The following is a 72,089-nucleotide window of genomic DNA, read 5'->3' on the forward strand; positions in this document are numbered from 1 at the left end:
GGAGTTCCACACGCTGTTCTCAGTAAATTAAGGTGGTAATAGATGCGTACAACATCAGGAAGATTGAGCACATTGCCAAGGACAAAGCCATCGTACAAGCCATGTAAGATTCTGGCTTGGACAAACCAAGAAGGTAAAATCCCCAAGCTAGCTGTGGGCTTATACTATGCAGTGTTAAGAAAAAAACAAGCACAAAAGGGATAAACCCTACTTGAGATTTATGTTTTGAATGTTAATGGATAATGGAAAGAAATAAAAACACCTCTTGGATTTTTATTTTATTTGGTTGCTCTCTCACCTTTATAACGACCTTCAAAATGCAGAGAACAAAATATTACTAAGAAATAATCAATAATTTATTCCAGCAATGCCTGCTAAAACCATTAGGTTGCGGGATGTTGGGGAACAGGATATTTGCAAAGTGTTAAGTGCCCTCCACAGATTACTTACATAACCTTTACATTGGAGACACAGGCAGAGCTCACACTTTAACAAAAGGGCCAGTCTTCGCATTCTGGGACATCCTGATACTACATACCTAGTTTTACGCTTCAATATACGCCAAAAATGCCTAATCTAAATATGAAGAAGGTTTTAGAGATAATTTCCAGTTAACAGAAAATGTTAGAGTTAGAAGACCCAATTGTAGAGTTTAGGATATTTTACAAAAAAATAAAATAAAATAAAATAAAATAACCCGATATCCCTCAAAATCAATGTTATAAAGGAATTTAAAGGTGGGGGGTAAATGATCTCGACCAAAAGAAATAAAAATAAAATACACACACTTGATTGGACACGGGTTCAATTTTGACCATGACAAGGAACAAGAAAAAGAAAAGGAAACTACACCCAAAGTTAGCAGAAGGAAGGAAATAATAAAGATTAGAGCAGAAATAAATAAATAAAATAGAGACTAGAAAACAATAGAAAAATCAATGAACCTAAAAGGGGCTGAAGGATGGAGGGTGTGTGGAGATGCTGGCCAAAGAGTACAAAGTTCCTATTATGTGGGATGGAAAAGTTCTGGAAACATTTTAAATTTTCTGAGAGAGTAGATCTTAAGTGTTGTTAGGACAAAAAAAAAAAAAAAGGTAATTATGTGAAATGATGTAGATGTGAATTAGCTTCATCATGGTAACCATTTCACAATTTAGATATCAAAAAATCACATTGTACATGTTAAATACACAGTTTTTAATTTGTCAATTTCATTTCAAAAAAGCTGTAAAAGAGGTTAGGAAAAAAGTAACTGAAATCTAAAACAGGTTAAGATGATACTATTCAATTTAGATGCTATAAATTATCAAGTCTTCTCATTCAAATGAATTAGACCCTAAAACGTTCAAGGAACAACTAGTGTTCTTTGTGTAATCAAGGAAAATGGCAAGGAAAAATAAAATATATAGTTTCAATTAGCCAAAAGTGAAGGGTGAAGTAGAAGTTCATGTCTGCAAATTAAGCATCAGGAAGCTTGACACTCATCTTGGTCACTTCACAAAACCAGTGGTAAAGGGCAAAATACAAGTACTCTAAAAAGGAAATCATGATTATCAGGACTTAAGGTTTCACTACACAGAGAGGGGTCAAATCAATCATTTCTGATTTAGCAGATTAAAAGACTTGATCAAATGATCAAGGGGGTTTTGTAGACATACTATATCTGGATTTAAGCAAGACAGTTTGTAAATTTATCACTTTGAAAAATTTTTAATTCGTTTAATGTTAACATTCAGCAATCCAACAGAAGAGGAGAAGCCAGCAAAGGAATCTAAGGAGTACTGCATGAACTAAAAGAAAAACTGAAGAAAATGGTGCCATGGGATCCCAAAGAAGAGAAGGATTTCAAGCAGGAAAGAGAGAACAGTTGTGCCAAATGCTTCTCAGAAGGCTGGCAAGATGAAAAGCAAGTTAAATCTACTTTAAGACTGTAGTCACTGGTGACTTTAATACAAACCATTTCACCAAGTGGTAAGGACAACTGGCCAAGGGAGTTGAGTCAAAGTGGTTCTAAAAAGAAAGATGGAAAAGTAGAGACAACAAACATAAATAACCCTTTCAAAGCATTTACCTAAAAACACAAAGAGTTGGAGAAGGATTTTTGGAGGGGTACTGGTTTTTTTTGCAAGACTCACCTTGAAGAATGTTTGAATGTTAACAGAAATTATTGTGAGAGACAGTGAAATCAATGCTGTAACTTAAAAAGGGAATGAATTTAGCAGCAGCTTCCATATATACCAAGAGGAATGCAGATCATGAATGGAGCGGTCAATATAAGTATCAAATGTATGAGAAAGAAAGCAGCGTATGAGGGAAGAGATACATGTATGTTGGTGGATTTGGTAATTTATTTTTTAGATAACCTTGAAGTTAGGTCATTAGTTTAAAATTTGGAAAGAGGCAGATGTAACTGAATATAAACGGAAAGAGCTGTGAAACAACCATCTGAAAGGATGAGCGAAAGGTAAATTTTAAAAATCTCAAAAACACCAAAAGTGGGGTTTGGAGCCAAGACATGTTGTAAACAGTGGAAAGACTATCTAAAATATGGCCAACTTCTCATCAGAAGCAATGGTGGACAGAGGACAGTGGTACAACATCACTACCATGTTGAAAACTCAAAACCACCAGCCCCAAAGTCTGGATCAAGCAATAATACCCTCAAATCCAGGGTGAAAAATAAAGCATTTAGAGATAAGCAAAAGTTGAGCACATTTGTTACCAGCCAAACTACACTACAAAATACACTAAAAGTTGTTTTTCAGGCAGAGGGAAGCTGGTACCGAAAGGAAGACTGGAACTAGATGCTGGAGAAAGGAATGAAACCCACAAGAAATGGTAAATCAGTAAGTAAATATCAACTTTTTCCCTTCTCAATCTCTCTAAAAGACAAGTCTGTTTACAACACAAGGCAGCATCTGGAGGGCAAGAAGACAGAGGACGATAAAGATTGATGACATTAACTTCAAAGAATCCTTACTATGAAAGAGGAAGGGCAAAGATAACCAGGGATCGGCAAGAGGGTGAAAGAAAAGTAGCTCCCTCTATTCGTTTTTCCAACAGAAAGCTTTTATTCGTAGGGGCTGTCACTTTCACAATTATTATGAAAACATTACTGTATCATGAAGCACCAAGCAAACATAATAGAATCCCCAATTTAGAACTGTTACAGATTACTCACCATACACAGTTCAATAAAACTAGGAACCTATGTAATATTTAAATAACAGACTCCAACTAAAGATTTTTAAATGATACAGGATCAGGAAAAACGGACATGAAAATAAAACACTTTTAAATTAAATATTACATAGCATACTATGGAAATTTTTTCTTCCTCAGATTCGGAAAGAATTCCTCTTAAATACCAGCCATAGAGCCATTTTGAGGGCCTTTTCCCCCTAAGTTTTCCAATTTCTTTCATAGCTGTTTATCATTTGACTCACATTTTTTGTCTTGGTTCAATGTTTATAATTTATATTTTTGCTCTAAAATTATCTGTTGAATCCAGATTCTCATGTGTATTATATCCAACTTTATGTCACCTTATTTTAAAATTTGTTAGTTCATTTATTTTTGTTCTTTTTAATTTACTATTGAAAACACTTAAGCTGATGTATTTATTTCTTAACAGGCCTATGATAATAATTCATCCATTTTCCTATATAATACTGAAATCTCTATCTACTGCAAAGATGGATTGATAGGAGGTTGGGAAACAACAACAACAAAAAAAAGGTTTTTAGGAGTTATTTCTTTAAGTTACACTATGGTCTCCTTTACCCCCAATTCACTTGAATGAAAGATCTACTTGGTCAAAAATATAATCTCATTTACAGCTATACTGCCAGTAGGAGTCTGATAAATATTTGTTGGTAAGTGAATGAAACAGTAGAAGAATACGATAAGATGTATTCGTGGAGGTACCAAAACAAATGAGAACCTTGAACTGATTCTTGAAAAAATTCACCATCTGTTTGGTGGGAGAGGAAATGAATGGGAAAGGGCAAAGAAGTAAAGAGAGCAATATTCCAGGGCAGAGGAAATCAGAAGGTCCAAAGGGAAGAGACAGCTCGGTGCTCTCCCCTGCAGGTACACGTGCACAGCTGATGTGCAGATGGGAAGACAGAGCTCATGGAAGACGAGTCTTCACCAACAGGCAAGTCCTCATCCTGAGGGGCATTTAGGACACTAATGATTTTGGGTTTTAGGCAATAAGCAATAAAAATCTAATAAAGGGTTCAAAGGAGCTGTGCGGCATGAGATTCATCCCAATATACGCTCTCCCAGAGGTGTAGTATCCGTGGTGACACAAAGCTCAGACTCTGAAGTGAAACCAACCTATGTGCCAATTCCAGCCCTCGCAACTTATCCTGAGTAAGTCACTTAACTTACAGTAACTAGATTCCTCATCTAAATAATGTGGATAACAACTCTTGAGACGAACAGTGAATTCAAAGAGCTTAGCACAACGCCAGGCATATATACACTATATGTTTACAGTTTTTATTGGTATGAGATCTCATGTCAACAAAAGCTAAAGTGCACTGGGTTTGTCCAGCAAGATTTCCCCCACCTGAATTTATTCGCAGGTTGATTCTATACACAGACCCTTCCCAATGGTGACAATTGTCCTTCCTCCTTCAGTTCATGTCTCAACTCTTCTTTTTCTCTTACTCCTGGGTCTTGAGCCACTCCCCAAACAAGGTTAAGAACTATGCTCTCATCAAAAGCCAATTCAGTTCCTCCTTGAACCCCCTCTACCTGACCCACCTCTACCTTTTAGCCATTTCCACTCTGTTTTCCTTCACTCTGTTATACTGACCACAAAGGAAAATCCTTTCATTCTTAAGTTTTTGTTTACTGAAGGACAAACCTTTCTCCAGCTCGTTTTTGGGAAACTTCACTTTCCCCTGTAGACTCTCCTTTTGTTTTCAAACTCTCTCAGAAGTCGCAAATTTCCCCACATCCTCCAAAGCCTCAGCACTTTTCCTTATACTGTCTGCCATTTTCAGACTCTTGTTTCAGCACGTTGAATCAATAATCCTCCTTTGGAGCGACAGTAGGTTTCTTGGGGGCTAGGACTCCTGGTTTATGGTCTTCCCTTCCTAGGATCCCTCTTGGTGATTTCTGCACCTGTGGGAATGAATCACGCAAACCCTGGTGTGGTACTTCCCAGACATCTTCTATATCAGTTCTCATCACATCCGTGGCCCTCACACATCACGTGGTAAGCCAGGGTCGTCCTTGTCAGAACCTCCACCTACAATGGCATATTCTGGTATTACACCCTGTAAGAATAATCCCAGACGCTAATTCCTGCTCCCACTAAATCTACTCTTTAAAAATTTTTTTAATGCTTATTTATTATTGAGAGATGGAGAGACACAGAGCGTGAGCAGGGGAGGGATAAGAGAGAGGGGGAGACACAGAATCCGAAGCGGGCTCCAGGCTCTAAGCTGTCAGCACAGAGCCCAACCCGGGGCTGGAACTCTCAAACCCTGAGATCATGACCTGAGCCACAATCGGTTGCTTAACCAACTGAGCCACCCAGGCGGCCCAGCACTAAATCTACTCTATAAAAATTTTTTTAATGTTTATTTATTTTTGAGAGATGGAGAGACACAGAGCGTGAGCAGGGGAGGGATAAGAGAGAGGAGGAGACACAGAATCCGAAGCAGGCTCCAGGCTCTAAGCTGTCAGCACAGAGCCCAACCCGGAGCTTGAACTCTCAAACCCTGAGATCATGACCTGAGCCACAATCGGTTGCTTAACCAACTGAGCCACCCAGGCGGCCCAGCACTAAATTTACTCTTGGGCTTCCACTCTTGGATGCTTTCCTATCCTCTCAAGAGCTCAATCTCTAGTCTTCCTTCTTTCTTTAGCCTGGAAACCACAGCCCATTATTGCAAATCTACACACAAATAACTTGTGAATGAGCCATCATCTTTCGACCTGACCAAATCACCACTTCATATTATTCATCTGAATGAAATATCTTCCTTCTTCATTTGGCAAGCACCACCTTGAGTTGGTTACAACTCAAGAAAAGTATGATTTGAGTGTAAGTATAGGATTTTTAAAGTTTAGTTCTAACTAAATTTTGACAAGGATGTATAAGATGTCAGGAGAAAAGGTTAAAGTAAATTGTGTGTTGCCTTTTTACTTGTCTTTCTATTCAACTTTTTTGAGAACTTTTTAGGGGCAATGTAGTATATTTGACTATAAATATAGACTGGCATTCTCCATTCTTTCACTGAAGAGTTGATCAGAAAAATCAGAGAACTAAAAATCAGAGGGATTTTTAAGGAATGATAAGAAATTTAACCCCACGGTTGGGTAAATTAATCCGGAATATTAAATAAAACAACTCCAGGGGCACCTGGGTGGCTCAGGCGGTTAAGTGTCTGACTTCAGCTCAGATCATGATCTCACCATCCGTGAGTTTGAGCCCCACATCGGGCTCTGTGCTGACGGCTCAGAGCCCGGAGCCTGATTCAGATTCTGTCTCCCTCTCTCTCTGACCCTCACACTCTCACACTGTCTCTGTCTCTCTCTCTCTCTCTCAAAAATAAAATAAAAACATTTAAAATTTTTTTTCTAAATAAAAAATAAAAATAAAACAACTCTAAGTGAATTCCATCTTAAACCAAAGTGTTAGCTTTTATCAGTGTTTACCGAATATGTCCTTAGGTGAAACAGAACAATTAAATCTTAATCTTGGCATATTTGTAGAGTATATCTTATATTATTCATATAAATTTATGGCATCATATTTGAGGAGGGGAGGACAGTGGGTACCCATCACACTAGATATTAAAATAAAGGACTGCATTTATTTGGGGGTACTGTAAATCAGATCAGTCACACAGAGTATTAGGTCACATGAGCAAACCTAATTTAAAGATTACAGAAAACTAGTAAGGCTCTTTTTGGTAGATGCACAAAAACGCTGAAACAAATTCTGCTAAAAGGATTTGATAAATTAATTAAAGCCGATTTGAGGATTACAAAATTGCAAGGCCGCTGAATTTCACAAAGACCTTAAAACAAAATATAATCTAACCTTTAAAGCCTTAGCAATAACAGTTTTCAGCATGGTTTTGATTAAACTATCCCTTTCCCTTCTTCCATTAAATAATCAAAATTAAGAAGTGACTCACTATAAGTCATGCAATGCCTTTTACGGATGCTTAATGTAATCAGCACTTGATCTTTGGATTTTACATAACGTTACCACATCCAGAGGTGACGATACAGCTAGCTTAATTTGGCTCCGTGGAAATAACACAGAATTAGGTCTCTAGTCGTGACTACTCAATTTGCCTTCAGAAGGGCACGTAGGCAACAGAGGGGATACAGGAGATGAGCATCTTTCATGGTGACCAAGTGGACATCAGCCATGTTAACTGACCTCTCTGTGTCTCCATTTCTTCACATCTAAAACTGTTTCCAGATGACAAATTGTTTTGTGGATATAATGAGCTAATATGTTATAAAGATCCTACTGGCATATAGAAAGTGCTCTATAAAGGTTAGCTGAAAGAAATGACCTTGGCACAAGGAAAACTACATCAGGTCACAAACCTGAGATTTTAACCTCATTGTTAGGCACAATTGCTCTGCAGTAAAACAGCTGTATGCTCACACTGATTTTGTCATTTACAGGCTGGGTGACCTTGAACATGACATCTAATCCTTCTGGGCCTCCTTTTTCTCGTGGAACTTGGAACATAACAAATTCTTGATCCATAATAGTAACAGTAGTAATAACAGCATTAACCCAAAGTCTCAGAAAGAAGCCATCAACATGACCAACTGCATTTAATTTATCAGCCACTGGAAATTTCTAAGCTTTAAAGACGTTAAGTCTGCCTTGGGTTCTAATTAAGTCCCATACCCATAAGACTTAGTCAACTGTCTGAAAACAAGACCCTGCAAAAGTGGTCTTGCTGAAAGAGTAAGAGAATATGATTACTAAGGGGAATATTAAGAAGTTATCTCGAGGCATGTGGGTGACTCAGTCAGTGACTGAGTCAGGTCGGACTTCGGCTCAGGTCACGATCTCACTGCTCGTGGGTTCGAGCCCTACATCGGGCTCTATGCTGACAGCTCAGAGACTGAAGTCGGCTTCGGATTCTGTGTCTCCCTCTCTCTCTGCCCCTCCCCCATCTGTGCTTATTCTCTCTCTCGCTCTCTCTCTCAAAAATAAATAAATATTAAAAATTAAAAAAAAAAAAAGTTATCTCATATAACGACCAGATCGGGGATATAGCTAGAGCACTGACAGGAAGAAAGACACAAGTCTGTCTAGCGGAAAGAAAACTGTACAGCACAGTTGTTAGGATGGTCGCAATAGGGCTTCCGTTGTCTCCGCTCTGAACGTGAAGTACAAAGATATGCTACCACTGTTTCTTCACACTACAGTAATCAGTCAATGAAATCAATTCTGCCAAAGAATATGACCGTCATAAGGAAGTTCAATCCAAGTTTTTAACAGGGCAAGTCAGCCAGAATTGCTCAAACAATGTTTCCACTCCCCTACTGCTGTAGTCACACGTGTAAATGCATAGTGTACGTGCATATTGGGGCTACTAACTTTAATGTTTAAAGCACATAACTTTGGACTTACACTTTTTAAGTTTATTTATTTATTTCTGAGAGACAGAGGGAGAGAGAGAGAGTTGGAGGGAGCAGAGAGAGAGAGAGAAAGAATCCCCAAGCAGGCACACCGTCAACGTGGAGCCCGATGCAAAGCTCAAACCCACAAACCGTGAGATCATGACCCGAGCTGAAGGCAAGAGCCGGCCACTTAACTGACTGAGCCACCCACGTGCCCCAATCTGGACTTTCAATTAGATGCATTTCAGTGAGAAATCCAACATGTAGAAATTTTTTAAAAATCATTCTTCGATATACCAAGATTTCTGTACTACAGTATTCTAAAAATGAAAACACGGACTTTAAAAATAGTAGCACTCTGCTTAGTCTGCCAAAATGTTCATGTTGCGATACATACCCTTAGGGAAACAGCTGGAACAGCCTTACGCCATTACACTAATCCACTGAATCCACTCATAATTGTTAAATAAACAACTTAGCTTTACATTAGATATGGGAGATGGGGCAAGTAATAGATACTTTGAAAGACACGGAAATTATTTTTCAGGATTATTACAACAAGAAAGGGTCTGAGCTAAAGAGAAAATACAGTACGCAGGACCCATCTGAATTATAAAAATTGTGTAATTACGTGAAATGGCTATTTAACTTACAGCGTTTTATATTCATATCCCTTTTCCCCTCCATGATACTTAGCACACTAACTGGTGTTTACGGTACCCCTCAGAAATATTTGAGGAGGATGTGATATCAAGAAGTGCATTCTTGTGTCCTTAGACCAAGTCCCATAGAAGAATTATATGGAATTTATTTTAATGTATTTCAATACAGAAAAAGATAACAATCCAAACAGTCATAAACATGGAAGTTCATCCTCAGGATACCACCTGAATTTGGAGGCTTCAATAAAAGAAGCCATGCATGGAGAAGGTCATCCCCAGGCAGCGAAAACGTGGCACACGTTGTTTACAGCCACTGGACCAGTGGAGATCCAGCCTCCATATTGGCTGAAAATCACTTTGTTTTCCTGCTAGTGGAAGCTCGGCTTCCAGACAGAAGCCACTACTTTCAACTCATGTATTACAATCGACTAAGTATAGTCAATAACAAGAATTCTAATATGGCATACTGAGCTCTTACTATGCATCAGGAAATGCACTTTTCCTTAGAAGGAAGACCAAGGTCATGATTTAAAAGCAGAGGCAACAGAGTTAAACCACGCGGGTGGCCAGCCTGGCTCCATCATTTACTAGCTGTGCGACCTCTCCGTGCTTCGGTTTCTTCCTCTGTACAACGCACCTAATCACAGTACCTACCTCGTAATTCTGTTGTGATGCAGTGCTTAGTTACGTAGGAAGCTGAATGCATAGTAAGGACCATCTGCAGAGCCTGGAGGTGATCAAGGGGCATCAGTTTGTTGCATGGGAAAGGTATGGATGGAGCTTAGAAATGTATCTGGGCTGAAGTATCCACACCTGTGCGTGTGAGGCCTCTCGTGGTGGGGGACAGAGCCGAACATGAGAAAAGAAGTCGCAAGCCAGAGGCCGGCTCCAACACCTGCCGTCCCCTTTCCAGCCCAGAACCTGGAGTGGTCCAAGAAGTTTAAACTCAGACCTGCACGGCCAAGTCATAATGAAGGTGACTTGGTTAAGATGGGAGAATAGAACATGTTTTATGTAACAGACCGTTAGCTTGGTTTATAGTTTCTAGATGTTTAGCCAAACATTATGTGGGCCTACCTGTACGCTTCTACTCCAGACCCTGCTAATGTTAGGGGAGGCTAAATAATACAGATATAAAAAATAGTAATAAATAATAAATAATAGAGCCATAGCTGAAACTAGAACTTCTCTCTTCCTCTCAAAAGAACTAAAGAGCTCAGTACCACAGAGAGAATGCAGTGACACGGTAATAGGAAAACGGCAGGGGAGACCCGCATCCTTCTTGATGGTGGGTTCAACCCAGGCAGACAGGCAGTCTCGCTCCTAAGTCTCTGCGATCACTGTGAGATGATGAACCTGAGAAAGATAATTTTTCAAAACTCTGCTTTCTGGTACGACAGCTACCATATTTACTAGAAAATAGATGTCTCCAATGCTAGGCTTTTTCCTAATGAGACCCATACGCAGAAAGGAGAGAAGGCTGGCCACAGAAAAAAGAGCTCTGCTTGTCAAGGCACAGGCCCCCACGCAGAAAGCCTGTTTTCGCTTTGCAGCCCAGTGAGATGTTGACTTTATCATCAGTAGAAATGCTTGTGAGCCAGGCTGCGACCTCAGAGATCCGGGGTGGAGGACGCCGGCACACAGAGGGTGTAGCCTCGTCTCCACACCAACAAGGAAATCGCCAGCGTAGACGTGGGCTGCATTGTTTTCCAGCCTGGCAGCTCCTCTTATCAGAAGCCGGCAATCTAAAAAGCAACGTGGGAGGTCTCCGAAGGTACCTCTGTTCAGCAAAGCAAATGCCGTATCAGTTTGGCTTGTGTTATAGGGATGGGCAGTGTGAATTATAATGAAGCTGAGGGCACTCTTGCTCCTTAGGAAAAGGAAAAGGAACTGGAACTGTGGGGCCTTTGTAGGAAAGGAAACTGCCAGTGAATCCAATCGGCACAGAAATCAATTTCTCACGGCCATAATTCAAGGAAACGGGGCAGTATGTAATGACGTGAACGCTCATTTTGCTTTTCAAGATTTGAACTTTCTTCTTGGCTACCATACTATGTTTCAAAACAGCTGGGATGTTTTCCTCTCTCATCTCCATCTACGAGCACTTTTGCTAACATGGGAATCTGTGAAACCCAGACTCACAGCATGACTCATTACTATTGTCCCCTTGACTTTTCTCACCAACTCATCCTGCATCATTTCCCTTCTCTCAAGAAGCAAAATCAGTAAGGAGAAAAATCAATGGTTTAAAACATACGCTGATCATACAATGAGAAATATACCAAGATACATTCGCTAATTTTGCTTTGACTTCCCACTAGCACATATTTGGAAATTCATACACAAAGCATGTTCAAGTACAGAACTATATTATTCATGTAATAAAGCAATTAGTAAATTTCCATTACTTCCCCCCCCCAACCAATACAGCTAGAAAAAGAAGTCTATGGATTTTGTTTTCTGGTTTATATTTCCACCAAATGTGTGTCCTTGAGTCTTTTTGTAGATCTGCTATGAAGATAACGGTTTAATGCATTTTGAGGACCAATGGCAATGTTATTAAACATTATTAAGTATTTTTAAAAATATGTTCAGAATTTGAAGAGATGGGAAACTCCATGTAACTTTTTTATTTGACTGGACAAAGTATGACAGCTCTGACTTTGGTCGGATCAGCAGATGAACAGCAATGCTTAGGTTAACCCTTTAAATACAGATACCAATGTTTTCACGGCACCTTTTCAGAGAAATTCAAGAGCAAAGATGTAGCACTTCACGTCACGTGATGGAAAAGAGGGGAAAACAGCATCACACTCTGGTCATCAGATCAAAATCTCTATGAGAAAGATGACACATGACAGGATGTGGAGACACAGAGGGGATACTACAGAGGTAGGACTGAGGACTCTCTTCTAAACCAAACTCAACGCAGCAATGCAGAATAGTATGGAATCTAACCCATGGAATGGACTTAAGAAATCAGTGATGAGACCTTCTCATGTGACAAATGAGGAAACCGAGGACCAAAGGTTTCAGTACCTTCAGCAAAATGGCACGGAGTGGAGGAAGCCTCCAGACTTTGGATTTCAAGGGCAAGAGCCCGTGCCTCTCTGTCCCACTGTCAATAGTGTTAATAACATACCATTAAGTATGCATTTTTTAGGTAACAAAATCTTAGAATGAATAACTTTATCAGCGATGCTTTTTCTTAGGGCAGAGAATTTATAAGCACAAATCAGCATGACTTCCCATCCATTTATTGCCACTTCTGGGTTTCCAGGACAGAGGCAGCGTCTCGCACAAGAAAAACGCCTGGACCGAGCAAGAAAGACCTCTGTACTGTCAATTAACCAGTCTTTCAGTCATGACAAAATTATTTGAACATTTTTTTTTTCATTTTAAGTTTCTTTGAGACAGAACGCAAGCAGGGAAGGGGCAGAGAGAGAGGAAGAGAGAAGGTCCCAAGCAGGCTCTGCACCATCAGCATGGAGCCCGAGGTGGGGCTTGAACTCACAAACCTGGAGACCGTGAACTGAACTGAAATCAAGAATCCCACGCTTAAGTGACTGAGCCACCCAGGCACCCATATTTGGACTTTCTGAGGTTCAGTTTTATCATGTATATAATCATGATAAAGATCACATGACCTGCAGACCTTTGTGAAAATTAAATTCGGTGACCAAAATGGAAATACCAAGCCCTGTGCCTGCCACCTAGGAGGCGCCCACATGTAACACAGAAGAGGAGGACATCACACCTGACATTTAAGTGGGGATATAATGAACTTTAAAAAAATAAACACCTAGAGGAAAATTCCAAACTGTTAAACAAACACTGGCATTTTAGTAGTGCGGTGATAAAAACGAAGAAAATAGAGACTGAAGACTTTTTGGACCAACGACAACAAAAAGAATGAGCGTGGGGCAAGGCACTGAGTCCGTGGAGAAGACGTCCTCAGCTGGAGGTAGAGTATGTCGGCTGGACTTGGCAGGCAAAGCTGTCCCAGGCGTGAGAGAAAGACCAGAGCTCAGAGGGGCAGACGTGGACAAGAGGAGACCGTCGCAGGCCCAGGAGGAATGAGGAGGCCAGTAGTGGCAACCTGTGGATCTGCCCCCAACAATCTGCAGCCCGGTAAAGGCCTTGAGTGCCAACCTGAGTGGTCTGTACTAGATCGCAGAGCGGAGGAATAACGGAACAAAACCAGCGATGCAGACACAAGCCGCCTGGCCATCAAGGGTGTGATGGATTATGTTAAGAAAACAATCTTCGGGCGGGTGGAGAGCAGGCACAAAGGCAGTTCAATAATCCCAGAAGGGGCGGATGTCAGCCTAAAATAGGATGATGGTGAAGAAGTCCAGCTTCTGGCCAAAAACCTACGTGCCATCTTTCGAGCCTGACCATAAGCAGTTGTAAATAAAGGCTCTACCGGGCTGGCCTCAAGGGGAGAAGCCACCTTCCCTGCCCCAGGCTGGGGGGTGTGGCCAGTCTCCAAAGGGAGGTGCCCTCAAGGACTCGGCCCCCTGGCCAGGCCAGAGGTGCTTTGATGCATATCTGCAGTGTGAGCCCAGGGCCCTCCCTACAGAGGCCTCTTCGTGCAAGGCTTGCCACTGAGGCCTTCCCCTGGCACCTCTGGGGGCAAGGGGTGTGCCTGGAGATACATCGTTCAACGCTGACTCAGTAGCCAGAACTTTCCCCCAGGTACCCCTGCCCTCCCCATGCACCCTCCCCATCCCTCCTCTCCTGGGCCCACAAAGTGGCAGGTGTCTTTGTTCGGGAGTTAGGACACAACCCCCCCCTCCTGTCTGGGAGGGTACATCTGGTCTTCACCCAGCGCTGTTCCGTGGGGGGGAATTTTCCCAGTGCTTCTCCTACCTCAGAAAGTGATTAAAAGCTCGCCTGGTACTTTCATTTGGCTTGTTGTCTTAATTGACTACTCCAACACCTGGCAGCTCAGCTCTTGACAGGTGGCACAGGGAATTAAAAAAAAAAAATGTTCAACCTACAAGAGACCCTAGTTCTAATTGCCATTCTTGTTTTTAAGCAAATCTCCTACATTCTCAGTCACCACAAATGTAAACTATGTTTACAAAACATTAGAGAAGGCTTATTAGAATATGAAAATTAGCTTTAAATTCTTGCAGCAATGATCAGAGCAGTATTTCAAAGGAAATATAAATTGCTAATGTATCTGCAACGTACTAAAAACCAGTACTTCCGGTGGGGACTAATCTGAACAAAACTTTCACCTCACTGGCATCCGTGATGCAAACTGAGAAGTCCAGAGATCTCTAACCTACCACATTTCAGAAACGTTACTGAAAAATAATAAACTATGTGGACCTAACGTCTCATACAACTAGGACGATGATGAAGTAGCTGACATCTATTTAAGATCAGAGATGGGGATAGAGGGTGAGAAGTGGATTTATTCCCCTGCACTGTGCCCATCGCTGGCATTGAATATTCAAGCGCGTGCACAAACCAGGGCGCAGAGATACCGTGGCGCCTGTTGTGGCGTTTTGTGAAAATACTGCCGCAGAGCGATTGCCAGAGAAGCTCACCGTCAGTGTTTCTGCAAGGCTAGCAGCTCGTTTGCACATCCCCCTCCCCCCCCCCAAGCACGCCCCGCCCCTCCCCTGCTCCAACCCGCGCTTTCATCCCGGCCTGGTCCCTCATCACCTGGTCCTCCGCCTGGCCTCGCTCCCCCTCCATGATGGGCTGCTCGCTTCCTCCCCTCGTGCCTGAGTCCCATGGCTGAGGACGCGGTCACTCCTACAGCGACCAGGTGTGAATGAAGGAGGGACAAGGCTCGTGTTCTCTTCCACTTTGCGAATTCCGATGCGTGCATTAACATGTGACATTTAGGATGGAGACTCTGAGGAACAGGTCTTTTTGGTCATGTCGGATGTAAGCTTTTTACAATATAACCGTGTATTTTCCCACTCAAACTATTAAACTGTACCACTTTTCAGAACGTGATCAAATCGTTGCTTCGTATCACACTTTGTTGCTTTTTTCCTAATGTGATTACTCGGGCACCTTTTTTGTCACGGATTGTTTCCTGCTGAATACTTATTTAATATACAGACCTTAAAACTGGCTTTTTGAATTTTAAAGCTATACTCACAGCCATACTCAAATTATACTCAAAGCCAAAGAATCCGGAAGAAGTAAAACGAAGGAAATCTGGGTGAGCTTTGTTTTTCTGGTTGCAAAGGGCCGGTAGCCAGTGAGGATGTAGGTGAAGGGCAGAAGCGGGTTACACGGATCCCCTGGGAAGCTCACTGTACCTCCATCAGGAAGGGTCACCATTTATGAGTGGAGACAGAACAGAGCATTCACAAATCACTAATCCCTATGAAAAGGACAAAGTGGGATTTAAAACCCAAAGTTTGAGAAACATCTAAGGACACGTGAACTTTTGCATGCAATGTATTTTCTTTTACAGAAGCCATCTTTCACTTAGAAATGGGAGAAAACCTCCCTCATGTAAATTAAGCTTGTTTGACTCTGATTTTGTAAAATCTGCCTTAATCCAACAAGCCCTATGCCGGCACCAAGGGCTGGATATAACGAAGGCTTGCTGCTGTTGTAGGGATGATTTCAAAGCACGTTGTTAGACACACATCTGCACAAACATACACTGCCAACCGCATGACTTTTTTATTCTAAGCCACAGAATGAAACAGTAACCTCGCACTGACATCCAGGAGTGAACTGCCTTTCTCATGCACGTACAAATTATTTTACCACAAATTTAAATTCCCTGCCTGCCTTCTGTGTTTTCTCATTTATTGCCCAGCTATACATTTTGGAAACTGTGATGGAGATTTTTTTTTTTTTAATTAAGTGAGAAAATAGAAATTCATCATTGCTTGAGTACAAATGCCTCAAGTTCCTCGTAGGCTAATGGGGAGGATTATTATTGTTACAGTTCAACAAACTCGTCACTTTGACACAACTAGAGGTGATTTCTCCTCAGCTGGTCCTAGGCAGGCGAGAGGAAGCCCAGCCCAGCCACAGACAATGACTGACACCTGCTGGATTAGAAGAGCCATGAAAAGCAAAAAGTTCAAGTATGCAAACGCTGACAGTTATCCATTCTAGAATCCATCCATGTCTACAATCTGTAACACAACAAGGCTGGTAGAAATCCTCAGGAATAAAAGGGTAACGCGGTGTCAGGGGAGGGAGACAACGCGTGCTTCTGTGGTGTTGCATTAGGGCAGGTCCGATCGAGGGAGACCCAGGGCAGTTAAAAAACCTCTGTAAATACTGTGTTTCTGTTGCCTGCAACTTTCTATATCTTAGTGTTGATTTCTTTAAGCTAATGGGTTCCCATCAGCTCGGCTCTGCCTGGTCTTTGCGAGCAATCAAATGATCTTTGCAAATCTAGGACCAAGAAATTAATCAGAATCAATCACTACAGGGCTCAAAGTACAGCATGGTCCCCAGCTGGAGAAATCCCTGTCACCAGACTTTGTTCGCCCATTGCTTCAACTGGGCTTTCAAGCTTATTTTCCATCTTAAAAACGATTTCTTAATGAAGTGAGGGGATGGCTACTGAAAGCCTACCATGTCGTTTCATTTAGGCTGCACTACACTCCCAAGAAGTAGACATTTTTCATTTCTTTTATAGATAAGCCAAGCCAAAGATGTGAGGGAACTTGTCCAAGATGACACAGGTTGTAGGAGGAGTAATTAATGCTTCGGTTCTACCTTACCGCAAGATCTGAACTTTTCACTGTGCAGACTGGTTCAAGGGACATGATATTTTCGTATCTTCCGGTGCCGGTACCATTTCATGCCACCTTTTAACTGTGCAACTTTTATTAACGATAATAAGGATTGTCCATAAACACTAATGGGAGACCCTGATTCTTTATTCACAATCTGGTTCTGCATTTGGACACTGTCTATGAGCAAGTACTTTGTAAAGACCCGCAGACCGTTAAGACTGTATTTAACAAGGAAACGAGAGGCTGTCTTGGGTACGCCTGGGTGGCTCAGTCGGTTAAGTGTCCACCATCGGCTCAGGGCATGATCTCGTGGTTCACGAGTTCGAGACCCACATTGGGCTCTGTGCTGATGGCTCAGAGCCTGGAGCCTGCTTTGGATTCTGTCTCTCTCTCTCCCTCTCTCTCTTAAAAATAAATTTGAAAAGAGACACAGAGAGAGCCCTCCTTTCCTCCCTCTCCCAAGTACACATTTAACATGTACTCTGGATCTCCAGTTTCTTTGCTTGTACAATGACTGAGATGGATTAGGTAATCTCCTAAGATTTCTTCTGAATGTGTATTCACAGCAAAGAAAAACAGGCTGAGCTGTCAGGTTCCTTATTATGCTGGAATAACACACTCAGAGAATCAATAGATACTATACTCCCCATTCAGTAATTGAAAGAAGTACTGTTTATTTTTCAGAATTTTTGTTTTTGTTTTAATGTCTTATGACAGTTGAAGTGAAACTAAGTACTCAGAGGTACTCTATTTTTACATACAAACATAGCCACTCAGGATGTTTTCTCGCCTGGTATAAAATTTGGAAAATGGAGCCCCTAGTCTTTCAGTGGTTTGGAAATGCTTATTCCACCTGTACAGGAAAATAGCTATGATCAAAACTTAACAACACATGTAAAGATAACCAAAGAATTATGTTTTATAATAAAGAGATAATTTCTATAAGTTACAATAAAAATATCAAATATAATACAAACATCCTATCAGCTCTTAAGAAGTCAACTGTGTTTTCAAATTTCCAGGGGCTAAAAATTTTTATCATTTTACTTCCAAAATGGGAAACAGTGGTCTGGACATCATTTTAAATATTAACGTAGAAGGGAAGAGTAACACAATATAAATGTGTTCTATAATTACTCAAATTCTTGCATTAAATATACAAGGGGTTGAATCTTGAACTCAGATAGTACCATCTAGTGGAAATCAACCAAAAATGCTAGCTTTCTTTTGCTATTCCTCCCAGTGGCTAGCAATAACTAATGAGGTGGTCAAGGATCGGAGGGGATCTCCATGCCATAGGTAACAAAAATGTTGGCAACGAAAATGTTACTTGCTTAAGAATAACTTAAACTGACTTATGAAATATGCTGAACAGAAAGTTCTAAAAACATAAAAATCTGTGAGCTTATCCTTAACAGTCTCTCATACAAGATGTTGATAAATGTTCTCACAAGAAGTGAAATATTATGTGTGTGAAGTGTGTGCACACAAGTATAAATGTTTATACACACACACACATATATATGTATGTATATTTCACCCATTCATTGGCAATCATCCTTTATTTAGAGTTTCTTTTATTCTCTATTTCTGCCACTGTACATTTACCCAGAGCAGTCTTGCGCAAACCCCTGTGCTTAGCTCAACCTTCTGTGCACTGACAGCCAACCGAGCCCAGGGTTACAACCACCTTTCTCTTTCTTGCTGCTGCTTATGTTGCTTCCTGAATCATCCAGGACACCCGGTTCACACTGCACTCGCTTCCCTATGGTTCCATTTGTGCTACCGTATTAAAAAGAGGCCCCCTTTGGGGCGCCTGGGTGGCTCAATCGGTTGGGCGGCCGACTTCGGCTCAGGTCACGATCTCGCGGTGAGTTCGAGCCCCGCGTCGGGCTCTGGGCTGACAGCTCGGAGCCTGAAGCCTGTTTCAGATTCTGTGTCTCCCTCTCTCTGACCCTCCCCCATTCATGCTCTGTCTCTCTCTGTCTCAAAAATAAATAAACGTTAAAAAAAAAAAAAAGAGGCCCCCTCTGATGCAATGTGGCTCTCTAATTCCCTTCGAAGCTAACTCTGGGTATTGGTAAGACCGTGTTTGGTGAAGATGAAAAGTTGGCTTCTTGTAAAGTGGCACCAGAAAGAACAGCCCCTACAGGAGCGAGCAGACTCGCTTCGTATCCCCGACAGCAGCCATGGTCAAGATTAAAGAGAATATAGGTCTATGGGAGTTTCAGACCTGAAAGTTGGCTGATAACTTCATACGGTTCTGCATATATAGGTTACAAATAATTCTTCAACTCTGATTACAGAACTCAGAGCCTCCTCTACCTCTCGGACTCTCTTGGATTATGAGTAAAAAATAAACTGGGCGTCTGGGTGGCTCAGTCAGTGAAGCATCAGACTTTGGCTCAGGTCATGATCTCACAGTTCATGAGTTTGAGTCCTGCACAGGGTAAGCTCAAGCCTCCCTTCGGGTGAGCCCCATCTCTCTCTGCCCCTCGTAAGATTCTCTCTCTCTCTCTCAAGCCTCCCTTTGGGTGAGCCCCACTTCTCTGTCTCTCTCTGCCCCTCCTAAGATTTTCTCTCTCTCTCTCTCTCTCTCTCTCTCTCTCTCTGCTCCTCACTCACTTGTGCTCTCTCTCTCAAAAAAAAATTTTTTTTAATAAATGTATATTGTTATTAAGCAACTGAAATTTGGGGGTAATTTGTATTTTGGCATAATCCAGACAGCCCTGAGAGAAACAAATAGTTAAATATAAAATAAATAAAGCAACTCCTAAATCTACTTCACTGGGGAAACAAATATACCTTAACATGATGCAAGCGAGGGAGCGAGGTATTACCCAGTCTCTGTGCATCAGGCAAGTCCCACCTTTCCTGAGGAAGCTGTGCATGCTGAATATGCCTGCGACTTTCGGACACAGTGACTGAACAAGGGCCCCAGAGTCCATGGATATTTATCCTCTCTGACCTCTCATTCCTGTCTTGCTTCATCATGTACCTGCATCATATTTCTGCTTGATAATAAAGATAAATATTCTCAGTCAAGAGAGTAACTTCCTCCCAACATGTGGATCCCAAAAGGGCCAGGTTCCTGTTTCAATGTTCAGTTCAATAGAACTATCTTTGTTTCTTTTGGGGATGGCGGGGGCTGGGGGATGCTTATCTCTGGAGTGTAGGGCCTCTAGAGTACAGCAGTGATGAGAAGGACAAGAAGCACCCCAGGGTCATTAGTGTAAACAGGAAAGATGGCCCCCGTCTGCATTCCTAGACTCTGATGATGGCCACGAAACACAGCACCACCTGCTGGTTCCGAGTATGTATTGCATCCTACCAGAAAGTACCACCAGCTTGCAAATGTTGCAGGTCAGGTGACTCTATAAATTAGTCTTTATAAAGCCATTCCACCATTATAAATGACCAGCTATTCTGGATATGCTTATTTTATTGCACAAAAATCAGTCTTACTTCTTTTGCCCTAAAACAACTTCCTCATTCAGAAAGTGTGTCATAAATGGTACTAATACTGTGAATTAGGTACTCAGAAAATTCACAGCTGGTGTAAAAAACACCAATCTGTATTCAAAATAAGTTTCCATCCCAGCAACGGCAAATCCCTGCGTTCTTCACCTTAGAAGGGGTCCAATATAACCAAGTGACCCCTAGGCGACAGGACTGCCCCCCATTTTCCTTGGCATAACGTGATATTACAGGTCAACCATCCGTTGGTCAGTGCCACTGGGACTGTGAGTAGTAAGCAGGGGTAGGAACCACTTCTCACGTGGCAAGCACGAGGCTCTTTGTGGTTGAACCCATGAAAACCCGCCATCTTTGCTAACACGGCCACTTTGTCCCGAACCCACTGAACAAGAACCAGAGGAGAGAAAAACAGAACCTAACATCTATAAGACACTCGGTCATTAAGACCTATGTCTTCAGTGAGAGCCCTTCAGTGAGCATTTACTTGAGTCACTAACGTTTTACATTCTTGGCACATTCGTGGACGTCCTTCCACACACTGTTCCCTAATCTTACCTGCCACCCACTTTCCAATTTTACTCCTTCCAGGAGCTGATCGAGCATCCAAGCCATGAGAAAGTCCCCAAGAATTGGTGTAGGTCCATACCTCTTGCACCCTCTCCATCCAGAGGAAGTACATCATGAGAGTCACTGAGATTTCCCCCTCCGTCATCCCAAGGCCATCTCTGGGTACCCTAACGCTAAAAGCCTATCACTCCTAACTGATGCCAGAATGTCGTGTAGGACCATCTAGAAACCAAATCCAAAAAATTTTTCCCTCTGGTAACTCAGTATAGGTCACAGATGTGGACTGAAAACGGGATGGATGCCAGGGAGCTTATTAGTTCATCCAGAGCTTGTATGAGCCCATATAATCCCTTCGGCTTAATGTTGGAGAACTGTAATGGCTTAAGGCTTCACGGATCAGAAAAAACGTATTTTATGATGTGCCTCTCAAGTCTTACAGTTGCCTGGTATTTCAAAGCCTGATAGTAAGCCGGGAATTATTCTGAAAAGAGTATTTGCTTTCTGAAGAGAGCAGAGTTTTGCTCCAAAACCCCGAGGGCATTCACCCTGATTCACCTACCAGAGCCAACCACAGGCTCTGCACAGCCCCCCGACCAGACGCAGACCCTCACGGCTTGCTTGCATAGCAAACTGGGCAAACAGAAGGATCTTCTTTTATTCTGGGCCACACTCAGAGCCATCAGCCCTGGAATTACTGGTTTATTGAGTATTTGGATTGGAGCAGCACCTAACCACGGTATATGGTGTCTCGGAAACCAAAGATGCCCAAGAAGAGAGGGTGCTTTCCCAGCGGCAGTGGATACAAGGGGCTACTATGTGCCTTTCACTTTAGAAGTGATATACTGGGGCACCTGGGTGGCTCACTTCATTAAGTGACTGACTCTCGATCTTGGCTCAGGTCGTGATCTCATGGTTCGTGGGACCGAGCCCCGCGTCAGGCTCTGTGTCGACAGTGCAAAGCCTGCTTGGGATTCTCTCTCTCTCCCTCTCTCTCTCTCTCTCTCAAAATTAAAAACAGAAACAAACGAAAAAACTTTAAAAATGACACATTATCATGACCCAGATTTCTGAACCCATGGACACTTCACCATAGTGGCAGTTCCCAGAAATTTGTGGGGGAAAAGCTCCCACCCTCTGATATGCGTGTATATGAATAAGCTGGTTCACAAAATCCTATCAACATAATGTCACCAAAGTTCTAAATGGGTATTATCCATCCTGTAAGACGGTGATGTAAGGAGGCTCCCTGCTGACTAAATCATAGCAGGAAAAAACAGAAAACACCGATGCCCGGAAGCAAGACAGTAAAACTTACTTTAATGTAAAAGCAAACTTCTGGCTTATTGGGCACACGAGAAAGAGAAAAATGCACTTACCAGGTCAACAGCTCCATAAAAGTTGCCAAGGGCTGTTTTCATTCCAGCAAAGAGATTCCTGCAAACTTGATTTGCCACCGGGTTGAACCACATACCCTAGGAGGCTTTCCTGCCGCAGTATGACTAGATCCTACATAAAGTAAATAAATGCACTGTTTGCACTCACTGTTCATGAGTTCGAGCCCCGCGTCGGGCTCTGCGCTGACAGCTCAGAGCCCGGAGCCTGCTTTGGATTCTGGGTCTCCCTCTCTCTGCAGCTCCCCTGTTCATTCCCTCCCTCCCTCTCTATCTCCCAAAACTAAATAAACATTAAAAAAAAATTAAGATTTGGAAAATACACATTTAAACAAGACATCTTCTTAAAAATTAAACAAATAAATACATGAATAGATAATGATGGACAGCAGCAGCATGTAGGTGACAAGCAGGTGAATAGCTAGTGTTCGTAGATCGCATACACCTGCCATTCTCCTAGATGCTGGGACTACAGCAGTAGACAAACACCCCACCTCTCCTGGAGCTTACGTTTCTTAGACCTTACATTCCTAAGTATTCATTTATGAATCCTAAGAATTTGTTACATATGCATGGTACTATTTCAAGGTTTACATAATTCTTTTAAAAATCAGTGAATTAGGGGTGCCTGGGTGGCTCAGTCGGTTAAGCATCCGACTTCAGCTCAGGTCACGATCTCGCGGTCCTTAAGTTCGAGTCCCGTGTCGGGCTCGGGGCTGATGGCTCAGAGCCCGGAGCCTGCTTCTGATTCTGTGTCTCCCTCTCTCTCTGCCCCTCCCCCGTTCATGCTCTGTCCCTCTCTGTCTCAAAAATAAATAAATGTTAAAAAAAAAAAAATCAGTGAATTAAAAAATTAGGATCACCTGGGTGGTTCAGTCGGTTAAGCATCTGACTCTTGATTTTGGCTCAGGTCATGATCTCGTGGTTTGTGAGACTGAGCCCTGAATCACTGGGCTCCACACGAAAGAGCAGAGCCTACTTGGGATTCTCTCTCTCCCTCTCGCTCTCTCTCTGTGTTCCTCTCGTGCTCACATGCACACACTCTCTCAAAATAAACTTTAAAAAAAATCAATGAATTAGAAATTAAATAAAAATTAAATACAAGAAAAAGGCTCAATCCAAAATAACACAAGAGAAAAAATAAGCAAATAGATTGTACTTACAGTACAAAGAGGAGAGAACAAGTCCAAATACACTGACATTCATATAATGACCAATGAAAATTGGATTTTAAAACCCGTCTTAATCTATTTAGCACCTGGGTGGCTCAGTTGGTTAAGCGTCTGACTTTGGCTCAGGTCATGATCTCACAGTTTGTGAGTTCGAGCCCCACGCCGGGCTCTGTGCTGACAGCTCAGAGCCTGACGCCTGCTTTGGATTCTGTGTTTCATTCTCTACCCTCCCCCAGTTGTGCTCTCTGTCTCTCAAAAATAAATAAATGTAAAAACAAAAAATTTTCAAAGAGATCTCTCTAAAACATCAGGACCCAAAAAGGATGAAAGTAAAATGCTTGCATGCTATTTACTGTAGGGCCACACCATCCACTGTTCTAAGTTTGTTGTTCAGGCTGCCCGGAAATACCGTGTTTTTCATACTGTTAAGTGGGTCTGTTTTTACTCGGATTTTCAGTGACATCTTAAAACTTCCTTGTCTTAAAGAAGAATAAACAAAAGAAAATAAACAAAACTTCCTTGTCTTGTTTCAGTGAGAGGGGATTTAGTGGCAAGGTGCACACACATGCGATAAAAACAGATTTATTTCTGTTAGCCCCTCTGAAAGATGGGTAATTCTTTTCTTTGACACTGGTTTTTGAGTCTGGGCTCAGTTCATGAGATTAGATACTGCCTTCCCTTACCTCAACACTCTCAAAGGCTTTATCAATTTCCATGTGAGGGAAAACTAAATGCATTGACAAGTGCCCTTTCTACAGGTAATTTTTCTTTACAAACTTGAGCCTTGCGCAACTGTGAACCTGACACAGCGATTCCATACAGCGCGCTTGCTTTCCCCAACGACACCACCAGAGGGCACCAAAGCTCCAGCAATCAGCAGAAGACCAGCCTTTGCCAACAGGACCATCGCAAGGATTCGATTTTTCCACAGCCCTGCACCTGAACATGGTGAAGAACTTCCACTTCATGAGGGTCATATGAAATGCCAGGGCATCAAGGCGCAGAGACGGCACCGAGCCCAGTGCCCTGAAGGCTCTTTGCGAAATGATCTGGCCCTACAGCATTTTCCGGCAGAGAAGTTAAATTTTAAAACCAAGAAACTCGGAAAAGCGCCTTGGTGAAGATGACTTCCCTCGCTAGTGGTTTTACAGGTTCAAATGAATAAAAACCGTTTCACTTACGTAGAAAATTCTCCGCCTGTGCCGCCTCACTTAAAGAATTCACTGAAGCCGCGAGGCAGGGATACATTGCTTCTTTCTCCCATTAAACTTCGTAGAGCTCGTTGGGCCTGGGTTCCTCCCACTGCCAGTTGTGGAAGACGTTACCAGGAGGCAAACCCGACCCCAGGGACCGTAGAGGGGACCTCGTTGTGCTGGCACCCGGCCCAGTGTACTCAGTCCATGCACACCCGGGGGGGGGGGGGGGGGAAGGGTACTTTATACATTACGCACAGCAAGAGACTAGGGACAATCGCTAATGATCACACAGGACAACGAGAACCATCCTGTAAAAGCTATGGGACGGTGACCTCTTTCTCGCACTCTCCAAATATCTTACTGCGCTCACGCCTGCTGCGGGATAAAACACCCGGCAAGAAGGGAGGGAGTGACGTCAGCGTTTGACGTAAGACTGACGTCCTGACGTCCTGACGCTCGGCGAGAAGGCGGAGCCTCTGCCTTAAGACCAGGGTCCTCTCCCTCCTCCTCCCGCGGCGAAGGGGAGGCTTCTGATTTCCTAATTAGTAAGGGTGAGCACCCCGGGGGCGCTTTCACAACCTGTTAACAGTGTTGCTGCCGGTATAGGTCATTACCGATCGGAAAGGTCATCGAGGATTTTGAGTAGATACATGGCAGGTGGAGAGAAACACCATGAGGCCCTGACTTAAAGAAAAATATTCAGAACCTGATGGCAAGTATGTTAATACTGGTTTCATTGAATTTGTTATTGCTGTGATATAATCCAGGGTGAAGAGCTGGTGGTTTGTGAACTGTCAATCTTTAAGTTAAAAACTATAAATCTGGGGCGCCTGGGTGGCTCAATCAGTGAAGCGTCCGACTTCAGCTCAGGTCGTGATCTCACAGTTCGTGGGTTCGAGCCCCGCGTCGGGCTCTGTGCCGGCAGCTCGGAGCCTGGAGCCTGGAGCCTGCTTCGGATTCTGTGTGTGTGTCTCTCTCTCTGCCCCTCCCCTGCTAACAGTCTCTCTCTCTCTCTCTCTCTCTCTCTCTCTCTCTCTCTCTCTCTCTCAAAAATAAGTAGACATTAAAGAAATTTTTTTTAAGTTACAAACCATGTGGCGTAGAAGGGTTTCATGCTCATCTCTTAGCCTCCTGATGAGGTTTGCAACGTGTTGCCTTGACGATGACCACTTCCTGGATACCGACCTATGGTGTTGCCACAGGATTCTGCGGTTTTCGTAGCGGTCCTGGTAGCGAGGACGCTGTTAAAATTTTCTGAGCCCTGTGCTCCCAGAAGGAGGCAGTGGTTGAGACATTTCGCTACCTTGGAAGGTCCGAGAAGCAACTCACTTCCGGGGATCACCTCCCCACACACTCCGAGAACCCAAGGCTGCCTCTTGATTGCCTTGTTTACCTCTATAAAATGCCAAGTCTTCTTCCTCTTTGAAACATCCTCTTGCAGAAACGAATGTTCTCCCAATCGCAATGGCCGGGAGAACCTCATCTCCTTCATTGTCTGGCACATTTTGTCTTGCACACCTCCTTCCAGCCAAAGGTTTATTTGATTTTTTTTTTTTAACCTGGTCCTCCTTATTTCGCATGGTTAAAATGAGGGCAAATGTTTCCATACTTTTCATGACCACTAATAAGCTAATCTGACTGAAGAAATTGGTTTTTTTCCATCTTTACTAGAAAAACACCGAAGCAAGACTCACCGTTTTGCATCAAGTGAAATAACGACATAACTTGTTCTGTAATTACATGTACGAGAGAGAGAAAAAAAAACTACGTCTTTGCTGAGAGACTTTAAAGTCTGTGAACTGTTCGATTCTGTCCGTTCAACTCCCCCACATGCCCATTTCATAGAAATACTAAAATCCTGCTTTATGCTCCGAATGCTAGAAGGTTCTTTTCCACACATAGTTATTTCTCACAGCAAGTCTGAAAGAAGGTTCGATCATTCCCATGTTTCTGAGGAAACAGCTCAGCCTTCGTGGAAGATGATTCAAGCTCTCGTGTAGATGCCAGGGTGTGAATATCGGCTCTACCACCAAAGACCCTCATGGCCTCGGGCAGGCTGCTCGCCTATCTCTCAGTTTCCTTGTCCTTAAACTGGGAACGATAATCCCTCGTGGGGTTGTTGTGAGCTCATTTAACAAGAAGTATATGCGAAGCACACATACTAATGCCAGGCACCTACAGCTCGGTCAATACCAAGCATTCTGCGTGGGCAAGTTGCTCTGTTACAAAACTAATTATGACTTGCCCCAGTTCGCAGAGCTAGAAAGTGACAGAACCCGAATCCAAACCCAGATACTTCTGACTTCAAAGCTGGGAACTCTTTGTTACACGGCACTCTGCCAAAGCTGACAGAATGCTTGGAAAGAGTCTGAAGTAATAAAAGAAACACTCAAAGATCCGACTATCTTAAGAATTTGTATTTATCAAGAGACACCACGGAAGGAGTGAGAGGGGAAGCCAGAGTGAAATACATGCGAGTAACAAAAGACTGGGATGGAGAATATCCAAAGAACTCTTTTAAGTCAATGGAGACAGACAAGACGAGGGGTGAGGTTTGAACAGGCACTGTACAAAAACACATCCAAGTGAGCAATAAATATGTGAGAAGAAAATCAAAATGATTATACTTTCATAATCAGGAAAATGGAAATTAAAACCAAAGTGAGACACCACTGGACACCCATCAGCCCAACAAGCACCAAAATCTGTAAGACCAAATGTAGGCGAAGTGTAAGCAAAGGGGTTTCATGCTTGAAAAAACCATCTGGGGAAAGCTGGGGGAGAGGTAGGAGAGACGAGGATGTGAATCCCCCAAGACTGAGAACATCCCGGTCTTAGGCATGTATGTTAGAGCAGCGGTCTTCAATTGGAAGGAACGTGAAACTCTGCACAGGACAGACTGCTCCATGCAAATCATCAGCTTTGCACTTTTCTAACCTGACCCGGCTGACAATGGGCCTGACCTTGAGGTCCTCCTTGACCAGCTTCCCTTCGCAGAGGAAACATGGACTTTACCCAGAATCTTACTGTGGTGCATTGCTGCAAGGTATAAAACCCTGGGGGAAAGAGAGAGAATGTGACAACTCTTTTAATAAAAGCACCATCAATCATGACGCCCCCATCTGAGCCGATTTCACTGAGTTATAATTATTTAGTAATGATTTATCAAAATTTCTAATATATCTATATTTTGATTGTGTACTGTTGGTAGATGGAATAGCTTTTAAACTTAGGGGGCACCTGGATGGCTCAGTTGGTTAAGCGTCCAACTTAGGCTCAGGTCACGATCTTGTGGTTCATGGGTTCGAGCCCCACGTTGGGCTCTGTGCTGACAGCTCAGAGCCTGGAGCCTGCTTCGGATTCTGCCTCCCTCACTCTATGCGCCTTCCCCACTCGCGCTTTCTCTGTCTCTCAAAGGTGAATAAATGTTATCACTGAATAAATCAATAAACACACACTTAGAACAATGGGGTTACAGAAAATTTTATGTACATATTTTGACTACGAAGAAGCATGGTACAGTTACCAAAGATTTTTGAAAATATTGCTATCCGTACCGATACCCATTATGATAAATTTTATTGGGGCAAAGGAATGTAAGTATGATTTTAAGCAGAAGAAAAAGAATAATTAAACATTTTACCATTAAGAAGAACTTGTTCATTAGAAATAAAATAAATGTGACTATCAATCATATTTCTATTCCATTTGATACATTTAGCTACATGTCTTACAGTCACACACCAGTTTGTACTTTAAAATTTTAATATTTACACGATGCCAAAAATTACAACCTTTATACTATTTTCACAAGACGAAACATTTTAGATGTTTAATAATATTAGCAATTCTTTTTTTCACCCCATAAATCTTTGATGTGCAACCAAAAATGTCTGAAGATCTCTTTCCTAGAGAAACACAAACCCACCAGGCTACCTGTGTGAGAATACTCACAACTGTCCATCAATAGAACAGGTGAAGAAATTATGCAGACTACGGATTGCTATGCATTACTGTATTACAATTATTATTACACAATGAAAATTCAGCATAAACTATAGCTTCCCACAAAAACATTAATGAATCTCTCAAATTTACTGAGCCAAAGCAGCAAGACAAAAAAAAAAAAAATTCCTATGACAACATTCACTTATGCTCACAGCCAAGCAAAACTAAATTATGTCGCTTAGGGATGTGTGATAAATCATGTCATTACTCCCAAGAATTCCCTCCCCCTTCCTCTCAAGAGGATTACAAAGTGCTTCTTGAGACTTGCATTACTTCCTGATCGATTTTACATTTCCACCCTTTTGACTTTGGGTCAAAGGCTTTGCCATGTGACATGCCTGAGCTGATGAAATGAGTAGACACGAGGCTTGTCACATTCAATCAGAGGCTCCAGGAGGTACTGAGAAGTTCATGCAACGCGAGCCTGCTTGGCAAACCGAAAGATCAAGGTGGTCAATGGTGGCTGTGTGTGTAGATGTGTTATATGCTGGAGTGCTTTCAGTGAACCAACGTTTGCTTAGGCTCCTTGTATGGAAGCCATGGAGTCCCAGCAGCTTTGATGGGCTCTCAAGCGTTCAAAGTTACCCGCACTTAATAGTCTGACTCCCAGGAATCTCTTCCAAGTCCTAAAGGCATGGAGAACACGAGATCAAAGTTGGGCAAGAGCTGTGAACAGCATTCACTAAGAGATCTTTTGTGTATTCGAACAGCATTGAGTGATGCAAACAGCAGCAACCAGGGAAGAAGGAAATCAGTATAAACTGGGTACCCCTTCACCGAAACTTAAAAAATAAAAATCACTCTAAGGAGGGAGTACTAGGTAGATTACATTTGTCAGGGAATTCTAATGCCCGATAAGTGTTTTAAAACCTAACTCTTAAAACCTAATATGCTCACTTTCAGAAAACTCTGAATGCCTACACAATTTAAACAAACAAACAAAAAAAAAAAAACACAGAAAACGCTAAAACGTTATGTGACGCTTCTGGGCCAAGCTAATTAAGCAGCAAGATTTCTGCAGTTTCCCCCACCCCAGCCAGCCAGGTGGAAGGGCTGTGGGCCTCCCTCCCTCCCCCCACCCCGGGATGGCTGTCACGAGATGGGACACGCCTGGGCCCTTCAATCACACCCTCTGGAAAACTGCCTGACCACCTCACCTCCTTCCCACTTTAGCTTCCTTAAGGCAGGAAATGAACTACTCAGATCTTGAGGTTTCTCTATGACAGCAGTTAGTGGGACCTGAATTAACGCAGAGTATTTGAGCTCTCGAATGCCGAGATGAGAGCAGCGAGCAGGTAGCCATCGGTCTCTCCCAACATCATAGCGTTGGTAAAACATTACTTAGAGGTGAACGTGATTCCCAGAGGATTTCAGGCCCTCCTGGTCTCGGCAGACAGGGTAATACAACAGCGGGGGTCTTAGCAGCAGGGGCTGCAGCAATGGGACAGGCCCCCAAGTTCTCAAACAAACGTGGGGGGCTCTTCTAACGGGATGCAGTGCCCTCTACGCCCAAACGCCCTTGTTTTCCGATTCGCATCTCAGAACCCGCCTCCTCCCCACTCCTCCAACTCCCACCCTTCAGATTTGTACTCCCCTCCTCTCCCAGGCAGGTTACAGCCCTTCTGAGCCCGCAAGGGGGCGGGGCGAGGGGCACAGAAGTGGTGGCCCTTAGCAGGAAAAAGCAGAGGCTTTGTCTCACGGATCCCCCGCCAATCAGCACGCTTTTCTCCTCCCAGATGCCCGCTGCCAGCTACACTCAACAGATGCACCAGCGGGATGTGCGGGAAGCACCCGCGTTCCAGAAAGGAGATGCCTCGTTGCTACTCTCTCGGGGGGAGTGGAAGGCCCAGCTGGGAAGCGTCTTTCAGCTCCAGGTCTCTTCAGGTAGAACAGGGCACACCTGCCGAAGCCATGCACCCACTCCTCCCTCTGCAGGAAGAGCTCAGGAATCAGGCGACGGTTTACTGAGCCCCGGACTCTTGCTTTAACCCATGACCTGGCGAGCACAACACAGATCTAAGCACTGAAGTTCTGATGCGGGGCTGCCCAGGTTTGAAGAAAACAAAGCCAAAAGCTGGCCTGACCTCTCGTATCCTCCCAAATAACATACGCTTAGGCTTTAAAACACAAGTCCCCACTGAAGTCGGCTATTTTCTATCCTTGAGGGAGTCGCTTTGGCTGAGTTCCCTGGGAAGCGTTCCGTTTTCTTGGAAACTCCGCTCTCTTCTGAGGTAGATAAGTGATAGATAAAAGGTGGAATTTTCTGGAAATGCGTAGGTTCAGGGCAGCCCCGCGAGCCAGAAGTGTGAGGGCTGGGGGCCAAACCGGTGCAGGCTCGGCAAACCAGACCTTGACACGGAGGCACCCGCATTTCCCAGCAATTTCTTCAGGAGCTAAGCACGCATCTTGCAGATTTTGAGTCGGGTCTAGGTTGTGGTCTTCTCGTACTAGAGTAAAGCACTTTCCAGCTCACTCCTCCTTCACTCACTACCCCTGGGCTCGCTCACGATCAAGAGTGAGGGCTGGGAGAACACGGGTCACAGAAGCAGGAGGAGCGGCATCCCGGCCTCCACTCAGCAGCCTAACGGGGCTGCAAGGAAACAAGACTCACCCCGCGTCACCGGACGGAGCTCAAGAACGGAAGCCGGCGGCACTCACCAGGCAGGGAGAGTGTGGGCAACAAAGCGGCCCCCGCGGTTTGGCCACAAAGACAAAGGACTTCATTCATCAGCCGTATTTATTAGGCGCCTGTTCCGTGCAAGGCACTGTGCTAGGCGCGGGGAAAGATACAAAGACAAATCCGACAGGACTGCCCTCAAAGAGCTTACAGTCTAGGAAAGGAGCATACAGTGTCTGGAGAAGACATTTTAGATGTAAATAACCTCCCCCCACCACCCACCCCACAAAAAGAAAAAAAAAATAAGAACTTAAGTTCACTCGACTTGGCTTCATTTTCTTCTAGTTCAGCAGCTTGACATAAAAAGCATGTATCTGAAAGTCTTTTAAAATGCACACTTTTACTCGTAAACAAAATTCATCTTCATTAGAAAAAAGGGCTGTTTATTGCAATTACGAAAATCCTCAAACATATTCAGTATTTTCATGAATTTTTCTTACGAATCTGTTATTTGTAAACAATTTCCTAAATCGCTTCAAAACGTGCAACTTTTGAAAGAGACCTCTTTAAACCCACTGGCAGTCACACAGAACATACACGGGCTCTCTACTAAAAGCAAAGTGTCTGAAACAAATAGGTGTTGTTTTACTACCAAAGTTCACAGCTTACGGTTTTTCTCCCTACACTCATCTCACGTCAACTCAAAATATTATAAAATAGCACCTCCAGTAACCTATACCTCAAAGACCCGAAGCTTTCAATCACAAAGCTTTAGATAGAATATTGGGGGAAAAAATGTCTGATACAACCTTAAAGACCCATCTTCGTGCTATTACTAAGCCGGCCACACCCACCAAAGAACTGTAAAACAATTCCAAAATAGGAAATTTACAATCACCCACTTTCCCATTACACCCTTAGGAATTTCTGAAGTGTCAGTTTTCTGTTATTTTCCTTTAAGCATCAAGAAACCAAATGTAATCAACTGGGGAAATAAAAAAACACCGACAGAGCTTCTCCAGGCTAACCTGCTACAGAAAAGGACGATGTGAGCGAACTGCAAATTACTTGGCTTCTAACCAGAATTCTTTTAGGTACGTTTCTTGCAATCGTTCTCCCTTCCCAAGATCCTCTCTGGACTCAGACATTTCTAACACTTAGGTTTCTGTTCAATCTGAAGCCTTGGACTTCGTTAGACTTCTTGAAAACACAGACACTAAGGTAGATGATATGCCGATCAAACTGAACACAAGGCCATCTGTTTTCATGAAGAATCCCGGTCAACCAACAAAGCCGTGCGACCCAAAAATGAGTTCCTGAGACAGAGGTTTCTTATTCCCACGTTGGAGCATCCTTGTCCTGAGCAGTTGCCCGAAGTTCAGTAAAAACCAAAACCTAACCATTGTGCTACTGGGATCTTTCCGCTCCTCTTCCTCACCCAACTCCAAAGAAGCGGGCGAACTGGTCAAATAAACTTCAACTCAAGTGAACTTCAACATTCATCTCCGGCAACCTAACACATGCGCCATCACAGAGGTGTAGGGAACCACCACACGGGCGCCTGCACCTGGTTGGAACCGCAGGCTTACTGTGGCGCCCGCCTTCACGAATGCACCCTGGGGTTCAGCCGAGACACCTACGGATACTACGCTTCCACGTGTAATATCTGTACAAACTATATAGAAAGTTAAATTTTCTGGGTATAAATCTAACAGAAATAAAGTCAAATCAGGAGGAACAGTTGTGTGTTAGTCTTCTGGTCGCCTTCCTGTCGTCACATTACTAAAGGGCTTTTCTGTTCAGTCTCTGCTGAACAGATACCACGCATTTCAGACTCCTGTGGTTATAGAAGAACCACTGTTTAAGTTAAGGACTCTCCAACTCCGTCTTACAGATAAAGAAACCGAGACCCTGAACAGCTGAATGAAGAAGCTGGGGGCCACACCCACTCTGGTATTGGTGATCGGACACCTGCAACCTTTGACACAAACCACGGGATCACACACAGTGACCGCTAAAACCAATGTAAGGAAATGGGGAGGTGTTTCATAGGAGGTAAATGGAACAACTGTTAGCTGAAACCTATTCTTAGAAAACATTAGCCCTTTTTGGTTACTGCTGAGAGTGTAACTACAGTGTCTGGTCTTGCTTTTAAGGGTAATTGATTTGTACTTGCTTCCTTGAGGACATTTATTTGTTCACAGTAAGAAAAAATCATGTTAAATATGATGATATATTCAACCGTGTATTATTCTGCATTTAAATTATTTCTATATACATTTGGATTCTTCTACTTTTCACAAAGTAAAATTAATTTATGCAGAGAATGAAACGAGAGATCCTCTCTGTAGAAGTTGTTGGCAGCCTGAAAATTAGTCACTTCCATACAGGATGGGAAACCGCTTTAAGGAGAGGCCGAAAGAGGGTCCAGGGTCACAGAAAACATAATGAAAATTGTAAGTGAATTCTGATTAGCCGGTAATCAGAGCTACAGGAGAAAGGACAGGCTTAGAGAATTAATCTGAGGGAACTTTTAACTCCCTTCCTTGCTAGGTAACCGCAAAGCAATTCAATAAACTTCCGGGTGTCAGTTTCTTCATCTGCAAAGACCTAACATTCGAACTACTTACCTCATTGGATTATCGAGGAGAACACATAGTAAAACATATGAGAGTGCTTCTAAGTGGGAAAGCACACCAACAAATACTGATTATTATTACCGCAATAATTATTAAAATGGGGACCTACAAAAAATTTTAAATAATTACCACTCAGTGGCACGAGGCATGCTCACGAAAACAAACTTAACTCAGAAGGTAAACCATGCAAACGTTCTCAACTTTCAATGGCAATGCTAAAAATTCACACAAAGATATAATACAAAGGAACAATTTTAGAGAAAGCACTGAGACACACATATTTGGTTGACTTAAGAGACTTTAAAGTGAGTTAGAATGATTTCCAGCTTATAAAGAGGTATTTAGTCTTTAAGTGGAGAAGGTTGCTCGTCACCTGTAAGAAAACCAAGCATCATGGGGCATTCCTAAGACAAATGGAACAAAATCCTGTCTCTCTTGGCTGTTTTATAAACCAGGTGTCTCACAAATAACCATCTTAATGCTTCCAGTAATGAGACACACCCTCAAAGAGAATGTCCGCTTCTGAATCACATCCGATGTGAACCTGCATGAATGCAAGGCATAAAATAGCATTCTCGTAACTCCACAGGCGCCTAAAAGTTTTAACAATTCTTCATGCTCACTTTCTATTCCATAAAGAATCATGGACATACAGGGAATATCTCCAAGATAAATTTGTTACAAATCTTTATTATGCAGTTGTCTTATTTTTATAATACTCCACTCTGGTGGCCTTCTTTTGTGTGTGTTTTGTTTGTAAAATTGAGTCTACATAGCACATTAACCTTTCAAATATGCCTTTTGATGTTAGTCTTATGCCCCCCCCCCAAAAAAAGTAACAACCAAAAAACAAATGAAGATACAAGGGAAGAGAAAAATGAGATATGATTAAGTATAAAAATATGTTGCTTCAAATTCAGAATAATTTAATAACTCTTCGTTATTTCATATGTATCTGGAAATGGGACAGATACATGACCTGATCCTGTCACAAGAGGTAGAATTCCAGCATTTGGTACAACGTTCCAAGACAGGGTTAAAGTGACATTCCTGTTTCCCCTATAAAAAGATATAATAATAAACGGATGTCAGCAGAAACATTTTTAGTTCAAAGAAAACATTTTAATTCAAGCACTGAGGCACAAATACTATAGAACTAGCTATTTGTAACTGGAACCCTCATCTATCAACAGTTTTCTCGTCTTCTGAAATCCCAGGGACCCGCATTCTATTTGCAGGCATCCCATGATGACCTACCTAAATTCACTCAGTTACAGTTATTAGAACCACCAGCCAAAAAGCTTAAATGAGTAAAACACAGAGAATATAAAGAGATTCGAGCTAGATGTCAGCAGGCAATGATTTGCAATCTAATTCTATCCTTATCTAGATTGTGAACACATCACAATTTCTCACGGCTGGCAATTTTTCGTCTGCAAAACCAGAGCTTTGGTTAAAACAGCTCTCCCCTAAAATCCTTTCCAATGTTTACTCGCAGAGCTTAAGAGCTAAAAATGACCCCAAAAGACCAGCCATTCTAATTCCTTCACTGGGTGTGAAAGGAAACTGAGGTTCAGGGAAGTTCAGAGAAGCACAGCAAGAGCCCTCAGTGTCACCTCCTGGATGAACGCACTATTTCCCCATTAAGGGTCCCCGAGAACGTCCCTCCCCATGTTCCACAAGGAGCCCCCTGCCAACCACAGTCCTACCGCAGGTGGGACAGCCCAGGCCCCCTGCGCACTTGGGACTAGAAGCACCTGAGGGCTTTCTGAGCGTGACTGGGGTTCACATACTGCAAGAAACTGTGTGCTTTTCCTAAACCCCAGTTACTAAGACAGTATTTCTACCCAATCCTCTGGTTTGGATCCGTATACTTTTCTTCTTTCTCAACTGTCCTCTTTGTACCCTCTAATCTTTTTCTTTAAAATAAAAAATACTTCACATCGTTCTCTCCCCCGCACAATTACAAGTAAAGAAGGACAAAGAATTGCTCACTTGAGGCCATTTCCATCGTCAAAGAAAAAATATTTTGTTTTCATATCTTTCAACAGCAGCTTTGGATTATCGCCTCGCAGAACAATCTTGTCCCAAAGGACTACTTGGTTGAGAGCCTACATTAAAATGAAAATGAATTAGACAGCTCATCAGAAATTCATCTCTGTCACTTCAAATTCAAAGCAGTGCTAAGCAAATAGTTTAATTTATATTAATAATACAACTTTTGAGGGAATTGCTAAAATCTTAAAGCACACAAAACAATAACAAGAGGATACACATAAGAAGTTGAGCTTTGCTGGGACAAAAGATGATCTCCCAGGAAATCACTGCTTTTGCTAAGGCAACTGTCATTTAGGGCCCCCACAGCTTACTCCAAGGCTGTAGACCTACTCGCTCTCCAGAGAGAGGCCCTTGGAGACACAGAAGGGATTAGAATCCCTGGAAGGAAAGCATTCTCGTAAATCACCTCTCCTGCCCAGCTCAGTGTGGACTCTGCATAGTGTCAGGGAAACTGAGGCAACTATTCCTGGTCCGTCACACTGTTAACAGGGGTCACTGCAGCCAGATTAGATCATGAGTATTTACGTATCTCCAAGGTCTTTAAATTATCGAAGAATCACTAAAGAAATGAAGCCTTCTAAATATTTTTCCCTTAAATTAACCATAGGCACATCATTGTTTCGTTTATGGCAACATTCTAGAAGCCAATTCTTTGAAATCGCTATTTTGACATATCAAAAGCAAGTTCTGTTTGGAAAATGAGGGGCATAAAATGAAGACAAAACACATTTGTGATCACTACTAAATCCCAAGACATCTGTTCTTATAAAGCTATTATGCATTATTAGCCTGGGAGGCCAACTGCTAGCATGTGGGGACTGTGCTCACTAAAAAGGAATGTGGAAGTAATTTCTAAGAGGTTTCAAATCTTCACCATAAAACCGCGAAGATTAAACAGAAACATCGAGACTGAAGAACATACAATCAAAGATATGCCGAAGTGAAATGACATCTTCTATACATTTATTCATTCACCAAAGCAATGATGTGTCAAAGTTCCAAGTTGTATTAACTTACTAGTCACACTGGGGTAAACCAGAATTATGAATATGATTTAGGTACACCTGTTGCCAAGGTGACACAGAAATTTGGATAATTTGTTGAGACCTGTAGAATAGTATGTGTGTATATAGCCATTACTCTTACCTTCAGAATAAGTTTTTCTAAATGACCCTTCTAACATTTTGTTAATTCTCAAGGACAAGGACCAAAACTCCTCCAACCCAATAATCCGAGTGCCTAACAAATTTTGTGGTATAAAAGATATGCTCAAAATAAATGTAAAATGAATTGAAATACTAAAAACTGCAGTTAACTAATCAAACCAATCAACAGATAAAGTTGATTAATTTTTCATCCCTTGAAAGGAAATATAGTTCAAATAACATACAGAAGTAGACTCATCTCTAAATACGAATTACCTCCAGACTGTATGGTAACAAACACGAGAGTGACTTAGGTGAAATAACAAAGAAGCACATTTTAATTCCATGGATTTCACTTTTGTACTTTAATTCATTTATCACAATCATTCACTTGACACTTTCAGGGGATTTCTGTTTTAGTGACATTCCATACAAATATCTCAACCCTTACTCTTATCTGCAAAAAAAGCTCTAAATCAAAATGGACCAGTAAGTTTCAATCTACAAATTAACAATTTTAGTAGTGTTTTAACCTAATAGTTTAGTAGCTTTTCATTACAAAACTTCTGATAAAGTCTAGTTTATGATTAGAAAGACTACTTTTAAGTAAATAATTGGTGAATCCCATACAACTCCAAAGCAAAGGAAAATATTTCCCAGCAGACAAATGTTAACTGGAGATATACGGCTTGGTAAGACTATCAAAATAGTTCACGAGAAGAAAAATAGAAATACTTAGATGGATTTTAAACTAATCTGACATGATTCAAACATTTGTCACCTTTACAGTTTTTAATTACATACATGGGTAATGAGACCTGTAAATACAGCTCACAGAGTTTGCTGATTCACATACCTTTCTCCAGTCAAAGCTGTGGAAAGAAAACTTTGGCCTGAAGAGTGGGACACCCGAGCAGCAATGCCTCACCCCCATTTCCTCGTACACCCAGCATTCAGCAACATCCTTTCTGACCTTATCATTGGAAATGGTCTCCGAAGATTTTCGATCACAAATTATTTTGAGCACAAACCCCAAAAGATGCATTTTTATTTAAATGATGTGCACGGTACACGTTACTACTTTCGGACGAGATCATCACTGACAGTCAAGGCAAATTTGCATTTCAAATAGTATTCCTGACCAATGTTGAATTTTCTCAGCCAACTTTTTTATTAGATCTCAGCTCTCTCTTTTTTTAATCCACTGTGGCTAAGCAGCTCCAAAGAGAAAGAAACCCACCAGCTCTGCCCCTTTCCTGTTGCTTACATGTGGTTGAACCGTTCACATTTTCAACCTGTGATTCCTTTGCAGGAATCTTTTCAACCATTTTTTCCATTTTGTGAGGATTCGTTTATTTAAAAATAGGTAACATCAGAGGCACCTTGGCGGCTCAGTGGGTTAAGTGGCCAACTCTTGATCTTGGCTCAGGTCATGACCTCACGGTTCGTGGGCTCAAGCCCCATCCATATCGGGCTCTGTACTGACAGCATGGAGCTTGCCTGGGAGTCTCTCAGTCTCTCTCTCTCTCTTTCTCCCTCCCTCCCTCTTTCTGCTCCTCCCCTGCAAGCTCTCTCTCAGAATAAAAGTAAACTTAAAAGAAATAGGTAATATCACCCACTTAATTGGATTATACTGCACAACCTTACAAAATGCTGAAAATGAATGAATGAAGAAATGCAGGCAGCGTGGTCAACCTCCTGCCCGCTGAATTCCTCCTCTTCCTCCAGGGACGCCGCATGTTGTAGGAGACATGTAATCACCTGACTTAGGGACTGAGTGTGAATATTAAGGTCAGCCCGTATTGCAAGTATTAGTAAAGCTTCTTTCCCTTTTATTTTAAACAGAGAAACATACAGATCAACTTCTTTCCAGTATGGCGCGTGAGGAGCTTGGAAGTGGCCACTCCATCCTAACAGCCAGTAAAAAGCTAATGAACTGAAAAACTGGCAACTCTTCCTAGATCCGTAAGAGAGGAAAAAATAGCTCTGAACGGTTTTCCTTATGGATTGCCCCGTCTGCACCCCAATCAGGGGACCACAATACTAGAGAGCTACAGAAGCAGAAAAAAGACAGAGGCTACCAAAGGAGATGTTTTCTTAGTAGAATCACCTCTCCGGAGGCCTGTGATTTTTACCAAACTCCTCAGGTCAGATACTCTGAATATATAAAATTTATATTCTTGGAGCACCTGGGTGGCTCAGTCAGTTGGGCGTCCCACTCTTGATTTCAGCTCAGGTCATGATCTCCCTTTTCGCAGGATTCTAGGGATTCTCTCTCTCCTCTCTGTCCCTCTCCCATGTGCTCACGAGCACACACACTCTCTCTCTCCCTCAAAATAAACAAACATTTAAAATAAATTAATAAATAAATAAAATGAGGTTTTAATGATCTATTAACTAATCAGGTTTTAAAGACCTATTAAAACTTAGATATGTGTGTGTATATATATATACTTACATTATTTTTTGTTGAATATTCTGCTGATAAATAAAGAAACAATTGCTTAACATTCCAATCAAATATGTTCTCTAGATGTAAATAAATTAAGGAATATATAAATCATGAGGCAACATACCACTTTTAAACCATTCTTGTTCATAATTATCCACAACAATACTAATACTAAAATAGAAAAAAAGGAGGTGGGCCAGAAACATAGTGAGACACTAATTTAGTAAAAATACATTATATATATATATATATATATATATATATATATATGTACATATACATACATACCGTAAAATCTAGCTCATTCCAAAGAAAAATATATCAGCAAGATTATTAGCATTATCACCCCATACCTCTAGGCATTACTAGCTGAGATTCTTTGGTTAATAATAACAGAGCAATACAAAATTTAGCTTTCTGTGACATCGACTAAGTCTAAAAGAAAGAGGATTTAATCCTTCAAGCACTTTCGATTCCATGGATGTTCTAAAGGATAACCAGCCCTCGCCATTTAAATTTACTGATAAGCAAACATGAACTAGCTCATGTTAATTACACGAAGTATAATAAATTGTCCACATTGCTTTTGGACACATGCCAGCAGAGATCAAAATGTCTCAATCCATGAAGTGCTTTGGTAAGAATATGCAGTTGAATACCAATTTGATTTCATCAGCCTATCAGAGTGAAGGAAAAAAAATTCATGGGGATTCAACACAAGAGCTGTGTCACTGGGAAATGAACGGAGTTAATGTTTGCATTTTTATTAAGCATTATATGTAAATGGTGAAGTCTTTTCATTATGTGCATTTTCACACCAACAGCAACACATCTATTTCATTCCACGTTTAGACATGTGTATCCGCTAAGAATCACACTACTTCAGAAGAATGGAGAAGTCTAGGATAGCTCTTTAGAAGAAAGGGCACAATTTCAAGTTTAGCAGCAGCATTAAGAAAAGCTGACTTAACTACAAATGAGACTGAATATGTACAGTTGTTGAGAGATCAGGAAATTTCACTGTAATTCTCCAGGTACACAAAGCTACTACTTTCACAAGAGATCCAAGCTCCTTACTAGTTTTAAAATGACGTGAAGACTCAAAGGCAGACATACCAAGTTTACCATCGGACTGTTGTCACGGTGCACTCTATTTCCTGAAAAAGTGTCTAGAGAGCGAATTCTTAGTCTCTTTCTAAACTCAACATTTTATTTCTAAAAAGTCCAGTTAAAGTAATTCCATGGCAGTAAAGAGCCATATCAGGTAAACTCTCTGGGAATGTTATCTGCTTCGACAGACAGGTGCTTTACCCAAGTTCAGACAGTGCCATCACCAGAGCCAATTTTAATACCGAGGTCTTAAAGAGCCAGGTGACTGCACTGGAAGGGGCAGGGAACAATGCTACCAAGACCCTAGAAGACTGGATTGGCCAAAATGAACAGCTTCCAAAGGCAGAAACTCAAGATAAAGAGAAAATATTAAATCACCCTCATTTTAAATTAACTCCTTTAAATATTAAGATTTTTCTGACTCCTATGATAAAAGTACTTATAAAAAAACGATAATGGCAAAATGCTCATACAGTTTACCAATGACCATTCTGATAATGATCTTCTAAACCTTAAGAGATGCCAATTCACTTTTTTAACCTAGGTTTCTCTCTGCTACTGTAAAATATGGATATTTTACTTGGGACTGTACATAAAATATTCCATCTACGTATATCTGCTATCGTAAAATATGGATCTATACTTGGGATTGTACGTGAAAGATTCCATCTACATAGGCTGAGCACTGGTAACATCTTTCTTTCTGTAATCCAAACAACCTGGTATTTTCTTTCTGAAATAGATTCAAACTCTCTTACAGCTTTCAATCTAGTTAATGTTTCTGTAAACAATTTAAAGTAGGTTCATAAAATGATAACTGAAGAATCCAAAAATAATTTTTTTCAAAGTGTGAATGAAAAGGTATGAAAACTCTTACTAATAGAAACATAGGTATGGAAACTAAAGGGTGCAGATGTTTATCTTGAGAAACTTAACAGAAAAAGACCATGGGGGAAGGGAAGGGGGGAAAAAAAAGAGTTACAGAGAGGGAGGGAGGCAAACCATTAGAGACTCTTAAATACAGAGAACAAACTGAAGGTTGATGGGGGGTGGGGGAGAGGGGAAAATGGGTGATGGGCATTGAGGAGGGCACTTGTTGGGATGAGCACTGGGTGTTGTATGGGAGCCAGTTTGACAATAAATTATATTTTTAAAAAAAGAAACTAAAGTATGGCTGATTCAGGAGATAGTCAAAAATCACTAAGCAACATGTGTATCATTATACAACTATAGAGAAAGCAATAAAACATTTTCTTAAAGGATATCAGCCGTTATATCAAATGTAATGAATCCCAGATCACTTCTTTCTCTAGGTCCAGTGAAGTCTTCTACATTTTTTCTAAAAATAAAGACAAAAGTATTATCATCCTTGAAATATAACAGCACATACAATTCACATAATTCCATAAAGCTGGACGCACAGGTGGAACAGCAATCCCAGAGAGAAACAAGTAAAAATCAGAAAAACCTGTAAGTGTGAAAACAGGATAAAAATGTTAATCTGATACAAAATGAGGTCTTTCGCCATATTCATATACCTTAACAAAGAATCCCTAGCGGGGTGTAAAAACTGCTCAGAATGTAAACACTTGCTGTAAAGCACTTTGATAGCATGGGTAGAAGGTTCTAGATGACTACAGGTGGTGTGGAAGAAGCTAAGATATAGTGATAACCACTGTTGTTTGTTGAGTGCTTATTATGTGTCTGGGCCAGGTGAAGAATGTATTTTCTTTACGATCTCAATCCTCGCGCAACAAGCCTACAAGTTGGGTATTATTTCCATTCTAGACAAAAGGAAATTAAGGTCCAGGACGGTACGAAACTTGCTCAAGAATAACACCAGCTAACAGTTCCTGTGTCTATTTGAATCTAAAACACAGTATCTAATAAACTGCAATAGAGGAAAAAAAAGGGGGTGGTGGCGGGGGGTGGAGTCGGCGATTAGAGGACTGGCTTGCCTGCCACTCCGACAAAGAAATCAAGGAAACCGACGTTGAAGAACGAGAGTGAACTTGATGCAAGATGGAACAGAGAAGAGGTGAGAACCAGGGGGGGAAAAAGCAACGTATCCAAGAAAAAAGTGCCAGAGAACCAACATTATGAAGGAAAAAAACCCAAAAGCATTCACGAAATGACAACGTCATTCTGGAATCCCATTTTTGGCATTTTCGCCGATTTATTCACGCGGCGGACTTAGACCATCTCCACCGCGCCGCATCGGCGAGCTGGGACGGCGACCGCGCTCGGCGCATCCCGACCCCTCCAGCCAACTTCAAAGCGGCAGCAGGCGTGCGCCGCCGGCAGCGGCAGGAAGGACAAAAGCGGCGGGGCCGGCCCCGCGCGCTCACCAGCGGCGGGGCGGACCGCACCGGAGCCCGGGCGAGCGGGCGGCGCACCGGGCGGGCTGCGCGCGGCCGGCGGCGGCGCCGCCGCTCTGCTGGTGTGTTGCTCCCTCATTGGCCAGGCGTGGGCGGGGGGAAGTGAGGAACAGGAAGGAAGCGGAGGCACTGGCCTGAGTAACACTCAAAATTAAAATTTAAGAGCAAGCCCGGGAATTTGCGGCGGAGGGGTGGGAGCTCGAGGGGAAGCCGGGAAGCCCGCGACGTCCACCCGGGCGTCCGCCCTCGGCGGCGACGGCCGCTCGGCAGCGGGGAGGGTGGGGGCGGCCCCGGGGCGGCGCGGACGCCCTGCCCCGCGGCCCCCCCCCCGCCCCCGGCGCGGCGGCCCGGGCTCGACGCCCACCCCGGCCCGGTCCAGGCGCCCCGCCCCGCCGGCAGGGCCTCGGCCGCACTCACAGCATGATCCGCGAGACGTGCAGCCGCACCGGGACGCTCCGGTCTTTGAAGGCGGTGGTGATGAAGCAGCCGAAGGTGAGCGCCGCCATCACGCTCAGGGAGAAGGCGAACAGCGAGTTCGCCCGCGACAGCACCGTGTTCATCGCGACCGTCTGCCCCGAGCCCCGTTCCACACGCACACGGGGGACCCCGTTCCGGCCGCGGACCGGCTCCCTGCGATCCGCGCCGCCTGCGCCCGCGCGCGTTCCGGGAGCGCGCGCCGCCGCGGCCCCGCCTCCTTTCCGGTCCTCCGGCGCGCGCGCGCGCGGGCCCGCCTCCCGGGACACACCCACCCTCGCGGCCTATCGCCTCCACCAATCAGCGACGAGCAAGGGTTTCGCCACGGAAGACCCGCCCCCTGTCCTGGCTTCCTCTCCTTTGGCCGCTAGGCTCGCCCACCCTTCTTTCCCGGTCCTTCGGTGTGGTGGTCAGAGTGCCGGTATTTCATTAATTTGCGCTTGAAACCAACAGCAGAACAAGTTCGTTTGGAGTGTGTTCTGAGGCTGCGCGTTGGAAGCAGCACTTTACAAAACTCTTACCCTTTGTCACATCGGGTCAAAGTTACAACAGTTTTTTGGAGGGTATGGGACAGAAAGAGTGGCCGCCCGGTTCCCCAAAGCAGTGTGCCTTTGCTTTACTTTCCACGTCAAACCTCAGTCCAGTTCCCAGTAATGCTTTGCCTTACAACTGCAGCTAAAGCTGTTTCTGACGGTTAAGAGCTGCTGCTACCAATTTTAAATATTTGCATTTTAACGTGACATTTCCCATAACTCAAAGAATAACCTCACGGGGTTCTTAAGATCAAAGGAGATAATTACTGTGGGGTTGCCATACAGCACAATGTATAAATATTTTATTTTGCTTTTTAATTTATTTTTGAGAGAGGAGAGAGAGAGACAGAGACAGAGCACGAGCGGGGGAGGGGCAGAGGAGATAGATACAGAATCTGAAGGAGTCTCCAGGCTCCTAGCTGTCAGCACAGAGCCAGATGAGGGGCCCGAACCCACGAACTGCGGGATCACGACCTGAGCCGAAGTCTGACGCTCAACCGACTGAGCCACCCAGGCGCCCCTTAATGTGTAAATATTTTAAATTAGCAAGCCATCGATATGTAACGGCCCGAGTCTTGGCTCTGCACTCCGGATCTTCGTTCCCAGGCCCTCCTGTCTCACACTTGCTTTTTGAATCTGGCCATTCAGTCCACTGTGTTTGGTCTGCCTGTGTGCACTGGACTGTATCCCCGCATGACACGTTAGCTCATTTGTTGACAACAGCCTGCTGCTCTTGACATATCAGACTAGTTTCTTGAGTATCCTTGAGGGGCTATCAGAAATTATACCAGGGGCGCCTGGGGAGCTCAGACCTTTCAGCGTCTGACCCTTGATTTCAGCGCAGATCATGATCTCATGGTTGGTGAGTTCGAGTCCCTCGTGGGGTTCAGTACTGATAGTCCGAGCCTGTTTGAGATTCTCTCTCTCTTCCTCTCTCGCAGCCCCTCCCATGCACACTCGCATGCACTCTCTCTCTCTCCCCCTCAAAATAAATAAACTTAAAAAAAAAAAAGGAAATTATACCACAGAACGTTGGTTTCTGAGGATCCATACCCCACCCTCCCGAGGAAAATGAAGATCCAAAAGCCCTTCCATGTTCCCTAGGCGGTCAAAGGCATCCAAATTTGCTGGGTGTCATTGAATAGTCTATGCAATTAATAGCCAACTTCTCTGCTCATGTCCCAGAGACACTACACTTTCAGGAAAGTGAGAGGCTGCTAGTGATGCCTGTGGCATTTTCTTAGTTGAAGAACCTCATCAACTTTTCTCTCTTTCTGGCCCCCTCTGACTTCACTCAGAAATGCACTGTTGAAACTATGTCTCTTACATGCCAGGGTGTACATCTGGTCACTGGAGAACCCACACACATCCCAGGGGAGCTAGTCCCAGCTGAGCAGTCCACCTCAAGGTCGGCTTTGGGGAATTACCCTGTTATAATATATTCAGACCCTTGAAACTCTAGAGTACGAGCTGAAAATTCAGACCATGCAAGATGAGGTTCTTTAACTCATTTGAGTCACCTTTATCACAGGCAGGTTTCTAGATAACCATTGGCAAACAAAGCCAGCCACATCTGGAATGGAAATAAAAGTGGGGAATGGTTATGGGAAGGGTCAATACAACAGGTCTGAGCCATCTCTCCTTAGAAGTACCGCCTGCGGGCTTGGCCCCGGGCTGGCATCGAGGAAATTGGCGGGCAAACAATTCTCCGCACTGATGTAAAACTTCCCCTAAATTATAAAAGTGTCTCACTGCACGTAAACTGTTGAAACGATGTGGCTGATGCCAAACACCTGCTTTATTTGGGGGAGTCTGGAATTTTGGGACATGCCGGGCAGAGGGTGCCTAGATGACCATCCCCACGTGAAAACCCTGGGCACTGAGTCTAATGCTTCCCTAGTTGACAACATTTCGCCTGTGCTGTCCCAACCCATTATTGGAGGAGTTAAGCACATCCTCTGTGACTCCTCTGGAAGAGGACTTCTCCCCATGCACGTTTTCCCTCTTTTGTCTCTACTGTGTGAGCCTTTTACTGCAATATGGTCTTTGGCTGTGAGTATGACTATGTAAGTCCTGTGAGTCCTTATGGCAAATCAGCAAACCTGACGGGGTCGTGGACACCCCCAACAGAAAGACTATCTCCTGCTTCATAAATTTCCATATGAAGGATGTTCTTAAGGATTTCTACCAAAATCCAAGAAAACTTAGCCCCATTCTATTCTGTAAGGGAAAGAGTCATAATTTTATTTATTATTATTATTATTATTATTATTATTATTTTTATTTTTATCCTAAGCCTTTCTAACATGCTCCATCCTTAGTTCGGGGCGCTAAACTGCCTACGTGTTTTGACGGATTGCACCTTGCATTTATTCGGCCTGTCCTTTGGATTCCTTGCCTTCTCCCTTCTGTCCCCTCTGTCCCCAATGCCGGTGGCAGGCCCTGTTCTGTTTACTCATGTGGACACGTTTCTCTGAGCTCTTGACCTTGAGTTACCCGCTTAACGTTGATTTTCGCAACCCTCTGCTTTTACACGTGTCCACAGCACCGGATGGAAAGATGTTTTCACTACTTGTTCTTAATCATTGAGCCATTCAGTGTCTTCATCAGCTCAGCTGGCCTCCCTGGAAGGGGAACCAATCAGGCAAAAGCCATGATCTCAGTCAAGTATATTCTTTGTGTGAATCTGTTACTTTCATGCTCCTTATTTATGTATGTAAGCTGAAAAGAATTTTAAATCAATATACAGCAGAGGTTAGAAAACTCTGAGTAATACCTAAAATTACCTTTTTTTCCCTCAGACTTTTAACTACTGAGAATACCTGATAAATTAAACATCCACATGCAACAATATTATTCCATCTTAGTAACTTACAAAAAAGGAGTAAGAAAACATCTGAATTCTTCATATCCTTACTTTGAAAGGTCTATTCTGAAAGAAAAAAAAATTTCAAGAGAATGTACTAGATTTTAGCTCCTGAATGCTGGAATATGTTTCAATTTTTTGTACTCTTACACTTCTGTGACTCTTTCGAGTGGAAGGAAGTAAGAGGTACCATTCAAGCGATGTGAATATACTACTAAAACTGACATTCTTGAAGCACAAATTCTGCTTCTGTGGCTTAATCATGTGTCACATTGCAGGAGTCAGTCGTAAGTGACTGGTATTCGAGAGCAGGTGGGGAAGCAAAAGACTTATGACCCAGCCTCAGATCTGTTAACAAATGCTGAGAAAATCATCTTGCCATTTACCCTGATTTTACCGCAGAGGCAGGCAAAACCCAGTGCCCCAAGGGTGTTCCCAGGACAGTAGTGATGCAGAAAACACCAGCATAGGAGATGTGAGTTACACATAAACTCTTAGGGGGTCTTTCTGCATTTAAGTTGCTAATTTGTTTAAGATATGCTTCACTCTAAGTTACCATAATTAACAGTCGATAATTTTTGTGGCAATTTTCCTGGGAAAGATCCCAAGTGATTCCTGACACAAAGATCCTTAGAAGGAAGCAGTGAATAGATCGTGTCTTCCTTCTCCCGAACAAGATAAAGAGCCAAAACTTTAGCCAGGCTACAAGCTGTGTTTCTTCACTTTCTGTCTTCCTTGAGCTTTTTGATACAGATGTGGATACAGAGCCCTCTCTGTACTTGACCTTGCATCTCCCCTTCCTCCTTTCAGCTTAAGGTGAACTTACAATTCTTCTAGAATTATAAGCCTAAAATCAATGTTTTTAAAGTAAGAATTATCATGTGTGTAACATCTTATAACAGTTATTTAACAGTTTGGGGAGAGTTGCTGGAATAAAACATAGATGACAGATATTGGGGGATCTATCTTGACCATTTACCTTAATTCTTTCAGAAATAATTCTTGGTAAATCTTTTCTCTAAAGTTGGGTTTTCTGGCCACGTAATCTTGACATATTACATGTACTCATTAGGCTTGATTCTGATTGTAAGAGAAGAACCCCCTGTTGGGGAACTTATAATAGAGGTAGAACTCAGGCACTGGGCAGGTAAGTGGTAATTGAACAAGGTGTGTCCGTGCAGGCTATAGAATGTTCGTAGGTATTCAGGGCAAGACTCCCAGGTACTAAATTGGATAGTCAGGCTGAACTCAGCGGTAGAGACCATGGAGACTCTCAATCCTGTCTCGGATGGGGACGAGAGTGGAAAGGGGATATTGTAATTTGAGGCTACATCTGGCTGAGAAGCCACTAAGGGGGGGCCTAAGGAGCGAAGCTGCCATAGCTGGGTCCCAGATCCCAGTTGGGGATCTTGGATTAACTATGCCCCCCTCCAGGGCACAGGGGTATTCATACACTGATAATCTTTCTTACCGCCGCTGTCAGGATTGTCTAAACACCTGCAGAGTTGACCCTGTAGGTTATAGGGAGGTGGGTGGGAGGGGCACGTGTCCCAGCCTCAAGGAGCTCGGAAACAGAAAACCAGGGGGAGAAGATGTGGTGAGACAGAGGGCTGATATTAAATGCCTGTTTTTATTTTCTGTTTTAAAACAAAATATCCACGATTCTGTGAGGCAAATGAATCACATGTCAAAAATTTTACAGAAGGATAATTACAAATCTAAAAAATAATCCTACAGGTAAAAAGTGAGTTGTTTTGGGGGCGCCTGGGTGGCTCAGGAGATTAAGTGTCTGACTTCGGCTCAGGTCATGATCTCACAGTTCGTGGGTTCGAGCCCTGCGTCGGGTTCTGTGCTGACAGCTGGGAGCCTGGAGCCTGCTTAGGGTTCTGTCTCCCTCTCTCTCTGCCCCTCCCCCCCTCTCAAAAGTAGGTAAACATTAAAAAGATTTTTTTTTTTAAATGAGTAGTGTTAGGTGCCTGGGTGATTCAGTCGGATAAGTGTTCGACTACTGCTCAGGTCATGATCTCTCGGTTTATGAGTTCGAGCCCCGTGTTAGGCTCTGTGCTGACAGGCTGGAGCCTGCTCAGATTCTGTCTCCCTCTCTCTCTGCCCCTCCCCTGCTCTCTCTCTCTCTCTCTCTCTCTCTCTCAAAAATAAATAAACATTTAAAAAAAATTTTTTTAAAGAATTGTTTTTTAACTCAGCTATTCTGTGGACTTTATCAAATGTTTGAAACTTCAATTCATTTGCATCTGTAATAGTTGAGTTACTCATAATCATATGGTGAGTACTATCTTAATGCAAATGTTAATTCTGAAAATTCTCAAACTCAAATAATTTCCTATTATTGAACGATTCCAACTACTCATTCTGTAGAACATAGAGCAGCCTGTAGCACAAATCTTTTCCCATGGATTAAACACATGTTGCCGCTTGCATTGTATAAACTACCCGTCGTAACACCTGAATCACGTAGGCACTCCATAAAAGATAGCTACTCGCATTGGCCCTGCTAAAAGTCAATTTTCATGGAAACATCGATTTTGAAAGTAAAGACTACTTGCTTTCAGTTGTCGTGGTTACACTTTTTCCCCGAGCTTCGGCGTAATAATCACATCTAACTAGAACAGAGCCTTGAGTTACATATTGTTTAAAAATTAATGCCACGGGTTATATGAAGAAACAATGAGTGTACGAGACAGAAAGATGTTAGATCTACATTTCTGAGTGGAATGTAAGTGACTTCAGAGATCACCTGTAAATATAAACATATCAAGTTCATTGTTTAATGTATTTGCTATTACCAGAAGTAAAAGAATGACACAAGGTTTGGGGAGGAGGGGAAGAGTAAGCAATAGAAAACTCGGCCAGAAACACGCCCTCAGGGGCAAAGCCCTGGGTCTAAGAGCTAGATGTGAATAGCCCTGCCACCTGCAGATAAGACATCCTGCCCTCCGGCGCCTGGGAAGGCATTGCTTCAAGGTTGCAATGTGACAGCATCGGAGGTGGACCAGAAGCCCTCTGGTCCCATTTATGCACTGGAGGCTCAATATTCAAATCCGAGATCACTGCCAACCCTACAAAACAAATGTTGGCTGTAGCTGAAAAACTGGTTTATGGCAAAAAACCTAAGAATACAGGAAAGGCTGATTCCCCCACGCTGTCCTTCTGCATCACTTCACGTGGCTCTAGCTCTCTCTACCTTTAGAAACTCTCTCTGAACGTCTCTCTGAACGAGGCTCATTAGTGTCACTTTATGGCACATCTATTTACAAGCCTATTGTGTGCCGAGCATTGTGCTAACCCACTTCATCTCATTTCCTAGAGCAAAACAATTCCAGTCCCATAGCTCCTGGCTTACCGCCCCAAGGAGGAGAGTGACTTTAAACAACAAATAAATGATTGGAAATTAGTGTAAGTCCCGTGAAGGCAAAGAAGAGGTTGCTGAGAGAGATTGTAAAAGAGGCTGGCTGTTTAGGAAGGCCTGTAGGGAATGCTTTCAAGCTGCCTTAACTACAAGAAAGGGACCGTGAACCAGAGTGGTTTCACAGGAAGGACATCTCTCCTCGGACCCATCTAACTCCTTCGAACCCACAAAGAGTTAGAGCTTCATGCTGGGGGATTCGGTGCCCAACCGTGTCCTCAGGAGCTTGGTTCTTCTTTCTGCTCTGCTGCCCAAAGTGTCTGTTTCCTTCTAAACCCGCGTCTTCTTAGGATCATGTCTCAGACATCACAGAAATCTATCTTTCTCTCATTTAGCGATGGTTGCAACTTGAGGATTAGTTGCATTTCCTTGACATGAGAGGAAAAGAAAAATAAGCTTAGAGACTAACTTCTGCCCTTCAGGCTGAGCCACCTTGTAGAAAGACCGCTAGTTTTCCAGCAACATCCATCATGCTCGGGTTTCGGGAGGGCACCGGGCCACCGGGAATAAAGATTACGTTTCTCATGTTCCCTTGTGACTGTGTGTGGCCTTGTGACTAGGGTTTAGCAATGGCAGGTAAATGGGGGTAATTTGTGTAATTTCTGAGATCTACTCTTCCAGGGAGGGAGTACGCCTTTCCTGGTCCCGTCTTCCTTCCTGTGGCTTCAATGTGAATATGATGGCTGAGCATCTCCAGGCACGTGTTGAAGATGACCAGGCAGGGTGCATCCTGAGTGCCTGACACCCGTGGCAGTAGCGGCCGTGACCGTCCCCCCACTCCCTCACTGTTTAGCTTGCTCAAACCACCTCTGAGCATGTTTTGTGCTGCCTGCGTGCAGCGCCCAGGGAATGCACTGTCCCTAAGTCACTGGCCAGAGAGAGCAATGCCGTGTGCTGATGGGCTCATTCAGTCAGTGCTCTTCCCCCGACTAAGGATGTGGTGGAGAGTTCCCGAGCGCAGGGGTCGCATGAGGTGGGGGCAGGATGAAATCAAAGAGTGGTTAGGAAGGAGGAAGCGGGGAAGATTGCTGAGCAACCGACCAACAGTGACCACTACCGATTAGTGACCCAGGCCAAGAGAGAAGGGCTGGATCACGCGGCGTGAAAGTAGGTGTGGGGTCTCCGAACAAGAAGCGGCTTGGATGTGGATGTGTTCACAGAACTGAAAGGAAGTCAGTATGATACATGAACGGGAGAGATGACGTAAGACAAGGCAGGACCCGATTGCAAAGCTGTATCCATGTTTGCCCAGGACTGTCCTGGCTTAACCTGTCGTACTAGAAAAATTGAAATAGTATTTCCTTTCACCTTCCAAAATGTCCTGGTTTGGGTAATAAATCCCAAGAGTATGCTGTAGATACAGCCCATGTGAAAGAACTTGGACTGTATTCTAAATACAGTGGGATGTGGTCTTTATCCTTGTTCTGTCTTAGTAGAGACATCAGGCTTTCACAGCTGTCCCAAACTTTATCTTCTGGCTCCTCCCCAGGTCAAGCTAGAAAATGTTTCCCGAATTGGCTCCCAAGGTCATCTAGCCTCAGAGAACAGATAAAAGCCCCTCCCTGCCTTTTCTGAGCCACGTGACATTTCCTACAAGATTGCTTCTCTCAGCCTAGATTTCTTTTTTTTTTAAATAAATTTTTAAAGTTTATTTATTTATTTTTGAAAGAGAGAGAGAGAGAGAGAGAGAGAGAGAGAGAGAGTGTGAACAGGGGAAGGGCAGAGAGAGAGGGAGAGAGAGAATCCCAAGAAGGCACCACACTCGGCACAGAGCCCCATGCGGACCCCCGTCTCACGACCCTGGGATCGTGACCTGAGCCGAAACCAAGAGCCAGATGCCCAACCGACTGAGCCACCCATGCACCCCATCTTAGCCTAGATTTCTAATCCAGCAATACGACTATTATATAAGGAATCTCACTGTGTTGTTGGAAAACCTATTTCTAGGTTTGAAATATTTTTGCTTATCAGAATGGCACTACCAAACAGTCTAGCAATTCCAGCTCTAGGTATGTATCCCAAGAAAACAAAAACACCAGAATGTGCACTCCTGTGTTTGTTGCAGCATTATTTACAGTAGCCAAGATCTGGAAGCAACCTAAGTGCATTCAGTAAATGAAGGCATAAAGAAGGTGTGGTATGTATATACAATGGAATATTCCTCCGCCATAAAAAAGAGTGAGATCTTGCCATTTGTGACAACGAGGATGGACTGGAGGGTAGTATGCTAAGTTACATAAGTCAGACCAAAAAAGATAAATACTGTAAGATCTCACTTATACGTGGAATCTAAAAAACATAATGAGGGGCGCCTGGGTGGCTCAGTCGGTTAAGTGTCTGACTTCCGCTCAGGTCACGATCTCGTGGTTTGTGAGTTCAAGCCCCACATCAGGCTCTGTGCTGACAGCTCAGAGCCTGGACCCTGCTTTAGATTCTGTGTGTCCTTCTCTCTCTGCCCCTCCCTCATTTGCGCTCTCTCTCTCTCAAAAATAAATAAACATTAAAAAATTAAAAATAAATAACATAATGAAAAGCAAACAAAACAGAAAACAGGCTCACAGATACAGGAAACTGTTGATTACCAGAGTGGGGAGGGGTTGGGGGGTGTGCAAGAGGTGAAAGGGATTGAGAAGCATAAACTTGCTTTTCTGAAATGAGTAAGTCAGGGGGATGTAATGCATAGCACAGGGAATATAGTCAATAATGTTCTAATAACGTGTGGCGACAGATGGTGACTAGATTTGTCATGGGGATCATTTCATAAGGTAGAAAAACATCTAATCACTATGATGTACACCTGAAACTAGTAGGATCTTGAATGTCAACTATACTTTAACTTAAAAATAATGATAAATAAGTATTCCTGCCTCTGGCACTTCTTACCTTGAGACTGAGCTTGTAGCCATCCAGTCTGCTGAAAATTCTTCTGTCTACTTTTTGACCTTGGACAGGTTATTATACATTCCCTGAGTCTCTCTTCTGTATCTGTTTCTACATTTACTTGTAAAATGGAGCTATCACCCGATAGGGGCTGTATAAGTCCTATAGGGTTGCCATGACAAAACTGGATTTTCTTATGGCAACTGGTTCTCTCAACCAACTAACTGGGTGGCTCAAACAACACACGTTTATTTTCTCACAGTGCTGACGTCTTTACGCCCAAGATCAATGTGTAGTCAAGGTTAGTTTCTGGGAAGGCCTCTCTTCCTGGCATGTAGATAGCTGCCTTTTTTTTTTTTTTTTTAATTTCTTTTTTGAGAGTGAGAGAGCACAAGCAGGGGAGGGGCAGACAGACAGGGAGAGAGAGAATCTCAAGCAGGCTCCATGCCCAATGTGGAGCCCAACACAGGGCTTGGTCTTGCAAACCGTGAGATCATGACCTGAGCTGAAATCAAGAGTCAGGCACTCAACCAACGGAGTCATACAGGTGCCCCGAAGACTGCCTTTTTGCTATGTCCTCCCACAGCCTTTCCCTGTGTGCTGAGAGAGCGAAAGAGATCATGTCTCTTCCCCTCCTTGTAAGGACACTGTTCTTACCAGATTAAGGCCTCCCCCTTGTGACCTCTATTAATCTTTATTACCTCCTCACAGGCCATATCTCTCCAAATACAGTCTATTGGGGGTTAGGGCTTTGACATATGAATTTTGAGAGAGACATAATTCAGTTCATAACAGGGTTATTATGAGTAACAAATGAGATACTGCATGAAATGAGATACTTGGAATAAAGTTTTATATTCTATATTTTGATATATTTTAGGATATAGAGAACCATAGAGATCTCGATGTATCCTAAATTTAAATTATAGTGCTCAATAAATGTTATCGGCTACCATTATGGTTATTATTTGGGTTTTTCCCCCCCAGGACTAAACTTTTTCATTTCATCCCTGCCCATCTCCTCAACTCAATCTTTGTGTCAAGCTTGTGTGCAAGCTCTTAGCCATTAGGATAATCATGTACCAAACGGACTTTGATGAGTCGTTCTTCATCCAAATCAATGATTCGGACATGTAAAATTTGGCATTGCAGGTTATGCAGTCTGGGGGAAAACAAAAACTTAGAATACAAATACAAGGTAGTTGCTTTATTGTGACCAAGGTAGAGTACAGCAATATATACAAAATTAACTGGGAAGGAAATGGTGTCTTTGACACAAGTCATACTGAGTTTTACTTGAAATAATAATCCAATACAAGCAGCAATAACACTCAGGATTATTGGCATGATCTGTAGATTCAGAAAAGGAAAAGGTCCTAACTTTATATCTGTGACTTTGGAAGAGCTGACACAATTATGATATATGCAATTTTGCTATTTTATTATAAACTATATTCATCTTATTCATCATCTCCGGGTTTTAAATAGTAACTTCTTGCAAAGTAGTTAAATACTATTTTAATTCCCATTAAATATATTGCAGATTCATTCCAAATGCTAGAGCAGATAATCTTGTGCCTCCAATGTAAAGTATAAGAGCCAAGATATTCTAGAGCTATGGTTCCCAAATGTTGCTTCATGAATTGGCTATATAAAAGAATCATCCAAGATATCTGTTTAAATATAGTTCTCTGGGCCCCACTGAATCACATCTCTGAGGATGATATCCCGCAGACCTCTCCCTCAAACCAGGCCTGTTGGAGGGTCCTAGCTTTGTTAACAGCTAAAGCTCATGACCCAGCGTGAGGAGTTAGGTGATACCCTACCTACCATATTGAGTTGTAACTCCTGATTTTCTTGCGTTTTCTAAGTGTTTCATGGAAAATAATTTGAATCCTATCCATAATTCCAGTTTATACTTTTTTAAATATTTATTTTTGAGAGAGAGACAGAGACAGAGCACGAGTGGGGGAGGGGGAGAGAGAGGGGGAGACACAGAATCTGAAGCAGACTCCAGGCTCCGAGCAGTCGGCACAGAGCCCGACGTGGGGCTCAAACACATGAACCAGGAGACCATCGCCTAAGCCAAAGACAGACACTTAACCGACTGAGCCACCCAGGCACCCCAATGAAAGCCAACCCAGTGCCTGAAACACTAAAATTGCTGGAGTTTATACCTATAGCTGGACACATGCACTAAACTTCTCTACAAATTAGGTAGGCACTCACTCATTCAGCGTTGTGGCTCACTGAAAAATAGCCATGATCAAAGCATGTTCAGCAATGTAAAACTATAGAATCTCCATATGGAATATTTATTTGGGATCCAAAGTACTCTGGAATGAGTAAGAGGTAGTGGGGATAGATGCTTATTCTCTAATTTGTTGCACGCTATTATCGGGCTTCTAAGAGAGTTTTTGGCTGCTTCAAATGTTTACCATTTTATGAGTCATTTTCCTGCTCACTTTCATAATGCATTTTCAGATGTGAACTAACCACTACTATTTTCAGTAGAGCTATATTTAGTGTAGATCTCAAAATGAGAAATACCTCTTAGTGCCTGTCATAGTTGCCTAAGTAAAATCAAAATATTTAATGATATCAAATGATGGAAGGCAACTTTTTAGATAATGTGGTATAAGAATAGCTAAATTGTCATTTTTATTTGTAGCCTACATTCAGCCTACATAATGCCTTTGTTCAGTCAATGTGTTATGAGAATTAAATAAGATAATGTGCCTTTAAATTATTTGGAAACTATTATATATGTATACATAGTTATAACATATTAATATATAAAATATATAATATCTATATATTCAAATGCAATACATATCTATCTATCTAAATGTAAGTTAACAGAATTATTATTCCTTAAACATAATTGTATATTATTAGACTGGTCAAAACAAACCATAATAATTTTTCAGTTAAACCAACCATATTAAGAGTAGGAGTCTGTTTTATAGGCCATGAAACACTAGTTTGATGGTTGCATTGTGTATTTTTAACATCTGACTATTATGCCAGGGAGATTTTGTCTCTATAGAAGTCTCTATAGAAGACTTGCTTTAATGTGTTATTGCTACCTAAAACAATAATGTTTGGTAACAAAGATAGCAGGCAAATTCCCCATTACAATTGAAAGGACTCACATAGAGCCTTCTACCAGAAACTATAGGAGATGGCATCCCAAAAGCTGCTTTGGAAGATACTAGAATGACTGATGCCAGTCAGTTTGCATCTGCAAATTCATATGCACAGAGAACTCTAAGAGCAAAGAAAATAGGAATCTCTAATAACAGAGATATGCCAAGCTTTCCTACTAAGGGTGGTGCCCTAACGTCCCATGAAAAATACCTCACTGTTCCTGATTTCACTAGGAGTAAATTATTTGAAGACCAGCGGAATTACAAAAGAAGCATTTCACTAAACTATCAGTCATATTTAGAGCTGACACCCTATAAATAAATCTCTTGAGCAGAGACGCTCTCCAGTGAGCTTGAATGATCAATTATACTTTTATTGAGTGAAAGTAACTTTTTAATATATGACCTTGCCAAAAGGCAATTTATCAGCTAGTCCGTTACTGAAGATAGGAGTGAAGATTCTCAAATAATCATTATTCATAAGGAACATTCTATCACAAGCATCTGTAATTCTTTGGTTCCTTTTTTTTTATTAGTTTAGTGGTCAGTATTTATTATGCAGTGAAAAATTGAATACGTTGATGATGGAATCTTGAATGAAGATTTTGTAGTGTTAATTATGGTGGTTATCTGTCATTGATGTCTACCTAAATTTTTGTCAATGCTCTCTCCAAATGGTGGTAGTTGTCCACATTGCGCATTCTGCCTCCCCAGTCCAAAACCTAAGAAACTACGTTTCCCGGCACTCCTTGTTGCCAGAGTACTGACATGTGACTTAGATTTCATTAATCAGATACGTTTTAATGAAGCTCTGATTTGATTGGCTACATAAGAAAACAGGGAACTGACATCCATGCTTTCAGGCATAAGTGTCCCTGAGTTTGAGGGTGAGTGAAGCCACTTCTGGAATCACAGCATAGACAGCGTAATTTTGGGTGGTCACTGATGGCCGCAGTACCTTCTAGATCACAGTAGAAACAGCCTAGGTCTGAGGTTAGGTAAGGCAGCTGTCCCCTTGACAGTTCTTCCTGTGCTCTTTAATTTTTACCTTCTTTTATTCTATTCACTCACAAATGCTTACCTCATATAATTCCTATTTAAAGACGTCATTTTGTGGAATCAGGTTTATCAATACCAGTCTTTTTTGCTGGAATGTCAAGCCGTTATTGACTTCTGGGCCTATCCTGGTATATTATAATGAACATGAGCCATGTTTTCTTACTTTCTGGTAATTCAGTTTACAATATTGAAGCTCAGCTTACTTTCAAAGTGCCAGATGGCAACTAATTGCCAATAATTTATTAAGCAAATACCATGTAATATACAGAACTAGAATGTGGAAATCATAAACAGAACTAGAATGTGGAGCTCATAATCTGGGGCCATGTTTTTAAATGTATACTGATTACATATTTCTATGGGGATAATTTTCTAAAATGATGCCCAAATATCTTGCAAGATGCTCAGCACTGGAGTTTTTTCTCAGTACTTTTTTGTTTGTTTTTATACAGTTATATCCAAGCTTCGGGAGGCAGTGTTGAATTCCGGTACCCTGAATTTTCTGGTCCTGCACATCCAAAATTTTGCTTTGCTATCGCTTTGGTGTCACTTTTGGATGCCTTCTTTTCTTTCCTGACCCAGTTAATCACCAAGTTCTCTCAGTTCTACCCCCAAAAGCCTAAGGCGTTCATGGACTTTTCTCAATTTTTCCTTCCACTGCCCTCGCCACGGCCAACCCCATCTCCACCGGACTGCCCTCTGATTCCCCGCCTGCCCTGACTCTATACACACCGGCTGAAATTACCCTCCCTTGCTTTTATTAAAGCCCCTCGATCGCTTTTGTGAGCGTCCGTCATGGGAAACCGCGCTAAGACGGACTCGGGAGGTTTCGGCAGGGGGAGCTCTCAGGCCCCATCGCCCTAAGTCCACTGCAGACCCAACCGGAAGAGATGAACTTCACCTTCCACAGACGTGACCTTGCACGCGGAGGCGACTCCACTCCCTCAGAGGGATCCCCGCAGGACCACGGCTCCGCCGACGAGAAGCCACGGCACCTCGATCCCCCCGTGGTTTCCTGCCACGGACTTGGGGAGGCCCCTAACAGCCTTCCCGGTGTACCCCCTTTCTCCCTAAAAAGGCACGCCTCTCCTTCGTTCCCGCGACCTTGCTAGGGTTTGGCCGCAGCTGGTCTGTCCGGGAACGCGATTCTCTTTTATTCCCGAATAAACCCATCTTCTGCTGGTAGGATAAGGGGCGGTTTTACTTTTCAGGTTAGCACTTTTCATCCAGTTCAGAATAAGCTCCGTCGCCCTAAGATGTGGCACTTGGGGCTCCTCGAGCAGGAGTCTGGGAGCAGAGGGGTGTAGGAGGGAGCTCCAGGACTAGTGTCTGTCGGGAGGACTGACAGCTGCAGGTGGGGAGCAAGCCGCGGGGTCGCGGGGAGATCCCCACGGGCAATCGATGGCACGTGGCCGCGCCCACTGTCCGCGGCGCGGAACCAGTGGCCCTCCGCCCGCCTTGGTGCCAACTCGTGCCGGACTTGCCCTCGGGCTGCAGGCACAGGTCCCAGAAGCCACAATATTCGTTGCCACAGGACCCGTCCCTTCCCGCCTGTGCCTGGAAGACTCCACGTGGCCGGCTGTCTCCCTGTCCGGGTCTCCGCTTCTGTCACGCTCTCCAGCAGCTGTCCCCTCCCTTCCCTAATTATGGCTCACCCGTTATCACCGTTATTTATTTTTTGGTCGCATTTATGTCCCACATTGCACTCATCACAGTGTCTTTTAAATTGTTATTATTCCGCTTCTCCCCAGGAGTATAAGCTCCGTGACAAAAGGGACACCTGTTTTGCTCACGCCTGTCTTGCTAATATGTCACATAGTGCTGGCACATAGCAGGCACTTAATACGTTTTTATTGAATGAATGAGTATAAGTCTTCAGCGCGTTTTTGCACTAGGGAAGCTTCCTGATCGCCTAGCGCAGACTGATCAAACTGGCTGGCCGTGTCTCAGTCAGAGGCTAAAAGCTGCGGTAACAATTTTAAAACGTCAGTGACTTAAAACTGCAAAGGATTGTTTCCTGCTCGCCCTGTTGGTCCCTGCCGGGGAGATGGGAGGTCCGTTTTGTACCGTCTTCGTTCAAGCTCGCAGGCTACACGAGGCTTATTTCTTGGCTTCTGTATTCGCCCAGGCAAGAAAGAGGGAACGTGCTGAATGACGCACGGGCACCACAGGCTTTTTGCTAGAAGGGACACACATGTGCTCACATATCACTGATCAAAGCAAGTCACACGTTCGTGTTCAGCCCAAAGACGATGGCAAAGGTCAGCTTTGGTCTCACAGGGTAAGAAGACGATGTCAAAAGAAAATGTCTATTCAATCTGCTTGCAGCAATAAACTCAAGTTTTGCCCTTTGTGATGAGATTCTATTTTTATCTCTGGGAGGTCACATTACGGATGACACCTCTGGGTACGTTACAGAAAATTATTCATGAGATGCCATCATGTGGCAAAAGTGAGCCTGCTTGACATAACCCATCACTGATGCTAAAATCTATGGAAAAAAATAAGGAACTTGAGAAAACCCATTGATATCTGAGAATCACTCCAACAGGAAAAAAGAAAACCTGCTTTGTGAAATACATTTGCAGGGGCGCCTGGGTGGTTCAGTCGGTTAAACATCTGACTCTTGGTTTCGGCTCAAGTCACGATCTCGCAGTTTCATGAGTTCAAGCCCCACGTCAGGCTCTGTGCTGGCAGCACGGAGCCTGCTTGGGATTCTCTCTCTCCCTCTTTCTCTGCCCTTCCCCCACATGCACTGCCTCTGTCCCTCTCAAAAATAAGTAAACTGAAATACATTTGCAAAATTACTCCAAGAATGCCTAATTTTGTCTCAAAGCTGGATTGTAACAAACAATGATTTTTAGCATTTGGATTGCCAGAAAATGTAGTTTGTGGCATTATTTCTTTTATCCCTCAATTGAGTTTAAGGAGTTTGTGGCAAGATTCTTTTCCAAGTTATCATCCATCGACTGTGTGTGTGTGTGTGTGTGTTTGCATGTGTACTGACAGGGATATGACATGCATTTCAGGGATGCTGTAGCGATGATTAACACTAATAATACATCAAAGCAACTTTATTAAAATTACAAGAATTATTACAGTACTGTCTTACTAGAAATGCACAATATTGTTGCCATTAATTATAACAATAAGCAAATTAACGATGGAGCTATCCCTATTAATGAGTTGTTCAAGGGCAAGACAGAAACATGAAAGAAACAGATTAAAAGCAGAGTTTGATATGTAGGTGTGCAGTTACCGGAAAGCGTACTTGGCTGAAGGAAATTTAAATGATAATTACAAGGTCACCTCACACAATTATCCAAGGCCTATAACATAAATCTGATTATCACACTTCGCCAGACATTTACTGATGAAACAAATCAACACTCCACTAAAACTAAATGCATCTTGGCCCAGCGAGACATTAACTGATAAAGTCAGCATCATGAGATAAAGCTGAAGAAGTAAAAGGCCTCAAGACTTTATATATAAGACAGTTTCTAAAATGGAGTGTTGCGGGGTAATTAATTAATGCTCAGTACAATTAAACTATTGAGTAAAGTTGCTCCCTGTTTGGTAGAGGGACTTGATTATGGTAATTCTTTGCTGTCAATCTATGAGGATGTATTTTTAGATCTACATGCAGATGTGAAAGAGAAAAATGGGTCAGCAACTGACGATGGTCTTTATGACTCATAACCAGTCAATAAATATCTTTTTTTTGGTTTTACTAATCGTAGCAGTTTTAAGAATTCAAAGGCTACTCTTCATCTTCTCGACTTTCTTCAAATAACGCTCATTTTTATGTTTATCCTTAGGAAACTATAAATCAAAATTGGGGCATCATTTCCACTGAGTAGTTTGAGCCTATTGAGTGTGTTTTGTCGTAAGAGAGAGGAACGTAGGTTCCATGAGGGCAAAGACCATCTTATTCAGCACTGTATTCTCAGTGATTATTGGGGGAAAAAATGCCTCAAGTATTTTTAACTAACTTTATGTCAGAGGACTTAGGCATAAATATTTTAATAAGTATTATCGGCTTATTGAGACACATAAGGCTTTTGCTTCATAGTTTCATTCTGTTTGGAGAACGCCCTTAAAAAGTAAAAAGAAAATATTGGGCATAATTTCTCTGCTATCCTGCCAATCCTTTAAGAACTCCTAAATGTTCTTAACATTTAACATTGAATCTTCGGAAGGGAATACTTCTCCTGATGCCTTTTTTCCCAGGTGCAGGGACTCAAGGGATCTCTCTCTCCAAAGCTTTACTGACTTCCCCTCTTTACCATCCCTGCACTGAGTGACTAACCCGATTGTCAAGTGTGGGGAGAAGAATCCGGACATGCTCGTCTCCATTCGATGTTCTTCTACCTCTTAGGAACCAGCCTTCTACCAGAAGGAGGCAGTCTCTGCTACTCCCCCAGGAGCAAGCCCTTCCCTGCCTCGGGAGCAGTCTGCTTCGGTCCAGAACTGCCACCAACTAGGTGGATATATTTTCCGAGTTCTGATAGTAGAGACAAGACTCAAATGGATAGTGTTCTGCAACCTAAGCTTTACTGGTAATAAAGGTGATATTTTGACCTCGTCTTTGCTATCATTTGTCGTCTTCCTGTGGGAGGGATAAAGGTGTTAATTATCGAACCCCCTCAGGACTTTATCATTGGTTGCATTAGCCAGAATCACGGAGAAGTAAGTGAAAAGGAATAAAACCTAACATGGAGTCATCAGAGTCTGGGCTTGGGGTTTGGACTTGAACCTGTTTTCATTTCTTTTAAAATCTAAAGAAAATAGAGACAATCCACCTTGTCTTTATACCAATGCAGTCGTAAAATCTAATTTTTGGTATTTTAAAATATTTTTTTATTTCATAGAAGGGGGTCCCAGAAGGCAAAGTGCCCAGGGCACACAAAAGGCATAATCCAGCCCAGCCTGACGGACCAGGGAAGATTTTATTAAGCTGGGCAGACGTCTCCAGTGGTGCCGTCAGCTCTTCCCGCCCTGACCGAAGTCAAGCTGGCTGTGGAGAGGTTACCCCGATTGGCACATGCAGCGTATGGCCTCTCTATTCTGTCCACGGATCGGTGCCTGCCCCTAAGAGAGGCAGACTTGCGAGCGTGCCAGGCTCTAAGCAAACAGCCCTCGCACAGCGTCTTTCTGAAGCAAGGGCACAGGGCCATCGGCAAAGGTGCCATCTCAGGGTAGAGGTTGCTCCAGCTCGCCCTGGAGGTACATTTGCAGGTACATTTGTGGAGCGTGGGGCCTCGGGGGTTGCTAAGGGGCCAAGAGCTGGAATGAGGGTTCATTACAGAGAAATACATCTCACTGTGTACCGCCCTTTGATTTTATTATTTTTTCTCTTTTTAATGCTCATTTATTGTGAGAAAGAGAGAGAGAGAGAGAGAACTTGAGAGCATGTGCACAACTGGGGAAGGGGCAGAGACAGAGAGAGAAAGAATCTCAAGCAGGCTCCACACTATCAGTACTGAACCCCACGTGGGGCTGTATCTCACCAACCATGAGATCATGACCTGAGCCAAAATCAAGAGTCAGACACTTAATCGACTGAGCCACCCAGGTGCCCCTGCGTATAGACCTCTTAGATCTTAGAAGGCAGAATATATCTATTGCATTTTGAATGCAGGGTAGCTGACTGCTTTGCTCCCACAAAACACTAGTAAGCTTCTAGAATTAAAATTGGGACGCCCCTAATTCTTTTTTTCCTTTTTCAGGTTTTTATTTAAATTCCATTAGTTAACATACAATGTAATATTAGTTTCAGGTGAATTTAGTGATTCAACACTTCCATACATCACCTGGTGCTAATCACAAGTGCCTCCTTAGTCCCCATCACCTATTTCACCCATCCCCCTTCCCCCCTCCCCTCCCCTCTGGTAACCATCAGTTTGTTCTTTCTAGGTAAGAGTTTGTGTCTGAGTTTCCTTTCTGTTCCCCCCATGTTCGTTTATTTTATTTCTTAAATTCCACATATGAGTGAAATCATATGGTATTTGTCTTTCTCTGACTTATTTTGCTTCGCATCGTACTCTCTAGCTCCATCTATGTGGAGTGACAAAATTTCATTCTTTTTGATGGCTAAGTACTATTCCTGTGTGTGTGTGTGTGTGTGTGTGTGTGTGTGTGTGTGTGTATACATACAGACAGACAGACATACCTCCTTTATCCATTCATCAGTCAGTGGACACTTGGCTTGTTTCCATAATTTGGCAATTGTTGATAATGCTGCCATAAATATCGGGGTGCATGTATCCCTTCAAATTAGTATTTTTGTGCATTTGGGTAAATACCTAATAGTGCCATCGCTGGATTCTTGGCTAGTTCATTTTTAACTTTTTGAGGACCCTCCACCCTGTTTTCCAGAGTGGCTGCCCCAGTCTGTATTCTCACCAACAGTGTAAGAGGGCTCCCCTTTCTCCAGGGATGCCCCAAATTCTCCACTTCGGCGCAAGCTGGACTGTGAACCAGTAACCTTGAATTCGTGTGGCTTGTCCACAGGATCAAGTATAAAAATATTCAAAGAATCAATGGATAAACTTCAAAATAATGTGGTAGAAATCAAAGTGGGGGAAAGAGAGTATCTGGAGAAATGTATATACACCTCCCTAAGCCTCTCAGGGAACAGGCATTAAAAATCCCAAAAGCAGCTTTCGGTTTGGGGATTTATTGATTTTCCAGTCGGAACAAAATGTAGAGAACTTGATTACTACTTTCTTTGAGATACAAGGTTCTTAAACTGTGGCGATCCTGCAAGAAAAGACAGTGACGGCAGCCTTTGAGGCGAAAGACTGAAAATACCTGCTTACGACGGAGCTTGGAGGCCCTATTAGCACAGAGAGCTCACACACAGCACGTTAAGGGCCAGAAATGTGACGCTGTGAAGGGAAACGCACATTACAGTGTCCTACGAGATGGGAAGAAAAGCACCCCCAAATAAGACGCGATGACTGGAGCTGTCTCCACCGCAATTTTCAAATCTTACAGAGAAACTTCAGTGTCACAGGTACCCCTCTCTGAGAGAGGAGATAGTATGCATGGGTGGGCTTTTCCCTGCAGATACAGTAAGTTCCCGGGTTCATGGCACCCAAGTTGAGCTGCCACTGACAAAACTCTTTAAGTTCACAGCTGTGGGTGCCGTACAATTGGTATTTTTTGATAGTCAATCTGGTGAAGATAAAACCCAGATTTTTTTTTTTTTTTCATCTACTCTCCTATGCTCAAATATGATTGAGTTCCTGCCATGGCTTTTTGGCAATACTGACACTGGATTCTAGAAACGTAATTTTTCCCGGGATAATCGCCAGGAGCAGGGAATTGGTTTGTGTTCTGCATTTGCTGGGCATGGGGCTAGAACTGTTGATAATCTTATCCGCGCCCTATCTCTTTGAACTTGTTGATCTGTGAGGAGTATCAGAGACTTGGCATTGAGCTAATGGGACTTTTGATGCCCTGAAAGTATTCCAAGGGAGGACCCGGGTCAGGGCTGTCGCAGGAGTTCCAGCTGTACCCCGTTCCCGACAACTCCCTCCACTCGGCTGAGCAGAATGAGAAATTAGTAAAATCATGTTCGGATCTTAATTTATCTTGAGATCTTTCTTTCTCTTCTTTCTTTCTCTTTCTTTCTTTCCTTCTCCTTCCTTCCTTCCTTCCTTCCTTCCTTCCTTCCTTCCTTCCTTCCTTTTTTACTTTGAACTGGAAAGTCACAAGAGCTAATGATTTTAATTTTGGACTCCAACTCCTTTACATGGCCATGCTAATGGGTCCAGTCCCTTTTTAAAACCTGTAAAGTCCAACAACGTATTGAAAACTGCGCCGAACAAATGTGCATCTTAACAAATTATTATGAAGTGGTAACCCAGATTCAAGAAACAGGACATTGCCCTTCCCACGTACATTTTTTTGTCAAGCCCCCTGCCCCAAAGCTAACTACTAACCTGGTAAACGCCGCCTGGCCGTTCTTCATTACACGCTCACGACCTAAGTGTGTATCCCTAAAAACAATGGTCAATTTTGCCTGTTTGTGAACTTCCCATGAACGAAATTACACAGCGCGTTTTTGGGGGTAGAGGGAATCACTACCTCGACGTGATGTTCGGGGGAGTAATACAGGCACAGACTGCAGTTTATTTTCATAATGTACTAAAGGCCCGGTTCGCTGATGATCTGACTGAGAGGAAACCAGATGGTGTCCATCGGGTGGCTGTAGCTGTTCAGCCTCAGTGTGCCCATCGCAGACGCCAAAATGGATGTGGTCTCTCCACTCAGTGGGTCAATTCAATCCCACTCTTGTTGTTCCGGCCAGCCCTCCCCTGGATAAGCCTCATTAGCTCCTTTACGGATTCTTGGGCCACGGCCACTGGCCTAGCCATGTGTTCTGCCGCTTACGGGCCGGCATCCTGGCAAATTTGACGCTCCTCTTTGAGGCCGCAGATGATGGAAGCAAAGCATGCCGGTAAATGAACCATCTGGGTCACCGATGTAGATGCCCGTCGTGCGGGCTCATTCCGGGGAGCCCCACTCAGGCTGCCCGTCTCCAAACACTGCTGCCCGGATCCGTCATCGCCCCCACCGCGGCAACACGTGGACCGTAACACAGTAGGTGAAAGTGAAATCCTCTTGTCTTTCTGCGGAGGCTGACCCTCCATCGGACTTGGGACGCCTGTCCGAAGTTCACTCATTTGTCCCCCAGGTGGGGAGGCTGCACGGCCTGGGGCGTGCCCCACCCCCTCCCGCCAGACTGACCACATTAGGGCTTTGACCCCCTCCTGGAGCCATCAGGGGGGCTCCACCACTGGTCACATTTTTTTTTTTCTGTTGATGTTATTTTCTGTTTGTCTGGTCCGATCGGCTAACCACTGTGGCTCTTGAATCTCCTCTGAGCCACGTGTTGGGCTTTCTGGGCCATTTTCAGTCAGTCTGTCAATGGTGTGCTTTTTATCGCAAAAGCTACGCCACAATAGATGCGCAGTCGAAGTATTGGATGAAGCTTCCGTGCCCCCCCCCAACATCTACCCACATCTGATCCTGTTGGAACAGCTTCCTCAGAAATAAACTAATAAAGGGGCACCTGGGTGGCTTTGGTCTTAATATCGGCTCAGGTGGTGAGTTCGAGCCCCATGTCGGGCTCCATGGGGACAGCACAGAGCTGTCCCTCTCTGCCGCTCCCCCGCTCCTTCTCTCTCTCTCTCTCCGTCTCTCAAAAGAAATAAATGAACATCTAAAAAAGAAACAAATAAACTAAAAAAATTCTGACCTTACCTGTCACACTTCTTCCTGATCCACACACCCGGGTGAGGCGGACTGGTCACACGGCACGTGGCTGTCTCCAGAAAAGGGCCATCCTCTCCCAGCTGCTTCCTGGCTAATAACCAGAATGAAAGGAGTTGGTGGTTACACAGACACATTTCCCACTGATCATTCCTAGGCATGACGCACCTTCCCCTCCACTAGCGATCAGCCTGGTGAGTACTCTGAGAGGAGAAGACAGGATTCAGTAGGCAGAGAGGGAAAGATTAGGGCTTGAGGTCCCTGGGTGGGGAAAAACACCTATTTTGAAACAATGCTGGGAGTGTCTGACCACAGCGGGTCCCCTCCGGCATAAGGTTCCTCTTAAGACCGTAACAGACCCCACCTACTCCCCCCTCACGTTCCCCTCTGGAATTTGACAAAAGACCTAAGTACGGCCATAGACCACCCCTCATACAATGGAAACGAGCCGATCAGAATGGGCAACCCAGCACCCAGAGCTATCAAGCCAATAAGGGTAGGACGTGAGCAGGAACAAGGGGGAAGGGAAGTGGGAGGCCCCACCAGAACCTTATAGAACAAGGACCCTTGCCTGTAGCCCTCGGGCATTCACCGCATTCACTTTCGAATGCCCCCTCTCTGTAAAGAGAGCGTTCCCACTAGTCTTCCTTTCTGATCTTACACTCTAATAAACTTCTGCCTGCTGCTCATTTTGTGCCCACCTCTTCATCCTTTGAAGCAGCGAGACAACGAATCCCGGCTATGGCGGTAAAAAATCCTGCAACAGTACTTCCTTCTGGTGGCAGCCCACCCAGAGCGGGCCCATGGATATTCGAACTTAATTCCAGTTGAGCCACCCGGGTGCATTTCATCTTGTGGAGTGACAGGACCCTAGATCACGAGGACGGGGATGACTGGTTGTGGACAGTGCTCGCCACGTCCCCACTGCAAGGCCCACATAGGCTGCACTTTGAGATGGAACGGGTTACTCTGTGCTTTACAAAAACTCCCTCATCCCTATTCCATCTGATGCTTCTGGACAGAAGCTCTGAGGGTAAGCAGAGGATAATTGAAAACAAAAAGAAAAAAGGTGTGAAGTTTCAGCTATTAGAATGGAGTCAGACCATCGGTTCGGCAGGGGAGGGGGAACACCTTACACCCTGGGAAGTGCAGGAAGAGAAGGACGTTGGTAATCTTTGCCCCAGAGCCTTCCTCACAAATAAAAATGGCCTGTTTCAACTTTCCCAAACTGTTGAAGGCACTTTCAGCTTCATGGATGGCTGGTCTGGTGCCTCCAGCCGCGTGTTTCTAAGCACAGTGTGATCACCATCCCCTTAACCGTAAGTCTGCTGGAAACAGTAGGGGGGATGGCTTCGACTCCTGTACCTCCCTGTCAATACCTCTGATGTCTTTTGTATTCCCACGCCCCGTGGCCATCACTCAGTTTTCCAGGGGGTGGGTGATTGCTAGCGGTTGTGGTACGGACAAACTGGACAGGTTTCACTGATCATTCTCAGACAGTCTCCTCAAAAGGAAGGACCAGACTCAATTATCAAACTAAACTGGGAACCCTAAGACTTAGCAGCCATTGGGAGGCCATGTTCAAGGCGCTGGCTACCTGAGTTCCCCTCCCCTCAAGTAATGTAGGGATCACTCGGGGGCTGCCCAACAATTAGAAACAATGATTTCTTTCCAAGGGCACCACGGGAATCCTCGGGGTGGTACAATTAGTGTAGAAGCCACGCATTCACCTGGCTCCCTCCTCAAGTCAGAATGGGTCACACTTAAGGAATGAATTAGAAAACACCACCAGTGGATCACATAGCCCTCAAATTGTAAGCAGAATGGGTTAGGGGTCCCCAGAGAAAGCAAGACGAGATGTAGCTTTCTTCACTTAGGAAAAGTCATTTCAGGCCCTGGCCATCTTGTGATCTAAGTCTGACTGGCACTACATGCCTACGCCATGTTTCTCACACAACTTCCTGGGACTTGCATGGAAATTGTGGAGGAATAGATTTCAGTAGTTAATGATTTTAAGGGAACGAAAGAATATAAGAACAAACAGCCACTATCAGGCCAGGAGATAACCTAATCATACCAGGGGCAATAAATCAGTGGTAAAACTCCGACTGCTGTTTTAAAAGCAAAGATTGACCTTACGTACATTCTTGAGTTTTCTTTGAGGGATTTAAATCCCTTTGAGCACTCAAACACCAGACCAGTTGGAGCCAGAGAACTGATATTGACCCTTGCTGACCCTCACGACTCCCTTCAGCTAAGACCTGGACTCTGTCACCATAGGTGATTTTTGCCCCAATTCCATGCTGAAGTCCCCATTATGTAAGCCCCTTCATGAATATGCATGCACTGTTAGCTTAAAATTTCCCCAGTTTCATTGTTGAAGGAAACACTGCTTTGGGAAATATTCCCAGTGTTCTCCTTTACTTATTACAAGTAAAACCCTTCTTTTTCCAACTCTTGGCTTGGTTGTGTCTTTTGCTTTGACAGCCACCAAGAGGCAAACCCAGTTTCGGTAACAAGATGACTGCAGAGATCTCTCCAAAATGGGGCTACCCTTGATTACCTGGAGATGCTCCCACAAAAATGAGAGACTCCTTATTGATGCATAGTCTGAAGGTAATTTTCCCTACAACTGCTTTGAAAAAAGATGGTTCAAAATTTGTCTCTAACTTTAGCTAAAGCGATCAACAAAACTACCTCTGCACAAGAAGGCAGGCATTCATGGCTTACGGGAGTTTTTCAGCTGCTTGGGTCCGGGACTCTAGAGGGAATGGTTGACATCGGTACTGCAAGATGTTCCGCATCCCGCTGCTTGGGGTCTTGTAAACAGTAGCCTTATTCACATGTCGTGTGAGAGAAATTGGATGGATTGGGTCCCAGCCTTTGCCAAGGTTTCCGTTGAGTCTTCAGATCAGTCACAGTGGCCGAAAGAGTGACGTACTCTTGGGAGAACCAGCCAGAAGCCAAGATGGTATAGAAATGAAGGGTGAAGATGTTGGCATACAATTTTCCATGGGTCTCTTGAGTCTGTGCTCTTCTTCCAAGCAGAGGTACTGGCTGCTTTTTCTCTAGACTCTCCTTTAAAGGACGTTTGCATAGCAAATAGCCTTGGGAAATAGAGATCAATGTCTTTTTTTGGAGCAGAGGGCAAGTTTGTGCATAGCATGATATAATGATAATAGTCTCTCTTCAGGGCGAAGTTTAGTCCGGCTTACTGCCCATCACAAAAGATTTGGACTGCTGAAGCCTGGAGTTCCTCAGCTGTGACACAAATCCACTACACGTGCGGCGCATACCTGGGCCCCTCTGTGTTGTCCCTGAGGGCCTTGGAGGCAAGAGGAATTGATGCAAATACTCTATTCTTGTCCCCTGACCTGAAATACAGTCTTTGACCCAGGAGGCTCATGTGGTGATGTCAGCAGCCAAGAAACTACGGCGGGCTTACTTATTACAGGCAAGTCGAATAATATCTCAGATCCTTCATAGTTCTGGATGAGGAGGATTTTTTGTTTTTTTCAGTTAGCCTGCTTGGGAGCCATCGGGCTTCTGGAATTTGTGGATGGATATCTTTTATTAGTTTTGGGATATTCTCAGCTGTTATCGTTCCAAATTTCGCTTCTGATCATTCTCTCTTTCCTAACACCTTGATTAAATATATGTTAGATTTTCTAATTCCATTCGTCTTGTGTTTTCTTTTGCCCCTTTCATCCTGGATGGTTTGTACTGACTTGTCTTCAGATGTGCTAACTTTCTCTTGGTTGTATCTAATCTGCTGGAACACCACCTATTGAGTTCTTAATTTCAGGTACTGTGTTTTGTAGTTCCAAGACATCTATTTTTTTCTATTTTCTTTTTAAATCTGTGATGTCCTTTTTAAAGATCCCAGTTTCTTGCTGAGATGTTGAAGTTTGACTTCTATCTCTATCAGCTTAATATAATACCTGACACATACTACGTTTCTGGAAATTTCACTCTTCGAATACCTATGGGTCTGTTGTTTGTGCTGGTTTCCATTCATATTCATAAATCTTTTCGTGCTCCCTTATTTTTGAGTGAGTGCTAGATACGTATGAAGGAAAATCTTATCTTGGCTTCACAGACCTCAGCGTTAGGCATGTTCACATTTGTTTATCTTTGCGAAATACCTACAGAGCCCCCTACTGCCTTTGGAGACATTACCGTCTAAGGCCAGGTGGGGGAGCTCGCCAAAGCACACTACGTGGAAAGGTCACCAGGCCAAGCGGAGGCAATTTCCAAGGAAAACGAAGCCAAAACGTCAGGAAAAGCTGAGGCCTGAGAATGGTCAAGACAAGGAGGGAATAGAAAACGCTGAATTAATGCTGAGGTTGGTGGTCCAATGAAGGCTTCTCTTGACTTTTTGATGATTTCACATTCTGGGCATCTGACAAAGAAAAGAACAAAACAAGTTGCATAATTTCGAGAAAATCTATTGTTAAAAACTGGACAGCTAATCGGTTCCAAGTCCAGACTGAGTCAGCTAATGTTTCACGCGTGACAGCAAGGACCTCATCTGCCCTGTTCAGCACTGTGTTCCAGTGCCCAACAGAGGCCGGTGCCCAGTGCACGCCCAGGCGGCGGGGGTTGAACAAAAGAGGCTTTTCTTGCCTTGCAAAACCGAGGAGGCGGCTGTGGATACTTAGCGGTGGGAAATTGGAATCCAGTTCTTGCCGGAGGGCGAGCTTGTTTATTATCTTAGAAAAGGCAGTGAAATCAGAGGCTCGCTAGGTAAGACGTCGCCTTTCAAAGGAAATCAAAATCCTCATACACCTTGACCGGTCTGGGACGGATCTAGTGTCCTGTGTTACAGGTAAGAGGACAGGCTCGGGGGTCAAGGAACTTGCCCGGACGTGACGGCTTGCAACTAGAACCGCCGGGCCTTCCCAGACCTCGCCCTGGCACTTTGCACCCACCGCCTTGCCCGGTTTATCCCTGGACGTACATAATGTCAGCTGTTAGACACTCATCACATGACATGGCTTTCAGTTGGCCAGACAGCTTCCACTGTTTTCAAACCCCTACTTGGTCAACTTTAGTTAGTTCGTGGGGCCAGTCCAGGGTCCTAGTAACATATAACAAAATACGTTTTGCCTTTACTATTCTTACTATCATTGCCATCACATCACATCTTCAGGAGTTTACATTTCTGGTACCTTCGTTTCTTCACG

At 43.4% G+C, this 72,089-nt stretch overlaps 1 protein-coding gene across 2 annotated transcripts; it reads right to left on the reverse strand.

Moving 5' to 3' along the window:
* Window positions 1-34,760: 34,760 nt before the first annotated feature.
* SPCS3 (signal peptidase complex subunit 3) lies at window positions 34,761-43,914 on the reverse strand. 2 transcript variants are annotated; one of them, XM_047090738.1, is made up of 6 exons: window positions 43,651-43,914; window positions 42,121-42,194; window positions 39,752-39,828; window positions 38,150-38,284; window positions 36,086-36,201; window positions 34,761-35,149 (listed from the first exon to the last, which is right to left on the reverse strand). In XM_047090738.1, exons 1-6 carry the CDS (start codon window positions 43,791-43,793, stop codon window positions 35,017-35,019), a joined length of 678 nt encoding a protein of 225 aa, XP_046946694.1. In that variant the 5' UTR covers window positions 43,794-43,914; the 3' UTR covers window positions 34,761-35,016. The 2 variants fall into 2 exon arrangements, with proteins under 2 accessions (XP_046946694.1, XP_046946695.1); XM_047090739.1 differs by lacking the exon at window positions 38,150-38,284 and having other exon boundaries at window positions 43,651-43,912.
* Between the last annotated feature and the right edge of the window lie 28,175 nt (window positions 43,915-72,089).

This window comes from Lynx rufus, unplaced genomic scaffold (genome assembly GCF_022079265.1).
Source record: "Lynx rufus isolate CCGP_SWC_20201006 ecotype Redwood Valley unplaced genomic scaffold, mLynRuf1.p SCAF_3, whole genome shotgun sequence".
Classification (NCBI taxonomy): domain Eukaryota; kingdom Metazoa; phylum Chordata; class Mammalia; order Carnivora; family Felidae; genus Lynx; species Lynx rufus.

Excerpts from the sequence above, each read along its gene's own strand:
- SPCS3 (XM_047090738.1), bottom strand. The coding sequence starts at position 43,793 with ATGAACACGGTGCTGTCGCGGGCGAACTCGCTGTTCGCCTTCTCCCTG. Across the intron at positions 42,195-43,650 it reads CACGTCTCGCGGATCATGCT|AAAAAATGTAGAAGACTTCA; the intron begins GTGAGTGCGGCC and ends CTTTATTTTTAG. Across the intron at positions 39,829-42,120 it reads TACATTTGATATAACGGCTG|ATCTAGAGAACATATTTGAT; the intron begins ATATCCTTTAAG and ends TAATTTATTTAC.